The 72089-nt window shown below is 44.5% G+C and overlaps 1 protein-coding gene and 1 long non-coding RNA gene across 5 annotated transcripts; one reads left to right on the top strand and one right to left on the bottom strand.

Annotated features, from left to right (window-relative positions):
* Positions 1 to 12893: 12893 nt before the first annotated feature.
* On the bottom strand, positions 12894 to 35501 carry NKX2-2 (NK2 homeobox 2). 4 transcript variants are annotated; one of them, XM_082234652.1, is made up of 3 exons: positions 24327 to 25916; positions 22731 to 23039; positions 12894 to 13388 (listed from the first exon to the last, which is right to left on the bottom strand). In XM_082234652.1, exons 1-3 carry the CDS (start codon positions 24652 to 24654, stop codon positions 13210 to 13212), a joined length of 816 nt encoding a protein of 271 aa, XP_082090778.1. In that variant the 5' UTR covers positions 24655 to 25916; the 3' UTR covers positions 12894 to 13209. The 4 variants fall into 4 exon arrangements, with proteins under 4 accessions (XP_082090778.1, XP_082090777.1, XP_082090776.1 ...); XM_082234651.1 differs by having other exon boundaries at positions 13308 to 17610; XM_082234650.1 differs by lacking the exon at positions 12894 to 13388 and adding an exon at positions 35405 to 35501 and having other exon boundaries at positions 22372 to 23039; positions 24327 to 25028.
* Positions 35502 to 62309: 26808 nt separating this feature from the next.
* On the top strand, positions 62310 to 68080 carry LOC309538942. The gene is made up of 3 exons (XR_014222531.1): positions 62310 to 62692; positions 64683 to 65142; positions 67339 to 68080. It is a non-coding gene; the product is annotated as an uncharacterized lncRNA (long non-coding RNA).
* Positions 68081 to 72089: the final 4009 nt, after the last annotated feature.

Genomic DNA, 72089 nt, shown 5'->3' with positions numbered 1-72089 from the left:
GTTCACTCTCTCCTTCCTGTTACATAACCAGTTCATGATCCACAGGGTGACATCCCTTTATTCCTTGACCACTAAACTTCCTCAGGAGTCTTTGGTGAGGTACTTTGTTAAAAGCTTTTGGAATGTCCACGTACACTATGCCAACAAACTCACTTCTATCTATATGCTTGTTAACACACTCAACTCTGTTAGATTCATGAGACAGGACTTGTCCTTGCAGAAGCCATGTTGGCTCTGCTTCAGCAAGGCTTATTCTTCAATATCAGGGATAGGCAACCTAAGGCCCGGGGGCCAGATGCGGCCCAATCGCCTTCTCAATCCGGCCCGCGGACGGTCCGGGAATCAGCGTGTTTTTACATGAGTAGAATGTGTGCTTTTCTTTAAAATGCATCTCTGGGTTATTTGTGGGGCATAGGAATCCGTTCATTCCCCTTCCCCCCCAAAAAAATTATAGTTTGGCCCACCACATGGTCTGAGGGACAGTGGACCATAACTGAATCACATCCCAACAAGACTGAGAGGTGATATGATAGCAATTCAATGTTTATAAGAAAGAAATTGTTCAATATGCTTGGTTATTTTATCTTTAACCATACTTTCCACCAGTTTTCCTGGGACAGACATTATTCCCTTTTTAAAAATTGTTGTTTCATTGGCCACTCAGGGGTAGAACCTGATTTTAGCAATGTTACATATTTTTATTAGAAGATCAGGAATTCAACATTTGAGTTCTTTGAGAACTCTTAGGTGGGTGCCATCCAAACCTGGCGATTTATCAGTTTTTATTTTGTCTGTTAGGCTTAGAACTTTGTCTCTAAACACTATTATTTTTCTCAGTTCCTCAGACTCTCCACCTGCAATAATGACACTCCTGTTATACAGAGAACCCTAGTTGAGATACATATTCACCATGCTTCTCATAGTCGAGACCCATGGAATCAGGATCTACCCAGCAGCCTTTATCTGATCTACTCTGACTGCCTGGAAGGGAAAAAAATGAAAACTAACAAATTCTGAATGAAATAAATTAATATATCCAGTTCAATTAACATATCCATTCATGACTGTAGCATTCATTCCTTTGCTAGAAATGAAATATGTGAATGAACCACATTTGTTCCAGTTATTAATTTGTTTTAAAATGAATATGTCCTCCTAAAACCCACTACTTAAGGTGACTGCTTCACCTCATGATAAGGTCTAGGAGCATCTAGACAGGATGAGACACCTGGCTTATCCCAGCAGTTCTCCTTTTTAAGCAGGTGTGACCAGGGAACATGGATTAGATTTACTGTGATTTAATAGTGAAGAAGTTGTTGCCTTGACTTCTGAATAAAGTTCAAGTATACAACTGATTTCTTTATTCCTACCACATTCCTGAAGCATTCACTGTTATATGAGTGTTTATTGTGTCAGCAACATGATGGGGATGATGGGGATATATTAAGGAAAAACCCTCTTACATTTTTTTTCTTTCTTTCAGAAAAATGTCAACTCTATTACTGGTGTGTCAACCCCATTACTGCCACATCATGTATGTAATCATAAACATTTTCAGTGCAACAAACAAAACATTCACTTCAGGTCATTATAAGAAACAAGCAATAGGCAGAGGGGGAGACGCTCTAGGTGTCTGTCCCTATTAGCAAATTTCTTATGTCTTCTGCTATAGTGGCAGTGGCTGATTTGATGATGAAGAAAGAGTATGCAACAGCTGGAGGAAATTTTCTGATTCTTAGTATTTCCTTTAATTTAGATAACATATTTTTCATCTTATGATACATCAGCCCATTGACATTTATATTTCTAATATAATACTCAAATGGTAAAACACAGAGATTAACTTTGGATCAACACATTCAGTTCTTAAACCCTGAAAAAGTAATTATCTTTTCAGCACAATGAAATGAAAATATTATCATACTAACAGTCAGCAAGTGTATCATCAGAAATCAGGTTTAGTCACAGTCTCCAACTTACCTACTTTTAAAAGATATTTACAATATGACTCTTTCCAGAAATACAGAACTTTCCCTGCCTTCAGCTTGTGGGTTTTGACTTAATTATAATTAGCACAGAAACAAATGTTTCCAAATACAGTTCTACCTCAGGTTACAAACACTTCGGGTTACAGACTCCACTAACCTGGAAGTAGTACCTCGGGTTAAGAACTTTGCTTCAGGATGAGAGCAGAAATCATGTGGTGGCAGCGGGGCGGCAGTGGGAGGCCCCATTAGCTGAAGTGGTACCTCAGGTTTTGAACGTTTTCAGGTTAAGAACGGACCTACGGAACGAATTAAGTTCGTAACCAGAGGTACCACTGTATTTTAAAAATCACCATAATGCTGTACTTCATCATTTGAATTCTGAATGCATAATTTTGAATTTGCAAAGTAGAATTCTGAAAGTGATTTCCCCTTCAAATATGGAATTTCAGTGCTTTAGAATTATTAACATCTTTTTCTTGTTTTAATATTGAAATATAAAAAATGAAACCCCACGAGGTGTCACAAATACTATTGATACTAAGTACTATTGCATGCTGAGTAGCACATGCTGTCAAATATTAAATGCTGTTGCATGACAACTATCAAATTCCCTCAAGTATCACCTTTTAAATATTAAGACCAAGATTCTAAGAGAAAGATAAAATAATGAAATGAAATGCTGCTGGATGTAAAATAAAGATATCAAATATTCATCTAGTCTTTCAATATCCAGGGAATATCTGTCAATATTTAGTATTTGAATTCCAACATTTGCAGAGAAGAATTCATGGGAGAAAAATAATTTCAGGTCTAACTGCTTCCTCTGCACTGGGTACAAAGTGCGTGCTTATCCTCACAAACATGTGCTTGGAACCTCATGAAGCTCAGCCGGGAGGATTTGGGGCAGCACAGTCGCCAAGCACTGATTCTGTGGACAGCAAAGGGGCTGCTGAAGCATCCTCTTCCTTCCTCTTCTCCAAATTGCCTCTCAGCTGAAGCAGGGTGTGTGCGTTTTGGGTGGTGGGGAGATATCCTAGGAAGTCCTGGAGGTGCTCCTGAATATGATTAGGAAGGACCGGCAGGTACAAGGAGTACAGGTCGGAGCGAAACAATATAAACTGAAAGCTTTTGCAGATGATTTGGTTTTAACATTACAGGAGCCAGAATCTAGTACAAAAAGAGTCTTGGAATTGATTCAGGAGTTTGGTCGGGTGGCGGGATTTAAGTTGAATAAACAAAAAACTAAGGTATTGGGGAAAAACTTGACATCTTCAGAAACAGATGGGTTTCAGAAGGAAACAGAGTTAAATGTGGTTAAAAAAGTGAAATACCTGGGGTTTAACTTGTCTTCCAAAAATTTGAATCTATTCAAAGATAACTATGAAAAATGTTGGTTAGAAGTTAAAAAAGACCTAGAAATTTGGTCAAGACTGAAACTTTCCTTGTTGGGCCGAATAGCAGCTATAAAAATGAACGTTTTGCCAAAGATGTTGTTTTTGTTTCAAACCTTACAGATCGTGGACAGAGTGGAATGTTTTGGAAAGTGGCAGAAGGATATCTCAAAGTTTGTTTGGCAGGGCAAAAAGCCCCGAATAAAGTTTAAAATACTAACTGATGCAAAAAAAAGAGGGGGGTTTGCCCTGCCAGACTTAAGGTTATATTATGAAGCTGCAGCCTTCTGCTGGATGAAAGATTGGTTGCTGTTAGAGAACACTGATGTCCTAGATCTGGAAGGGTTTAATAATTCGTTAGGATGGCATGCGTATTTGTGGTATGACAAGGTAAAAACACATAAAATGTTCAAAAACCATATTGTCAGAAAAGCAATATTTATGGTCTGGACAAAATATAAAGACTTATTAGAAAGTAAGACCCCGAGGTGGTTATCACCAGTGGAGGCCAAGGCTTGGAAAAAACCCAATATGGAGGCCGGTTGGCTGAAATATGGGGAAATAGTAGAAAAAATTGGAGAAAATTGGAGGTTACAGAGTTATGAAAGACTAAAGAATAAGGTGCAAAATTGGTTTCACTATGCCCAAATTCAGGAGGTGTTTAAGATGGATAAAAAAACAGGATTCCAGGTGGAAAAATCGAAACTAGAGACAGAATTGTTAGAACCAAAGACTAAGGTACTTTCGAGAATGTATAACTTGCTGCTTAAATGGAACACTCAGGATGAGACAGTTAAATCAGCCATGATAAAATGGGCTCAGGACATTGGGTACAACATTATGTTTGAAGACTGGGAAAAGTTATGGACCACCGGTATGAAATTTACGGCATGTAATGCCTTGAAAGAAAATATTATGAAAATGATATACAGGTGGTACATGACCCCAGTCAAGCTTGCTAAGATATATCACTTGTCGGACAATAAATGTTGGAAATGTAAGGAGGCTGAAGGGACATTCTTTCACCTATGGTGGACTTGTCCAAAAGTGAAGGCCTTCTGGGAAATGATTTATAATGAGTTAAAAAAGGTGTTTAAGTACACCTTCCCTAAGAAACCAGAGGCCTTCCTCTTGGGCATTGTAGGCCAAAAGGTGTTAAAGAAGGACAGAACGTTCTTTATGTATGCAACTACAGCAGCAAGAATTCTTATCGCAAAATATTGGAAGACTCAAGATTTGCCCACACTGGAAGAGTGGCAAATGCAATTGATGGACTATATGGAATTGGCCGAGATGACTGCCAGGATCCGAGATTTGGGAGAAGAAGCAATGGAGGAGGACTGGAAAAAATTTAAGGACTATTTGCAAAAAACTTTATAAATTATATGAATTATAAGAATTCGCATGATTTGAAAAGATTAGCTCCAGCAATGAGAGTGGATGATATATGAAACTAAATAATAATTAATGAAAGGTCTAATGTTTAAATGTTTAAAATGATACCATATTTGTTTTTAGAGTAAATCGACAATAAGTAATTTAAACTTAAAATGCAATTATTTGAAAGTACAAAAGAAACGCATGAAACAAGGTTATAATTTGCTGATATTTTTATTGTTAAGAATGCATTGTGGGGGAGATGTGGGGAAGTCCGGTAGAAGACTGAAATAAGTTCTGAAATGATCCATTTTTCTTTCTTTTCTTTTCTTGTTGTTAATGTTTCTTTGTATATCTGACTGTATATCTTTATCTGGAAAAAATGCAATACAAAATATTTTTTTAAAAAACGGAAGTTGTGAAGTCTAGTTAAAATTACCTACATGTGCTTAGGAACTAAGCTGTATGGACTTTGAATCCAACCTTTTGGTCTACCTTGTGTGATTACTTTTCACTATCTCTGTCCCATCTATGAAACAGATCCATAGTTTTGACTGCAAAAATCTCCCACAGAAGAGACTCAAAGCCCATATTTCACTTTGAAAATCTTGATGAATTTCCTCAGGAATTCAAACACTCGTTTATTCGTGCAGGAAATAAAGGTCCTGCAATAAAGTAGTAATTTGCTGAAGTATAATGGCCAGGTCAAAGGCGATATGCCACTTCAAAATATTAAGGCCATCAGTAACTAGAGGCCTTTTAAAAATGGAATATGAAATGATCACATTCTGTGGTTAACATGACACTATTTTGGTGCTGATTTTCTGTAACTGCAGAACTGCGGGGCAGAGAAGTTGTTAAGCATTTTGAGAGATCCTTGTTGTTTGTCTTGTATTCATGTACATGGTCACAGGCATCAATTTCTTCTGTTAAGATTTCTCCAAGCTGCTGAGTCTGACTCTGTGTATTTCCCATTCAGGTTTATACCAGACTATAAAAAGCAAGCTCTGTGTTGATTTTAGGTTGCTGCACAAGTGTTTTAGACCTTACTGGGGCAACAGCGTAGAGTTCAAGTAGAGTTCATTTGCCCTTTCTTAAAGTCACTTTGAATGAGGAGAGCTGGTGCAGCCTTGCAATGTGCTACAAGCCAGGAAGTCTTCCATTTACATCTCACGAACTCACTAGGACCACAGGCACAGAGCCAAAAATATTTTGCTGCCTGAGGTAGAGCAGGAAATGGTGCCTATCTCCAAAGTCCAAGGTTAGTAAAGTTCTTTTGGCACCTGAAGCAGAAAACCCCCCTCCCTAATAGGCAAAAGACAGCAATAACATACGGGGGGGTGGTGGTTGCCAGGGGTGCAAAATGTAAACCCCCAGTGCTGGTTCAATACAGCTGAGTGCTTCCGTCACTGTCCTCCATGCGAACCACGAAGTGACCTCTCCAGACAATGGAACAACTCTTCTTATCTCTGCGCCTGCGATCTTCTGGGTGACACAGGCTCCATTTGGCAGTTGAATGCGCATGTGTACTCCATCCACTTCCCTCCCTCCCCACCCTTCATATGGCCCTGGGCGCTGGCAAACCCAGACTACCAACCTGCTCTCCTTTTAAGCCTAACTCTGTCCAATAATAGGGCCAGCCTTCCACAGGCAAGCTGCCAGTGCTATTTTTCTATAGAAAGAGGTGCCAGAACTCACCATGAACGCCTCCCTCATTTTCTTAGAATGGCAATGGTGCTCACATGAGAGGTGCCGGAACTGAGTTCCAGCTGAAAAAAATCCCTGCAAGCACTATTTTTCAGACTCAGATGCTCCCAGTCTGCAATATGGGGCTAATACTTACTATCTAGACAGCAAACCTAGACAGCATCTTAAAAAGCAGAGACATCACCTTGCCAACAAAGGTCCATATAATTAAAGCCATGGTTTTCCCAGTAATGATGTATGGAAGTGAGAGCTGGACCATAAAGAAGGCTGATTGCTGAAGAATGGATGCTTTGATTGAGGGCACAAGGAGAAGGGGAAGACAGAGGATGAGATGGTGGGACAGTGTTCTCGAAGCTACCAGCATGAGTTTGACCAAACTGTGGGAGGCAGTGGAAGACAGAAGTGCCTGGCGTGCTCTGGTCCAGGGGGTCACGAAGAGTCGGACACGACTAAACGACTAAACAACAACACTTACTATCTTACAAAGATACTGTATTCTTGTACATTTATTAATTATAATAAATGTGTAATAAATTCTTGCACATTTATTAATTATAAAATATAAAATATTTTTATTATTAATCAACAATAATTGATAACCAATGAGTGTCAAATCCTTATCATTGATATTTCACTCTTCTTCCACACAGCACTTTCAATCTGCTTGCAGAATTAGATGTGAATTGCCATTGTCTATTTGAGGCCTTGAAGTCATGTCTTCCTTTTCCTGCAGAGCAGCGTCCAGCTCTCCAGAACTTTGGTTGTGTGGTTTCCCACTTGAGTCATGTGAGCCTGAGGCCCACCAAGGGTACTTCAGGCAGCTCCTGATACAGGGAAATTGAAAAAGCTGATAAATGCATTGAGGACATCTGAAAAGGAATGCTAACTTGCTGAACAACTTTGAAAAGTGCTGTCAGAATTAGAATCATAGAATCATAGAGTTGGAATAGACCACAAGGGCCATCGAGTCCAACCCCCTGCCAAGCAGGAAACACCATCAGAGCACTCCTGACATATGGTTGTCAAGCCTCTGCTTAAAGACCTCCAAACAAGGAGACTCCACCACACTCCTTGGCAGCAAATTCCACTGTCAAACAGCTCTTACTGTCAGGAAGTTCTTCCTAATGTTTAGGTGGAATCTTCTTTCTTGTAGTTTGGATCCATTGCTCCGTGTCCGCTTCTCTGGAGCAGCAGAAAACAACCTTTCTCCCTCCTCTATGTGACATCCTTTTATATATCTGAACATGGCTATCATATCACCCCTTAACCTCCTCTTCTCCAGGCTAAACATGCCCAGCTCCCTTAGCCGTTCCTCATAAGGCATCGTTTCCAGGCCTTTGACCATTTTGGTTGCCCTCCTCTGGACACGTTCCAGTTTGTCAGTGTCCTTCTTGAACTGTGGTGCCCAGAACTGGACACAGTACTCCAGGTGAGGTCTGACCAGAGCAGAATACAGTGGCACTATTACATCCCTTGATCTAGATGCTATACTCCTATTGATGCAGCCCAGAATTGCATTGGCTTTTTTAGCTGCCGCGTCACACTGTTGGCTCATGTCAAGTTGGCTGTCAACCAAGACTCCTAGATCCTTTTCACATGTACTGCTCTCAAGCCAGGTGTCACCCATCTTGTATTTGTGCCTCTCATTTTTTTTGCCCAAGTGCAATACTTTACATTACTCCCTGTTAAAATTCATCTTGTTTGTTTTGGCCCAGTTCTCTAATCTGTCAAGGTCGTTTTGAAGTGTGATCCTGTCCTCTGGGGTGTTAGCCACCCCTCCCAGTTTGGTGTCATCTGCAAATTTGATCAGGATGCCCTTGAGTCCATCATCCAAGTCGTTGATAAAGATGTTGAATAAGACCGGGCCCAAGACAGAACCCTGTGGCACCCCACTAGTCACTCTTCTCCAGGATGAAGAGGAACCATTGATGAGCACCCTTTGGGTTCAGTCAGTCAGCCAGTTACAAATCCACTGAGTGGTAGCATAGTCAAGACCGCATTTTACCAGCTTCTTTACAAGAATATCATGGGGCACCTTGTCAAATGCCTTGCTGAAATCAAGGTAGGCTACATCCACTGCGTTCCCTTCATCTACCAGGCTTGTAATTCTGTCAAAAAACGAGATCAGGTTAGTCTGACATGACTTATTTTTCAGAAATCCATGCTGACTATTGGCGATCACAGCATTCCTTTCTAGGTGCTCACAGACTGTTTGCTTAATGATCTGCTCCAGAATCTTCCCTGGTATTGATGTCAGACTGACTGGGCGGTAATTATTTGGGTCCTCTCTTTTCCCCTTTTTGAAAATAGGGACAACATTTGCCCTCCTCCAGTCTGCCGGGACTTCGCCTGTTCTCCAGGAATTCTCAAAGATGACTGCCAGTGGTTCTGAGATCACATCTGCCAGTTCTTTTAATACTCTTGGATGCAGTTCATCTGGCCCTGGAGACTTGAATACATCTAAACTGGCCAAGTATTCTTGTACTATCTCCTTAGTTATTCTGGGCTGTGTTTCCTCTGCTGAATCATTTGCTCCAAATTCTTCAGGTCGGGCATTGTTTTCTTTATCGGAGAAGACTGAGGCAAAGAAGGCATTGAGGAGTTCAGCCCTTTCTGTGTCCCCTGTTTGCATTTCACCATCTTCTCCTCTGAGTGACCCCACTGTTTCTTTGTTCTTCCTTTTGCTACGAACATACCCATAAAAGCCTTTTTTGTTGCTTTTACCTCTCTAGCAAGCCTGAGTTCATTCTGTGCTTTAGCTTTTCTGACTTTGTGTCTACACGTGCTGGCTATTTGTTTGAATTCCTCTTTGGTGGTTTCCCCCCTTTTCCATTTTTTGTACACATCCTTTTTTAATCTTAACTCAGTTAAAAGTTCTTTAGATAGCCACCCTGGCTTCTTTAGGCACCTTCCATGTTTCCATCTCATTGGTATTGCCTGAAGTTGTGCTTTTAGTATCTCCCTCTTAACAAACTCCCAGCCATCATGAACTCCCTTTCCTTTTAGTATTACTGTCCATGGGATCTCACCCAGCACTTCCCTAATGATCCTTCCACTTCTACCCCACTAACCAGATCATCAACATTGGTTAGGACCAGATCTAAAATGGCTGTTCCTCTTGTTGCTTCTCCCACTTTCTGGACAATGAAGTTGTCTGCAAGGCCAGTGAGGAATCTGTTTGACCTTATGCTCTTGGCTGAGTTTGACATCCAACAAATATCTGGGTAATTGAAGTCCCCCATTACTACTATCTCCCTTCCTTTTGCATGCTTGGCCATCTGTTCCAGGAAGGCATCATCTATGTCCTCCGTTTGGCTTGGGGATCTATAGTAAACTCCTACAATGAGGTCTCTGTTATTCTTCTCTCCCTTAATTTTGACCCAAATGCTCTCACTTTGGCTTGGAGGTTCTAAATCTTGGATCTCTTCACAGGTATACACATCCCTGACATATAACGCCACTCCTCCTCCTTTCTTGTCTGGTCTGTTTCTCTGAAATAGATTGTATCCCTTAAACCACTTCATCAAGGAAGAGCCCGGACACTGAAATCCAGCGCCAAAGGCCTTCTGCAGTTCCCTCTCTGCGAGAAGCCAAGTTACAGGGAACCAGGCAGAGGGCCTTCTCGGTAGCGGCACCTGCCCTGTGGAACGCCCTCCCAGCAGATGTCAAAGAGAAAAACAACTACCAGACTTTTAGAAGACATCTGAAGGCATCCCTCTTTAGGGAAGCTTTTAATGTTTGACCGACTATTGTATTTTAATATTTTGTTGGAAGCCACCCAGAGTGGCTGGGGAAGCCCAGCCAGATGGGCGGGGTATAAATAAAAAGTTGTTGTTGTTGTTGTTGTTGTTGGCTTGAAGTACTAACTTAAGAAGTACAGATTCAGGAATATGCAAATGTCTGTGACAATTAAGACCCATTCTATTCAGGAACTCATTTTACTCATTTTGTTTTGCTATTAAGGTGTTGGATTAACCAGTATATAAACCCCAGCAAAAATAATAATGCAAAGTCCTACTTCTTACTGAGTGCCAATTAACCAGGCAGGAAAATTTGCTATGGGAGGTGGAGTGGGGTAGTGTAACTGGTAGTAGTGTCAAAGCTGCTTCCTTCATAGACCAAGTAGAAGTTTTGGAGGAAGGGATTGAGTCAGGATCATGTCCTGGAGGGAAAGCCCTCTCTCTCTGCACTGTGGTCCCAGTCCTGATCATTGCTTGTTCTCTTCAGCTGGTTTAGTGATACTTTGTTTGGAAATGAAGTATAAGGAAGTAGTTGCTATGTACACTGAACTATAGAAGTTTGTAAATTTGAAGAATTTGAATCCCTAAATTGTCAAAAGCTTTCAGAATGCTGATGGCAGCTGAGCTGAACGGGGTGGGGAGGAGTAGAGGTATAAAGAAACAAAAATGAAGAAGAAAGACTGAACAAAGACCAAACTTCATGTGATGTTAACCCAGAGGTTTGCCCTTGATTTTTCCTGCAGAAATAGCCAGCGCACCCCAGTATGAATTGGGACCCTGTTGCTATTGAGCAGCATCAAACTGGTGGTTGTGAAACCAACTCATAACATTTATTTGACACTCTAGAATACTCAAAGCAGTTCACACACATTACCTTAGTAAACCTTACTAGCAACCATGCAAAGCAGATCACTATTATTCTTCCTAAACTGCAGATAGGAAGAGGAGGCTGAAGGGAACTGAAACACAATAGGTTGCTGGGGTGTCACACAGTGTGTGTTCGCGCACGCACAAACATGTGTTCGTTTGCGTGTGTGCGTGAGAGAGAGAGAGAGAGAGAGAGAGAGAGATACAGAGTGAGAGTGAGAGTGAGTGAGAGTTAGTTAGTTAGTTAGTTAGTTAGTTAGTTAGTTAGTTCATGGTAGGTTGTCCTGGTATCAATCTCAGCCACTGTAGAGCCTCTACTCACAACAGACCCAGGCATTGGCTAGACACCTTCATTTACTATCCCAGTAATTGAAAGAAGGCTCTCCTGTGGGAGAATCTGCAGCCAAAACCACAGATGCATGATTTCTAGAGAGCCATAAACGGGACTATATGATGTCACAACCTCTAAACTTTTGTAGTAGGAAGGAGAACAATAGAAAACTTCATCTTCCTGTCACTGCACATTCTTCTTACCTATGATGGGATAAAGTTGTCTGTGGTCTCCTCAAAGAAGCACACATCATTTTGAATTGAACTATAGACTTCTGTAACTTTTAAGGATTATTGCCAGCCTGTATCTCTTTGAATCCTGACAAGTATTTTATTGTGAGTAAATCTTGTTTCTTGTTTCTTTAAACAGTCTGAGAGGGAAACATAAAAGGGAGATGATCCAAGTCTGCCAAAGCATCATTGGATATCATAATTCTTCTAGGTTAAACAACCTTGTCTCTAAAAGCTTCTAAAGATAAGCTGTGCAGGGATGGGATTTTTAATTCTGCTGAAATAGGTATTTGCATTCTTACACAAGTAAGAAGATGAAGGATAATTAATAAATAAAATATACTCTCCTGTTCATCTAAAACCATCCAACATCTGCAACCTGTAGGGGAGGTGAAGGTGACTTGATGGAAAGGAAGGCAGGACTCCTGTTCTGCAACATGGTGTGTAGCACTTTCTCTGTCTGCGCTCATCTATAAGCTGTGCCTGCCAAAACTCTCTTGCACAGCCATGGTGCTATAGAATAAAGTAAACAGGTCACTGAGGTCTGGAAGATACAGAACCCTTTGTCCTACTGTGCATATGGAGATTCTGCCGTCATGCAGGCCTTTGCCTCCTGAGAGAAAATGTATTGGACTGGTTAGGGGAGGGGTGTATGTGCAGAAATAAGGTTAGCTAGGGAGTGGTACCCTGTTTCCCAAAGATGCTCCTTTTGCTGGATTTCCTTAGAAAGACCAAGGCCGGGATTCTGCGGATAATTCATTCCCTAAATAGATTACATCTGCAGGATCATGGTATGTGAACTTGGGTGGATGACTTCTCTGTTCCTGCCATCTGGGAGGAGTGTCCACACTTCAGATGTGGAGATTTGTGCACAGAACAGTCCAATATTAAATTCTAGCTATTTTCAGTGAAAAGGATCTCAGGCAGTGAGGCTGGGAAATACCTTTTGTAGAGATGTTTGAAAGCTGAGCTAGAAGATCTGAAACAGCATAAGGAAGCCTCATATTTAGAGGAATCAAGAAGGCTTGTAGACGAAATCATAGAATTGCAGAATCATAGAATTGTAGAGTTGGAAAGAACCCACACAGATGCCAACTCCACCTGCTGTTTATATGGGGAAATCCAGCCAGAAAGCTTTCCCTGACCATGAGAGGTGTCCTATGCTTACTCCGCATCTGTTTACCCAGCCGGGTGTTCCTGCCATTCAGATACAGCACAAACACTATTTCACAGTGAGCTACTGGTTGTCAATATTTTTTGTCTTCTCAGTGAGATTCTTTATTCTAAGGACCTGATTTGATGATTGCCATGTAACAATTCATTTACTAGGAATATGTGATACAGTCACATTATGCAACATTTCAAATAAACACCTCTCTGTATGACAGATGAGTTTTCAGGTGAGTATCCTTAACCTTCAGTAGGACACAATTTCTGCAGAGGGAAGGAGCAAATCACAGGAATGCATTACTCACTGCTAAGGCATTGCTCTACAAGAAAAGGGCATTAGATTTTTTTACAATAATTTGTTTTGGCTTTTTTCTTTAAACAAAAGAAACATACAGAATTGTCAAGTATTTATACAATAAAGGACAAAGACCACAAATTTAAAAAATCAAGTGTGTGTTCTGTGATATTGCAGGGTAGATAAATCAGATTGGGAAAGACTTTTATTGGCAGCCAATCTCTGTCACTGCTGGAGGAGGAAGCCAGAGAATGCATTTCTTCCAATACTTGGACCGTGCTCCATCTGAAAACTGGTACAGAGAGACAATGATTTGCTTATACCTGAAGCTGAATGAATAATTACAATTGTTGTTTTCCCATTTAAATTTTGAAAGAAACACATCAGATTTAAATTCAAATTAAAAATATGGATGTGAAATTCTCTATTCAGAATTCAAGATCTTACCTATTGGCAGCCTGGGACTGTTTTGGTATTGGCAGGTGCTGGGTATGAATTTTCAAAAACTGAACAATGCCAACAACTGTAAAATGTTAAATACCATTGAATACTATCAGTCATCTAATGCCAGACACAGAATACCATCACATATAGCAAGCAAGTTTCCTCTTGCCCCCGTCTGGGCATGTGACCCCTCCAAATCCCAGGCACATGCAGGAACTTCTCTGACTTTCACCACAGGGATGCTTTGATCCAATTCCAGGGTCCATCAGAGTAAAGGATGACCAAGCACGTCCGAAGGAGCCTCACAAACATTTATGGGCTAACTTTAACGCAAGAGCCTTGTGCTTTTTGATGACAATAGACTGTTGAGCCTTTGAAGTTCAGTTAGATCACGGGCCCATCTGTTGAAATGGGGCTCAAGGTCTGAGACTGTCCAAACCTGGCACTTGAAATCCTTTTAACCAGAGGTACCAGAAACTGAGCCCTAGGGCCTTCTGGATTCAAAATATTACCTGTCCTGTTCCCCATGTTGAGGAAATTGGTTCTCTTCGTAGGAATGTTGACGGATGAACCGTTGGATCACTTTTGCATGCATATCTCAGTTTTTCTCCAAAGAAATTGTATCATCTCACATTTGGCTCCTCTCTGGGGAGGTTGAGCATAAGCAAAAGGCATTGGCAAATCTTGCTCTCAGGTGCATAGATGATAAATCCAACATTTAAGCAGCCAGTGCCTTTTCCCACTTTGGTGAAGGGCTCTGAGGCAACTCAAGCAAACTTTGCCCCCAGGAGGTCATTCAAAACCCCTGGTATACCCCTGGGTAATACAACTTCATTTCACATAGGATACCAAATGGCACAAAAATCTGTCTCGGATCAGATGCTGCACTATTTTTGATGCCCTCTTCTTATCCAATAGCGCCTCTCTGTGGTTGGTTACAGTTTTGCTCCCTTTCCCCCTTTCAGATCATTTTAACAGATAAAAACAAAGCCACAGGCTCATGCATCATACTTCTTGATTCAGAACAAGACGGGAATGACATTTTTAAAAAGAGAGAAGTTAGTGTATTCTGTTATACAAGTGGGGTGTAAGGAGACAACCTATTCCTTTATTCTTAGACCCATGCTAAGCATTGGTAGCACATAGAACATTCTAGGCCTCACATGTGTATCTCAGTAACCCTTACTACAGTTTTGCAAGGTGGAGAGGCAGGCTAACATCATTATTTGAGTGTGGACCCTTATGCAATCAAAATGGGCAAAATCCCCAAGGAGATCCACAGCATCAGCATACTCAGGGAAAATTCACTGTGCATGCTCAGTGGGCATGAAATGCTGGCAGTTAGAATGGTGGAGGAGGAGGATGGAATGGAGTATTCGAGAAAAGGGTTTATCTTGTTGGCTGGAATCTTGAACAGGATTGCTGCTACAGGGGCAACACAAAGAAAAAAGAAAAAAGAGACCAGCTTTCTATGATAATCTCTCTCTACTCAAATTAATAATTTTTGTTCTGGGGACTTCTTTGCTTTATAAATGAGAAAGGACGTTAATTTAAAGTTAGGTGGTCTTAATGAGAGATGGAAAGGCAGTTACTCCTACTCTCCCCTGACCACTTGGGAATATATTAATCACTGTTCCATCTATTAACCCTGAGTAATAACATCATGGAATAACTAAATCTGTTCTTGTTCATGGGGCAGTACTCAAGCATCACCCAGAAACTGACACACAGCCTCTTTGTAGTCTTCTGATTAAAAAGAGCTCACAGTTGTTCTCACAAAGAATGAGATTGATCGAGGTGGTAGAATTCTGGATTGCATTATTTCAGACTACAGTTGGGGTGTGTGCGTGCCATTTTTTTATTTTAAAAAACCCCAATCCTCACATTAAAAAACTCTTTGCATGCAGGAAGTTGGCGCCTTCAGGAAACGGCTGTACTAAGAGAGGTTTTGTTTCAACACAGATGAGCATTGTTAAACATGATCCCCCCTCCTGAGGCCTGAAGTGGTACATTCCAGAATCTCCCACCTCCTCAGTCTACTGCATCATTCCGTTTAGTGGGTAGAATGGCTCTTACACATAAAATGCATGGATGATGACGACTATCTGTGCTACAGAGGTACATCTGGATGTTGCCTGACAGTGCTCAGATGACCCCCACTGGGTGCATCTGATTCAAACAATTATCTACATCTTCATCCAGGGCCACTGTCACCACCAAGATTCTGCTGTCCTCTCAACCTTGAGATTCATTTTATATGTACAACTCTGCAAAGTCCCCTTAGAAACCTGCGACAGTTTCTGCACACTGAAGCTCACAGGCATAAATCTTCCAGGCATTGACTTTATGTGCAGCCTGGATGTGAGTTCACCACCACAAGCAAAAAATGCCTGGTTTGTGTGCTATGAAGTCTGCTGGAGATAATTCACACAACCAACTGCTCCACACTTTCATAGATTCATGCTTTTGGTAAATGGATCATCCAGACAATGCTGGAGCCTTCTTTTCTCCCCAAAGTTAGCCTGCATTTTGAATGCGGTTCTACACAAGTAAGAACAGCATCGGAAAAACCCCGCTCATGCTGTCGCTTATCACATTTTGAAGTGAAGTAAGACACATTATCATCTAAAGAGCACCCACCTCCATAAGACAATTACGTTTAGAGACTGAAGCTGCCTGACTGCACTGCACACAACCAAAATTAAAACTGACCCTTGGCATTCAATGTGAATTCCAGCTGCCTCCTCCCCAAAGCAGGCAAGTGGTCTGGTCATTCTATGTGAATAGATAGAATTTCATCACCGAGTGCCGATGTTTCGTTTCCAGCCAAGCCACGTTCTGGCCCTGCTTCGCCAAAGGGTCAGATAATGGACAGTGAGCTCCCCTCAAGCCATGGGCGGACTATTATGCTTGCTTGTGAATTAAAGTGAAGAACGTATTTCGTTTGCTTTGTGGTGAAGGAAGTTGACAACCCCATTGCAGCGTTTTTATTTTATTTTATTTTATTTTATTCCGGAATTGCACGGAGTGAAACAAAAAAGCAGCCGCCCTCTTATTTGACAGGAGAGGATACATGGGCGTAGCCAGGAGGAGGCAGGCCTAGATTAAGCAAATAAATAAAACAATACTTAACTAACCAGTTGCATTGCAGATAACTTGGTTCTGCCTCCCCCTAAAGCTTCCACCCCAAAAATAAATCCTGGCTACGCCCCGGAGCAGATAACAGATCAGAAAATGAAGATTATACTTTTGAGTGGCTGCACCATTGTTAACCCAAATAAAATAGTTGGATTCAGACATAGCACGTCCCGGGCGCTTAGAAACTTCGGACACCAACTTCGGCAGTGCTGAAATAAATAAAATAACAAACTCTTTCTATCCATCCCCTGTGACCAACATTTTAAATCCTAAAAGGTACATCTATGCCGGCTCTGGATTTCCAGCGGGGGTGGAGAGTCCACGGTGCAGAAATGAAGGGCTCTAGTGACCCCTTGTGGCGAAAGCGTGTCAGTAAACGAGAGAGACTCGTCCGGGGCCTGACGCTTGTTCCTCCCCCGCTGCTCCCCCGCCTCCTCCTCGCCCGATTGTAAGCGATTAAAGCTCGCCTAGCTAGCTTTATTAATAACAGCGTTTATAATCGAAGAAGGCCTCCAAGAGGAAGAGAGGGAGGGAGGGAAGGAGAGAAATAAAGCAATAAAACTAAATTGTTTTCTTTTGATGGGGGAGATGAGAGAGAGTTTATTTGCAGATGCTGGGATAAAGCGAGTTGATTTATCGACAGAGCAAGAGTGTCGCTCTCAGGACGCCACAAGTACATATTTCCTGAAATATTGCTCAATACAATATCTAATACACACCAACACTTCACGAGTATCTGCTGCTACATCGCTCCGCGCGCGCGCTTCTTGAGCTGGGCCCCGCGCAGGAAGTTCGGGGTGGCGGGTGGAGGCTGGAGCGGGGGTGTCGGGTGAGGCCTCCAACCTGCTGCCACCAACCGAGAGTTTGCTTTCCTCCCCTCCTTTCTGCCTTCTCCTCTCCACCTCCTCCAAGTAATCGCACGGTGATCGGTCCTTCATAAATACAATTGAGAATTGTCTTTATACTTTGTAAATATTGGATTAGCTTCTCATTGACCAGGCCTCTTGAAAAGACCCTTTAAAAAAATCCCACGCCAGGTCTAAACTAAGCCTTACAGTCAATAGGTAATGAAAGTAGGTTATTTCCTGAGCTTAAAGGGGTTTTTCAGCTCATTATCAGGTTAGCTGATTCTCCCTAAATAGCTACTCCAGTGACGGGATGCGGGAGAGAAAGCGATGAGGCGGGGGGGGGGGAGAGTAGAAGAAAACGGCTCAGAGAGGAGGCGGCTTAGGTAGGAGAGGCGCTCCAGTGCTCAGGAACAGGCGCGCAGAGACCTGCAGCTCCAGGAACAATCCATCAGTTTTCAAATGCACAGAACATTTTTTCATTGTCTTCTTTCTCTCCCTTCCCCCGCGGTAGTTCTTTCAAATTGCCTCCTGCCATTGTCTTCAGAAACCTATTGAGCAACAGCGACCGCTTAACCAATGAACACAAAGATTTCGCTCCGGCGTTTCTATTGAAATACCGAAAAATGCGCTTTCCTTCGAGGAGGCTGGGCTGGTGGGGCCGATCGAGCCGCGAAAACACACAGCCCCTTTTGAGGAACCGAGGAGGCGGGAAAGAGGCTTGTTTTGGTTTCGCAAACTGGCGTCCTTTGGAATGCGAGTCAATCGTTATTGTCAATATGGCATTACTTCTTGTTCGGTACCGTGGCTTTCAGTGGGAAAGTTAAGCAAGCGCTTAATCACCCCAGTTTAAGCAGTATTCGCACTCCGAGCCTACTCAGATTTACCAGGAAACAAGGCCTGTTGGTCTCCATGGGATTTACTTCCCAATAGATATGGTTGGATTGCCACCGTCAAACGGCGTAACTATGCATGCTGCGTCCTGGCCGTTGGTGACTCGGAAGAAACTGACTGGCTAAGGAAGAACTGCAGGTTTGGAATAAAAGCGTATCATCAGTGATTTTTGAGAACCACACCCCGGTATACTAAGGAGGAGGGTACTAAACCAGAAACGCCCTGGCTTCCCTAGATAGACAGAAAGACAGATGTTAGAATAACATAGTAAGAGGTACAACCCCAGGTGTACCGATTTTTCGCAATGGCCTGCTATATTACCCTAAGAGCTGTGATTAAAAAGGCACGACTCAAGCACAAAATTAAGCACCTTTAAATCTTATCGATTTCCAAAGGGCAGATATAAGCAAATGCTTAACTTTCCCCGTGAAATCAGTGGGACTTACAAGCGCTTAAATTTGCCTGGATGATGTCCATCAGTCGTCCTCCAGAGAACTTCCTGTGGTCATTCTAGACAGCATGGGGCTGGTTTTCGATCTCTCTGGAGGAGGGCAGAGAACCACACACATATATTATCAGCCAGCAGCAGCCAGCAGCAACCGTATCCAGTTGTGATCTGAGGAGTCTCTGCATAACATCACATCTCCTCGTGAATGAGATTCCTTGTTTTCTCGGCCCAGCTCAGCGAGCTAAACAGCCAGCTAAACAGTTAGACAGGCAGCCAGAGGAACTACAATTAGGATGGACAGGGTGTGTGTGGGGGGGGGGATAGGGAGGCATAAAACCAACCTTTTTTAAAAAAGTAATTTTATGGCTGAGTTTTTGTTTTAACCTCTGTGTTAAAACACAGAGAACCTAATTGTCTGTGAAACTAGAGGCATATTTTCAGTAGACTCTAGAGAAAAAAAGAGGCCATGTTTGCTTTCAAGAAGAGGGAGGGAAAGGACTCTTCTTCTTCTTCTTCTTCGAATAGATATAGCACGGATTTTTAATTCGTCTTCCTTTCACAGACAACAATACCGGTTTTGAAAGGCGGATACAATTTGGGTTTTGTGAAGGTCCCTTTCTGCCCCCTCCCGGCCCAGCTGTCCATATGGAATACGGCATGTGCAACGTGGCTCACAATGGCACCAACTGACAGGCGGAACAAAACCCGAGGTAGTTCCCCCTGACTCGGGGGTGCTCTGCTCATTCCAGATACGCCAATTGATGAATTGCATTTAAACACACGCACACCCCCGCACCCCGAGAAGAACAAGGGAAAGAAGAAGAGAGGGGGGAGGGAAAGCGTTCTCTCCCCCCTCTCTGTCCCTTCCGTGGCTTTCTTTTCTTTCCCCCACCCCAACTTAATATGCACGCCTCTAACATCCTCAACTCCCAGCCTCCCTTATTGTGCCGTTTTGTGATGGGTACTGTATATTGTGCAAAGATAGACTACCCCAAACTCCCGCGCCACCACCGGCGTGTGAAATGGAAGGCCACTGGGGGCTAGGGCCACACAAGACTTCGCCAGCTTGATAGACTTAGTAGAGACCGGAGAGACAGCGGCTCCCCGCACTCCACACGCCCGCGCCCGCGCACAAACACACCGCCCCTGCTCTGGGTGGAAGGTTTGCTTTTGAAAAGAGGGGGAAAGAGAGCATTTCACTGGGACGGTGCGCTTGAATGTGAACCACGATAGGTCAGTTCTAAATATTGGGTTTCTATCTAGGAGTCCAGTCTGAAATCGGGGCTTGAAGCAGGCCTGCAACTGGGTGAAAGCAAGTCGGACAGAAGGAGCAGGTGAGCTCCCATAAAGACCCTCCCTAGCAGGGGAAAAGGCTCCTTCCTCCCCCCCCACCCCGAAAAGCAAACTCAGCTTCGAGGGACAAGCTGCCAGCCCACCGGAGGCAGTTTCGACGGCCCCAATCCCAAATGGGCTGCCCCACAGAGAAGGCTGCAGCTGGTCCACGGCCGGACTGCTCTTTTGCGAGAGACTAGCAGAGAAGCCACCCCAGAAAAGGAGGCAGATTATCTGCTTTGGCCTCAGAGTTGGCGGCGGGCCCTCGAGTGCAGCAGTCGAAGGCTGGCTCGCTCAATCCCCAGCCTCTCCGAGAGGCGAGCGAAGGCTGCAGCAGAAAGAGATCTCGGCGCCAGATAATTGTGTTTGCTTTGGATGCGGAGTTGAAACGTGGCCAGCTCTGGCGGAGGCTCCACGGGGACCGCTCTCCGTGCCCAGGGTGCCCCTTCTCTGGATCCACTTGTTTGCTGAGCTTCGGAAAAGAGCTACAGTCTCCGACATGGCGCAGCATTGACATGTGAAAGTGCTTTCGACGGGCCTGATTTCAAATCGCATTCTTCGGGCAAAGCAGACAAGCGGCCCGGATAACCTGTCAGCTAACGCTTTCAGCTTGTATCAAGCACCACCCGATCCGAATTAAGTCCCCATCTCTCTTTCTTCCTTCCGGATACGAAATGGACGTGCTCACGGTCTCCTCTTAAGAGGAAGGTCTTTGGGGTCTTAAAACGTTTCCATCAGGCACGCTTCACCTCATTAAGCGGCTCCAAACAATTCCCACTGTCTAAATGTCTAAAATGTCTTTCCCTGCCCAGGAGGGGAGCAGAAAAACCACACCTTACTGAGGTTCAGATGCCCCCCAAAACAAGACCCTGAAGCAGCCCGCGGTTTCGTCTGCGTGGACGTGTGAACATTGGCCTTCCTCGCCAAAGTCGCAAAGACATGGCGAGAAGTCGCGGAAGGGAACCTCGCGGCGGGACTTCCAGTTTCGAAGTAACCAACCTCAACGCAGCTGAGAAAGTAAACGCCATTGAATTGCTATTAGAATCAAAAGCTTCTCATCTTGAAGGAGCACTCTTACATTTAAATGAGGCTGCGGGAGGATGGGGGGGAGGGGCAGAGGGGAGGCTGATTTTTCATTTCCACCCGTCACTTTATCTCCTTATTAGTATCTCAAGTAGATAAACTTGAGCAGGCGGAAGGCAAAGAGGACGAGATTATATTCAGCTTCAGATTGAAGAAAGTTTGGGCCGGGGGTGGGGAGGGAGGGAGGGCGGGAGGCCCCGTTCCTGCCTCTGTCCTCGTCCTCAAGAGTTCTGAGACTCCGAGTCCTCCTCCGGCTACGGCGCACAAGCCCTGGGCAAACTTCGCTGGCAAGGCGCTTAGGCCTCTTCCCACAGCCCCTGCCAGGATCCAAACCCGAGACCCACCCGCTTCCCTCTCTGCTGTGTCTTCCAGCAGGAGCCCCTTCCTCAGAGTTTGTCCCAGCGTTACTAACAAAAGAAAAAGAAAAACGAGAGAGGCTAACTTAATGTTTAACCACAACAAAAGCGTTCCGTTTAATGTGAATTTAAAACAAAACAAAACACAGCATTCTGATTAAAATTCTTATAAAAGTCTCAAAATCTCCTAGTTTTCTGTTCGGATTTGTACATGTATATTTATATGGATACTTTATCATTCCGTATGTGTGTATACATACATATATACACGCGCGCGCGCGCTCCCCCCCCCCGCCACGGGGAGGGAATTTCCTATCCAATCAGAAACAAACCAAAAATAAAGGCCGGCCTGAATTTATGTCAACAATCACTAAATAGGTTTACCGTTAAATAAAATAAAAGTAGAAGTGCTAATAGTGGCCAGAATTTTATACATGACCATAAATATCTCTGCATAAATGAGAAATAACGTTCTATTTTTAAATTACTCGCTCCTTGGTTAATATACAGCTGACAACAGCTTCTACGGCACACAAACATACTTTACAAAAACCACAAAAGCGTTCAGTTTTTAATCGTTTTTTATTATTTTTTTAAAATCTGTAGTTGTAGGTAGACAGGACCACTAGCAACGGCGTATCCCCCCCCTTGTAAACATGGCGCACAAAACGACCAAAATAATGAAAACTGACCCCCGCCCCCAAATAAGGAAACCCCCTCCCCACCCCAGCCTCGGAATCTCAGTCTTGACCCGTCCACACGCGCGCGCGCGCGCACCCTCCTTCCGCAGCCGGACTGATTTGGAATCCTTCTCCTTGGAGTCTCTGTGGCTCTAGAGAGAGTTCACCAAGTCCATTGCTGGGCTTGTACCAAGTGGTGCGCTGAGGGGTACTGGGGGTTGCTGGCCGAGCTGTACTGGGCATTGTATTGCATGTGCTGGAGAGACTGGGCGCTGTAGGCTGAGAAGGGGATCCCCGCCTGGAAGGTGGCGGCAGCCAAGTCCTGTGCCTTGAGCGTGTGGCACGGCTTGCCGTCCCTGACTAAGACGGGCACGGCTACCCGGCGCGGGGAGGGGAGAGGAGTCACTTCCATACCTTTCTCGGCCCGGGCCCGCTTCATCTTGTAGCGGTGGTTCTGGAACCAGATCTTCACCTGCGTCGGGGTGAGGCGGATCAGGCTGGCCAGGTGCTCCCGCTCGGGCGCCGACAGGTACCGCTGCTGCCGGAAGCGCCTCTCCAGCTCGTAAGTCTGCGCCTTGGAGAAAAGCACCCGCCGTTTCCGTTTCTTGCCGGAGTCGCCGTTGCTCGAAGTTTCCTTGTCGTTGTCCGGAGACTCGTCCGCCGAAGGCTCCGGAGATTTGGACGCCGAGTCCTGTTGGGAGTTGCTGGACGCCAAGCCGTGCACTGAGGGGAAGCCACAAAAGAAGCAGATCAGAAGAAAGGCGGCCGGCCGGCCGGCTAGGCAGACAGGCGAGCAGGATCGCAGGATCCCCCCCCACCCTCACCCTCTTGGTGACCCGCCGGGCGCTGCTCCTTCTCAACTTCCCAACCCGGAGAAAGGAAAGTGACGGGGGTCCTTTGCAACCCGCTCGTTTTGGGACGCCCACCCTCATCCTCAATAAGAAATGAGCCTCTGGGTCTCCAAAGGGAGATTCACCAAGACTAAAGGTACAACAAATTGCAACAGAGAAACCCCACTTTAGTTCTGCATATATGGGACAGCTAAGTGCCTAACAGCCCTTTGGATTAAGTGTGTGTTGTTGGAAACATCTCTATCTGATGCGTGTTTGTCACAGCCACACATTCTCCTTCCCCATGTGAGGTATAGGCGACTGTGCGTTTTAATCTTCTTTCCCTCTCGGAAAATTACAAACACAAATAGAAAGCATAGAGGCAAAACAAGGTGACTATATATGCCATGTTAATAAATCTGTTAGGAAACACAGTACAGAAATAGTAAGAGATAAGGATTTGTAGATATAGACAGACCATGGTCACCATAAAAATCTTGGCGCAATCCACAGCGGTCTTGCGTAGCTCCCAATCATTTTAATGCAGTGTTGCGCAGGAGAATATCCCGCTGGAGCCCCCCGCCCCCGCTTTTTACAACGTTTGGACTTTGGTCTCTTCCTTTAACAAACAAACAAAACGGACTTCTTCTTTCTGGGCTACGTGGATTGATTTTTAAAGGATAATTCAACAAGCCATTCTTTGATCCAGCACAGCCAATGGGACGGTTTACAAACGTCTAAAGCAAAGCCATCCAAAATTTCCCCACAAAGCATACTCTGTTGGTTAGAGAAGTAGAAAGAAGGATTCAGGGGAAGCGGGAGTGTGTGTGTGTGTGTGTGTGTGTGTGTGTGTGTGTGTGTGAAGAAACACGGCTGGGTGGCTGGGAGAATTTTGGAAGGCACATTTTAAAATCTTTTCAGACTGGAGTTTTATTCTTTCTCAAACAAGGATTGAAAGCCATTATTTTGACTCGGTTCAGGTAATTAAAGAACCCAGATCTCCCATTTGTTCCCGTCACTTCCAAGAAGAAGTTAAAACACGCACGACACACAACAGCAAAAGGAGGACTTTGGCGAGGGGAGAGGAGCGGAGGAGAAGCCGCGCGGCCTCATCCGGGCTCCTGGCGAGGGCGAGAGACTCACAAAGAGCGGGGTCCCCAGTGTAAGTTGGGCTACTTACAGGAATACTGGATGCTCTCGGTGGTGGCGAGCCAACGCGTGTAGGGATTGTCGGTATTGTCGTAAAATGGGTTCTTCAGAGGTAGCGTCTGAACAGAGTCCAAGGCGGTTGTCCCCAAAACCCCGGGCTTTTTGGGGGGCTCCGGCCCCTCCGCCTCCTCGTCGCCCCCTTCCGCGATGGATCCGTCTTCGTCATTGGTGTCAGGCAAGTCCAAGATGTCCTTTACAGAAAAGCCGGTCTTTGTGTTGGTCAGAGACATATTCCGGGCAAATCTGAGGCAGGAAACTTTGAAGGACCAGATTGTCAGTCCTCTTGCTTCGCCAAACATACACCGGTTGGGGGGGGAGGGGGGGAGAGAAGAAGGAAGTGGGGGGTGTTGGGTTGGAATAAAAGAGGGGACGCGGTGGCAGCGGCGGAGGAGGCGGAGGGGGGGGTGGAGGTGGTGGGAGGAGGAGGGCAAAAATCAGCGGCGGTCTTTCAGCATCTAATATCTGCGCTTTTCGGGCTTGGCTGCTAAGAGCCGCGGAGCACAAGGGGGCAACTGGCGGGGCTTCCGCAAGACTTTGTAACTCCAGGAAAAATGCCAACGTGCGTTTACTTGAGGGTCTGCTTTAAGCACAGCGCGCTGACGGTGCCTCCTCGAAAAAAACAAGCCATAGCTGAGACGGGCAGCCCATATAAGGTTGGTCCCAGCACATGAACCTGCCGAGAGGAGGGAGAGAGAGAGAGAGAGAGAGAGAGAGAGAAAGGGGGGGGGGAGAGAGAAATGCATTAAAAACGCAAAAGGTTGGCCACGTGTGGGCGGGTCTTAGGAGTCAAGTGGATGAAGACAGTGTTTGCAGATGTGAAATTGCGGGGTTTTTTGGGAGGGGGGATGCGAGCCTCCACCATTGGTGCTGTAGCACATGATGAGTGGTATAACGTGTCAATTAATTACAAAGATGGGGAGGGCCTTTTCTCCACAGTATTTACATACAAAGGAGCTGCAAGTAGCCAGATATTCCACATACTTGAAAGTACATTTTAACAAATTGCCTCTGGTTTTGTTTTTTTTAACCCACCCCCGCAACAACCATCACTACCATCTCTAACCCGATTTTGTATTCATTTCCCATTCTCGTTGCTGACATAAAGCTGCCTCTCTCTCTCTCTCTCTCTCTCTCTCTCTCTCTCTCTCTCTCTTTCTCTGTCTTCCTTCTTTCTTTTCAAGCAAGCTAGAAAATTGACTGTTTTACAGTGGCTTGAGCTAAATCCGCCACTTTTAGAAGAAGAAAGTGCAAAGAAAAGACAGAAATGGGGAATCTATTCAAATTAGTGGTTACCTTAAACAAGATGTTGTTGGGATGGCAAGAGCCCAACTTATGTAAACCTCCTAGGTCAATATTTTGGTTGAGGCTTAAGGATGAGTGCTAGAAATTAAACAGCAAGTAATTGATTCCAGTTTGCTCCGAAATCAGCTAAACTGGCAATAAATAGGGTAATTCAGCTCCTAGATAGAGTCGAACGATTTTTTGGTGTTTTCTTTTTTTATTTGCACATGACTAATTTATTTCACTCTTCCGTTTTCTGGAGAGATTACTTCTGCGTTTAACAAGGCATACCGCTGTAAAAGCCAGAGCTAGCCTTTTTTAAAAAAGCAAAGAAACAAAAACAAAACCAATTCTGTTTTAAACTGGAATTTTTGAGACCCCCCCCCCCCGCTGGAGCACGCATTTCAAAGGCATTCTTTAAAAAAGGGAAACCAATGAATTTTACGTCTTTTAAAATAGCACCTAAATTCTCTCATGTATGTGCCCAGAATACGATGCTACTGCTTATTCAGACAGTATTAAATAGCCTATCTTAGGGACACTGAAAGGACAATAAACCTTGTGGATGGGAAAATTCCCAGCATTTTCTGTCTTCACTTGAACCAAACTCCCCCCCCCCGCTGCTGACTCTCCCCTCCCCCTCCGTTCTCCCCTCCCCCCCCACTTAGTTTGGTCCCCAGAGGTTCACGGCTCGTAGCCTTTTCTTGGGACTCTCCCCCCCTCTCCCCTCCTTTTAAAGAGTGAACTCTCTGTCCCTCGCTCTACGGCTGGAGGCGGAATACAGCAGCATTGTTTATCTCCGAGGGAATCTGGGTGGGGTTGCGGGGGCGGCGGCGATGCGGACGGCAACATTTCGGGCACAGCAGAACTCGGTGGATGGGATCCTCCTGGGGTCTTCAAAGCCGGCTTGGGGGAAGGATGGTTTTCAAAAGGGGAATCAAACAGGACTGCCCCCCACCCAGTAAAAACCGCTTCTCCCCAAAGCCCCCTGACACTTGCGGAGACGATCAAGATGCTATAGTTGTCAGAGTTTCTCAACCGCTTGGAACTGGGACTTGGAAACTGGGCGGAGGTGGGCTGGGTGTGTTTGTGCTGGAGCGCGAGGTGGGCGATCCCCGAAGACCTTCCGAAGCAATTAATGGTGGTTTATCAGTTTATATCTCCCTGTCCCATCCCCCCCCCATGCCTCCCATCTAGTATGTGATGTGGATGACAATGGTTCGGTTTCGGGTGTTTTTTTTATTATAAAAAAGCTAGTCCCTGAGCGCATCCTGGGTGGTCGGACCGGGGCAAACACAAATACAAACCGATTGCTAAGCTGCGGACAATGGGCGAAATGTAGACAAATGTCCGGCTTCTGTTGGAAGCCTTTGTCCTAGACCAGGTTTTGCATTTATTTCACTGGCGAAATAATACATGATTGACGCCCTCTTTCAATGTGTTCTAACTGTTTGGAATAAATCTGAGGTTGTTCCGAGTTGTCATGGCATTCAACGTCTTTCAATGGACTATCTCTTCATTCATTTCGGAATCTTGCCACAATATTAAGGAAAGCCCCTTCATGTGGATGCGACCGAGCTCCTCTCCTTTTTTCACTCGACTAAAAAATAAAAAATACACATTTTGTATATGTGCGTGCGTGTATCTCTCTGTGTGCGGAGGTCGATTCAAGGAAGCACTAAATTTTAAATTGATACGCATAGTTTTTTATTGCATATACTGAGAAGGGGGGAAAGCGATGAAAAGCCGGCATTTGACTTGCATGCAGGAATTATTCAAGTTAATAGTAAACGTGTCTATAAAGTGACCCCCTCGCATTTTAAAAAACATGAGCTAACTTGAGATAATGCACTCAAGTAATTTAAGGCAGCAAGGCAATCCAGTGATTATGAAGGGAAGGATTAAGCAGCAAATGTAGTAAATACATGAATTTTACTTGGGTGAGATGAGGGGAACCTTCATTGTTCTTCCGGGTTGTTATGTAATTTTTTGAGGTTTGGGCGGGCGTAAGGGGGTGGGGAGTAACCCGTCTCTTTGGATCCAGGCCAAGGCGGCAAGACCCGCAGTTAAAGAACAAGATTTTTCAAAAATGTTAGCAGCACAGTTAACAGCAACAAACCCCACCGAGGACAAGCAAAATACAACCCCCCCCCCCAGTTCCTGTTCCCTTCTCTTTAAGACAAAGCTTGTGATGGGGTGGAGAGAGGTGAGGAGGTGGAGACAGAGGAACAACTACTGCTGCTGCTGCTCTCCTCCTCCTCCTCCTCCTCCTCCTCCTCCTCCTGTGGGCCCTTCCTGCGCTTGGGAAATGGTTTTCCCGCCCTGTGTCGCCCTTGTTTGTGCTTGCTTTCAGGTGAGGCTGGAAGTGTCCACCTGGACCCTTGCCGTGCTTGGACAGCGAACAAAAAAGCAGCGCGTTTTCTTTAAAACCCGGATAAAAGTCTCACTTGTTGAATTGTATCAATAAAGACCTCCCGGCAGAGTTACACTCTGGAGCACACGCTCCCCATGTGATGGGCTCGGGGCAGATTCGCTCCCTCCGGCCACCTGATAAGCAAATATTTTCCTAAGGGAAAATCAGGGCTCCCGCAGAACATTAATCAGCCGCCCTTCGAACGGCGATGACAATAGGCCATTGAGAAGCACACAAGCACACACACACACACACACACACACACACACACACACACACACACACTCTGAGCGACACAGCTGGACTGTGACCAGCTATTCTCCTTTGTGCACAAAAGACCTGCAATAAGTCATAATTCCTATTCCCATCCGCACCACTTTCGCCCTCCGCCTTCCGAAATCAATCTATAGAACTTACTTACAAGTTTGCCCACAAGAACAAAGGAATCGCTTAGTAGGAAGGAAAACCTCCCCCCCTTTTGTTAAATATTTCCACCCCAAAACTTCTCTCTTTCTCTCCTCGGCCCCACGGAAACCTTCGAGTGGAGAGGGAACGTGAGGTGGGGGCGGGGGCCACAGGCCTGGGGGACTTCGCTGGGGGAGGGGGGTTCCGCTCCTATCTTTCCACTTCTGTCTACTGTCTGGTAGGGATAGAGAGGACACGCTACATTCCGGCCTAAAGGGGTGAAATGCAGCCAGCGTCGCAGAGGAAGATCTCTGCCCAGTCTGTCGCCGGTGGGAGAAGCCACTCGGAGAGACGGAGGCAGGCTAGGGGCGAAGCCGAGGAAAGGCGTCCACGACCAGGGCGTCCCAGGTCTGGTTGGATTTGTCCTGAGGGTGCGACAGATTTTTAGCCACTACGGTGAAAGGCCGCTAGACCTTCTGAAATAGGACTTCATATTCCTAGAGATTATTCTTCCCTTTCAAAAGGGGGCCTCGACTTTTTCTCTGACCTCCTTTTAGTGGGCCAAGGTCCGTATAGTAAAAGCCATGGTTTTCCCAGTAGTGATGTATGGAAGTGAGAGCTGGACCATAAAGAAGGCTGATCGCCGAAGAATTGATGCTTTTGAATTATGGTGCTGGAGGAGACTCTTGAGAGTCCCATGGACTGCAAGAAGATCAAACCTCTCCATTCTGAAGGAAATCAGCCCTGAGTGCTCACTGGAAGGACAGATCGTGAAGCTGAGGCTCCAATACTTTGGCCACCTCATGAGAAGAGAGGACTCCCTGGAAAAGACCCTGATGTTGGGAAAGATGGAGGGCACAAGGAGAAGGGGACGACAGAGAATGAGATGGTTGGATGGTGTTCTTGAAGCTACTAGCATGAGTTTGATCAAACTGCGGGAGGCAGTGGAGGACAGAAGTGCCTGGCGTGCTCTGGTCCATGGGGTCACGAAGAGTCGGACACGACTAAACGACTAAACAACAACAACAACAAATGGTCCTCATCAGACCCCCTGCTTGGTCGTTTCCACCAGCCAGTTGCCCAGGCCTTCCTTCTTCTCATGGGCTGGTTTGTCCCACAGATTGGCGTCCCAACCAAGCTATTGGCTTGCGTTATGCAGAAGGGCATTTAGCCTGTCTGTCTGTCTGTGCTGAGAAGCGGTGCTCTTAAACACCTGCCAGAGAAACCGACCTGGAACGTCAGAATATAGAGATTCTTCTCCAGGCTACATTCGCATGTTTTGTTCTGTTTCCCTTCACGGTTCCGCGTATGCGAGGTCTAATGGACTGGCCAGGGTGGTTCAGGGTGAGGATGACATTAATCGACATTCCTAGGAAGAACGGCATGCAATGAACCGGGGCTCTTGGGACCTTCTTGAAAGGCCTCTGCAGATATTACGGAGGGCTGAAATCTGGTTGTAGCATTGTCTCCTTGTTCGCCAGTCGAGAAAACTCCTACGGAATAGCGTGCCTCAGATGAGCGCTCACTTACTGAACCTCCCTCAACGACAGCAATACAAATAAATCTGGCAATGGCGGTGGGGCAGACCCGCGGTTGTGGCTTCTGAAGACCCAGGGCGAATCGAGTGGCGATTCTGCCCGCCCATCAGTTTGAGAATCCTGGAAGGCCCCTCCATCCAGAGACTACGGAACCCTAAGCCCTGGAATTAAAGGATGGAGGGGGTTATTTGAACAATTGAACAAGAGGCTGAAAAGGAGAGGTGCGTGTACACAGCGTAAGTGCTTGTACTTCAGCACAAGTGCCCTCTAGGAGCGAGGAAGTGTTTACCTGTTTACTTTTACAGGTAGCTCAAACACCAGGCAGCCGCCTGCTCACTGATTTCTGCCGAGGTCTTCACCACCCTTCGAGCTTAGAGGAAGTATTCAGCGTCCGAAAAGGGGATTTAAACAACAGCAACAACACACGGGAGCCAACAGTTTGCAGGGCATAAGAGCAGGGAAAGAGGCCCTCTTAGCCACCACACTCATGTAAATTGCTTGTGCACTTCTAACATCGAGAGCTTACAGCTCAAGGAGGGCTTGCTGAAGGAAGCCGCCCCACCGCCAGGAGAACTCAAGGTTCTTCAGCAGCGGGAGAACTACGGTGAATTCGGAGGTTTGCAGTGCAGGTATTTGCTCTTAAAACCAGGAATCTGAAGACACGAAACTTATAACATACCATTCGATTTGTTAAAGTGGTTGGTCCTGAAGTTTAGTCCTCAATGAACACTGCACTTTAGGATCAATTCCTAGTCAAGATTTATAGCAACAGCGACGTGATGCTGTTTGGTATATATGTCTCTGCAACGATTACAGTTAAATTCCAGCCAGGGGTCACTATGCAGTCTAATAAGCCTCACACCCTGCAGGATGTGGGGAAAAGATGCTGCAGGCAGCCAGATGCGCCCCCAGGGCTGCCAACGTGAATAAAATAGGGGGGGGGGGAGGTAAGCCCCACCCCACATAATCGAGTCCATGACGCGGCAAACGTACACCATTTCAATGGCAATGTGCACCAACTTTGTGGGCCATGGTCCCCTCAAATATTTTAGGGGGGCAGAAGGGACCGCAGCCACTAGGAGTTGGCTCCTCTGGCTCCTCTTGGCCTTGATGCTAAAGAGCGAAAGGCATTATCTTGGTCTCCCCTTCTTCTGCTAGTGGACAGAAGCATTCTCAGCCATTTAAAAGTTCAAGGTCTTTCTACTCATCTTGAGGCATAGGATTGTTGGCCTTGATTTGTGTGCGTTTTTCTTTGACTGGAGGAGGAAAAGGAGTTACCTCTTTGTGGGTGCGCGCGCGCGCCCGAAAGACAGAGAGAAAGAGAGCGCACTGTACTGTATATATGATTGATCTTTCACCCATCACAAAATCCCATCTCAGATAACAGCCTTCAAGTGGATTAGTTTATTGTTTGATTAGAGCAAAGGTGCAAGCAAAATGTTTTTATTCGCTCTGTGCAGACAAAAACACACCACACCTTTAACGCTTCTTGTGAAGATTAGTTGGAGGCAGACACAAAGCCTTGGTTGTGGGAATGGCGTGTTTTATCTCAGGATAGGGTATAGTGTCAGGATAGGGTATACTTAAAATCAATAGGAAAATATACATAACAGGTAATATGTAAGTCAACCTACTTATGATTATTGTTTTCAAGTGATTCACTTCCGCAACACACCCTGAAAACAATGAAGTCGCGTAAGCCTTTGTTTTAAAAGTGTATTGTAGGGACAGGGCTGGGGGAGAGATTGGTAATTAATGAGTGCCATCTTTTGAAGCTGATAATAAAGCGTCATTTGACAAACGCAAGGCGCAAGAACCACCCCTAAGTAGACAACTTACAATTGCATTTGACTGCAGACCACCCTGTCCTTTTGCTGACGTGCGCGTGTCCGAACATTTTAAAACCAGCATTTTTTCTGGTTTTATTTGCCGAAAAGCAATGTGCAAAAGCTACTGACGTCAGAAAAGCTAACAATAGCAAAGTAGTATACTCTAAAAGAAATATTCTGAAAGTAGAAAGCTTGGATGGAATTGTTTTGGTAGTACAGAGGAGACTCCTGGAGTGAGGAATTTCTGGTTTTGGAATAAGCCACCAATTAAGCTCGCTTAACTCCGGTTGAGAAAGTTCTGAGCTGTCCATGGGGTGGAATTGCCTTCACCTTACTAGAAGAACAACACAAATATTTCCACAGTTCTAGGAAGGGAGGAAAAGAGCCAGTAATCGCTACACTGTCGGGGTGGGTTATCCCCCGAACGCTCTGAAAAAGCAATCTGTTCCTTGTCATCCGCATAGTAGAGGGAAAGAAAAAAGAAAAAAGAAATTGTGTTCAGGATCTCTACATCTAAATGAGCTTTTTATTATGATGGTTATTATGAATTTTTCGCCCCCTGCAGCCCTCGCTTTGATAACAAGCTTTCCCCAATTCTTTCGGAAAATCTCCCAAGGTCATAAATTGTAATAGACGTCATGGATTTTTCTTTCCTGCAGGCTAATCGGTTATTTACGGGCTGAGAGAAAGCCAGAGGGCACGTGTTAGGACTTTGATAAAGCGACTTTAATGAGGTTTTCACAGAAATACCCAAATAATCTAATCTAATATAATAAATTAAGTTGTTCCACCAACTACATAAGCAACCAAAGGAGAGTCTTGGCGTTACCATATAATTCCACGGAGGCAGTAGAAATCGGACTCGTCTTTCCGCTGTAAATATTATTTTCTGCAAAAGCTAAGTCTAGCCTCCGGGCATCCTTTCGGTTCCAGACTATTATGAGGGTTTTATTTGTAAACTAAAAGCTTCCTTCCCTCCAGCCAATCCTTCAGCTTTATTCGTTCGCGTCTCTCTAATGATTAAGCGTGCCTCAATGAGATTAAACATTGTCAGCTTGCCTTCAGAGCTGTCTCTGCACAGATCCACCCCTTTGCTTTTGATAAGAACAATTTGAATAGAAGAGATTTCTCGTTCTTTAGGCAACACAGAACTGAAAGCACTTGGCTATCAGAATTAACTTTGTATGTCCTCTACATGTAGTTCGAATGCGGGTGAGTAGGGGGACAGGGGAAGCCAGTCACTCAAAATTCACTCATATTTGAAGCGATTTTACGAGCGATATTCAATTTATACACTCTTAAGGTGTTCTCTTAAGGTGAGCTCAAATAGGTAGGCATATGTGAAAATAATGATCACACCAAGTACACGAGCGAAAGTTGAAAGATGGGGAACTCTTGGATTACCACATTGCAGCACCGAAATGCATCCCCTCAACGGGAGAAATGAATGAAATGAAAGGCGAGGTTTCCTTTCAAATAATAAGAAACGGGAGAAAGTCAACTAACTGCCGGAGAGGGATTTCCAGCTCCGATCCCATCCGGCTGATTCTCAACTATTTCTGATACTATGGCGAACTCTGCTGACTCCCTCGAGAAGTGTCTCTCCCCCCGCTCCTTTTTCCTAACAGTTCCTTTTTCGTTCCTAGTAAAATAATCTGCGTTTGAGAAAGGGACCGGAGCAGACGGTCTGTCCCAGCCAGGAAGGATCCCTACGCTCAGCTCCCTAAGAGAAGCCAGGCGAAGCCGACCAATAGAGCTCCACGTTGCTGCATAGAGTACTAAGAGGCGCCCAGGTCTCAGAGAAAACCGGCAGGGAGCCGAGCGGCGGCCAGACTTGTCAGGAAGCAGCGCGGAGGGCGCGCGCATCCGTCCGCAGGGGCGCGTGCACCCCGGGCAGGTAAACGCGGGTCTTGCTTCCCCGCGAGACTCTGCCGGAGGGGCGGAGAAAGGAGGGAGCTCTCCCCTTCGCGGCCAGCCGGCTGGTAGAGAAAGCTCACTCTTCTCTCAGACCGAGCATCTCCCTTCGGGCTGCAAGCCGCCTCTTGCCCCTCCCTCCCTCCCTCCCTCCCCCCGCAGCACCTGATCTTCCCTTGGCCAGGTGAGGAAGCCCGAGGGAGCCCAGAGCTTCTTTCGAGCCAGGCTCTCCGCTGGCTCAGCTCCTTCAGAGGCGGCGGCGGCAGCACCACCTGCCCGCAAGCGAGGGCATGGCCCCTGGCTCCCCCCCCCCCACCGCCGCGTTGCCTCTCCTTCCTCCAAACCACAGCCGCCTTTGCGCGACCCCCCGCGGCCACGTCGCTTCAAAGGGTCGCTTGACTTTTCTCCCCAGGCGAAGCGCCTCCGTGGCCCCGAGGCGCGCCCAGGTCTCTTCACTTTCCGGCGCCAAAGTTGTTCGGCCAGGTAACCGACTTGCCCGCGCCCCGCTCCACACAAAACACCCCCCGGACCTCAGTCCTCCCCGCCCCGACTTGACTGGCTGAGTTGGGGCAGCTGCCGCGGCGCCCAGGCCTCCCCTCCCCTCTCCCTTCCTTTCCAGAAAGCCGAGCGCCTCACCTGGTGGCGGGGGGTGCGCGGCTCGCCTGCCTGGCTGGCCAACCGGGCGCGAGAGAGAGGCGAGGCGGAGGTCAGGAAAGGCTCCGCCAGCCGAGGCGAGGAACTGCTGGGAGCGCGGGCTGGCTGGCTCGCGCGCGCGAGGAAGATGCAGATGCGAGTGATTGTGTGTGTGTGTGCGCGTGTGTGTGCGTGTTTGTCCAAGCGGAGCCTGCTGCTGGTGGGCTTTATATAGACACCCCAGAAGCCTGGACTCCTTCCTTCCTCCCTCTGCGCTCCCTCACATTGTCTCAAATCAGCCAGCAGCTCTTGACGAGCCGGGTTAGCTGGGGGCCCCCTGCGCTCTCTCTCTCTCTCTCTCTCTCTCTCTCCTCAGCGACGCGATCTTGTTTGCTTTGCTTCCCGCTCTATGACGTGGGACAAAATATTGGCCATATGTTCATCGGTAATAAATTGGTGCGAAGCGCAAACACAACTGTTCCTGGATGGCTCTCTCAGCTGCCTCCGCCACGGCTCTGCTCCTGAGCAGATGGACCTGCGCGCCGCGCCGCCAGCCCTGTCCAGCCCCGCTCGCGCACTCCCTCTCCGCCGCAGCCCCTCGCTCAGATCCCGCCGGATCTGAAGGTCTAGGAAGCACAACTACCGCGGGACCCTTTCAGGCTTTCTCTGCCTCCTCCCCGCTTCTCTGGCGCAACCACCCCCTAAACTTGGAGGTTTTTCAGGCTTGTCCGCTGCTCACTGCCCAAATTCCACCCCCGCCGCCTCCATTTTTAACGAGCTCACCTCCCCATAAATCGCTGGGTAGCTAAGGCGCTATAAAACCTCCAGGGGCCAGATGTGGCACGTTATTTATGTGTGAAAGCTCGTTTACATTAGATATGCTGATTCAAGCTTTGATAGCGCGCTTTGCAAGCGATTAAGACTGGTTTTCCATCGGTGGCTCCAGCTGCAGCTCCCTCCCCCCCGCCGTGGTAGTGGTGGAAAAGGAGCTGCGCGGAGAGAAGGCGGGGGTGGCCTCGGTTCCACAGTGTCTAACCCCAGACAGCAGGAGTCCACACGTTCTCCCACTCGCTTGATGCTGATAGCGGAAGCCTTGAAGAGGTAATCCTGGCTACAGCGCACGGTTGCGCCTTTCCTCTTTTCCTTCAGGCATTAGGTCTCACAGGACGCGTTTCATTCCGTATTTACTACCTCGAAGAGAGCAAAAGAACACTAGCACTCCACCTACAGGAACACACCTCTGTGTGCTCCGTATTAATTAACCCGGAATTACTAGTCACGTCCCTGGTTCCTTAGCGATGTAGACGCCCCTACTCCACCTCAAGCACGCATCGGAAGGGTGAAAGATGTCCGGGGGTTTTTAGTCCAAAGATCAAAGACGGGTAAACAAGACTATAAAAACCACCCTCATTCCATTTGATAATTGTTGCAGGCCTGGTAATAGTACATACAAAATTGCGTCCAGGCGCGCGCGCACACTGTTAAGATCAGAATTGGGACCGATAACTCACCTAGGAAAGAGCTCCCGAGGTTAACGCTAAGATTGCTGGAGATGGCAACCCAATAAAAAGTCAATTCAATTCGAAGAGTTATTAGCAAACGAGAAAACAGCAGCTGCGGCGAGGTTACACTTCGAAAATTGTGTGCAGTTTTGATAACTCAAAACCCAGCAGCTCATGGAGCTCGAAGAAGTGTAGGAAAGGACAGACAACGCGATCAGGGACTTGGCTGGAGGATCTTCCATAGGAGAAAAGGCATTCGAGGGGTTTTTGCTTAAACTTTAAAGCAAAAATGGCTGGGGGGGGGGGGAGTAGGCCAACCGAACGGTGGCGGAGAGGTACGACATTTCCATCCTCTCTTCGAACGCTAGAACTCGGGTGTGCAACGAAGGTGACGGGAGAGAGGTTCAGAACTTCTTGCCAGAGTATGTGACGATGTAAAATGTAAGCAGATGAAGACATCTGCAGGATTGCAATAGCACTCCTCACGTAGCAAGTACTATGGAGATAATGGATTCATATAAAATATAGACTATTGAAAAAGATGCAGTAGAGAAAGTTTGATAAAAGGACCCACGGAGGGGAAGGTTGGAAGTCTAAAGATTTGGAGGAATCTGTAAATGTATACAGTATTGGTATGGCTGTATTGTTATAATTTTATATTTTTAAAATCAAATAAAAATGTGAAGGCTTGTAGTGAGAAGGTCGCATTCTTAAGGACTAGTGACAAATTGCACAATCTTAATCCAAGTCTGGAATTTTTAGTTCAGCGGCCAGGCACAAATGCAAGGTGCAATCCTGAACACACTAGCTGAATACATGGGGACCAAACTGGATAAAATTATATTATAATTAAAATTATAACTCTACCTGCAGCTTCCCTGTTCTCTTCTGTGGGATGTGTTATTACTAGAACAGTCAAGTACAACACTTTCCTGTTGCCTAGAGTGGACACACAGGGGAATGTGGCTGGAGGGGAAGGACTTCCTGTCATAACTGCTCTGGAGCTTCTTCCCCCTGTGCATGACCAGGTAGATGGGTGTGACCCAAGATGACCAGATAAAAGGACTGGCCACACAACCATCTCTCTCTCTTGGACTCTTACTCTCATTTTGACTCAAGAAAATCACCATTTTATAGTTCAAATTGGGAAAAATACAGTAAATGGACAAAAGTACAGATTCACAAAATGTTTAGGGGTATGTGTGCCCCTGTGTCCCTCCATAAAAAAGCACTGCTCTCACTCTTGGACTCTTGCTCTCCATGGCTCAACACAGCTTCCACAGGATGGAGCCCACAAGCAGAAAGTCTGAGGTGTAGCTCAGACTTCTTTTCACTGTAACCACAAGATAAAGCCTGCCTTCAGATTACTGCTGTGAACTGAATGCGAGTAAAACTTTGTTCTTACTTTTAAAGAAAACTGTGTTGTGCTGTTATTATTTTAAGAGGGAAATAAAGGGGAAATGTACCAGGAACAAGCCAGACTGGATAGCTTAATTAAAGGATTCTAACGAATCATCAACTTGCTTCCAATAAGTTGCAAAGGGAGTGTGCTCTGCTGTTTACTCACTAGTGTGAGTGAGGAGGGATAATATCAAAACAATATATCCTCTCCTCCCTTCCTTAACATTCCCATAAAGGTTTATGGGGCCCAGAGTTGAGTATTTTTGGTAGATGGCACTGGATTGAGATCCTGAGCTGAAAAGTATTTTTCTTTGTCTACTTCCTGGTAAGCACATGGTCTATTGTTCCATTGTGTGAGGGGATTAATCCCCCCACCATTCCCTCAGAGTTCACAGTAGCTGAGGCATTGAAGAGTTATTTTTATTTTTGAGATTTAGATTTTGACAATTTTTTCAAATTTTATTTTTTTTCAACATTTTTTCAAATTTCAATTTTGAGATGGTGAGGGGAATCTTCTTTGATGATGCAAGATTTAGAATGCCTAAATTAGAAGAAGGAAATTTTGTTTCATGGAAAAATAATTTTATAGCAATTTTTCAGGCAAATAAACTTTTAAATGCAATTACTAATCAAAAGCCTACTGGCAAAGATGAAGATTCTATTGCAGCAATTAATCTATGAGAAGATCAGAATGACCAAGGCAAAGCTACCATTTTAAGTGCAATTACAGATGTGCAAATGGCACAGGTTAACACATTAGATGCTGCCGGCAAGATCCTTAAAGATTTGGAAATTGTGTATGGAAGTACCAGCAAAAGGTCTCACAGAAAGTTGATGTGAAGCATCCTCAAATTAAAATTAGATTCAAAGACAGACTCTCTCAAACATGTGAATGAGTTTATAGCAGTCATTCAGAAACTTGAATCGACACAGTATAATTTGGTTGAAAAGCAAATAATTTGCTATTTCCCAGGGTCCCTAGGATCCAAGTTTGATACTCTTGCAACCCTGATGGATGCTAAAGAAACGTTAACATTTAAAGAATTAATTTCACATTTAAAAGACGAATGTGAAGGAAGAGATGAGTCTCCAGTTAGGAGTGCAAGGGTAAATGACTTAAACTATGTGGCTAGAGATCATGTGAAGGAAGTTACATTCATAGTCATTCACTGTGACAAGGAAGGCCACATTGCAAAAAACTGCAGAGCTCCAAAGTCACAGAAACCCTTCCTTTTAAGCAACAAAAGCAAAGAAGGGGAATGGTCAACGTACCTTACTATTGCAAGAAAAGAGCTTAACTGCTAATAATCATGAAAACAAATCAAACAAGTGGTTGATTGATAGTGGGGCAACGTCCCATTTTTCATATAATAATAATTTCTTTGAATATATTAATAATATTGATAAATCCCAAGGTGGTGATTTTGAAGTTGATTTTGAAGTCCCAAGGTGGTGATTTTGAAGTTGTAAAGGCTCATGGAGCCGGGTCGGGGTTGTTAAAATGTACAGTACAAAGAGAAATAAAATATGGTGGAGAGAGTTATTTATGTTCCAAAGCTTAACTGCAACATGCTCAGTGTGTCTACTTCGGACATAAAAGGTTTTTAAATAACATTTGAAAATTTAAAATGCAAGGTAACTAAGGATGATGAGGTGTTTGTTCAAGCCAATCTAAAAATGGTATTTATGATATTAACCTTTCAGAACTTCAGTCTGCTAAAGAGGCATGCTCAAATCAGAAGGATGAGGTGGACCTTGAACTCTAGCACAGAAACTTCGGCTCCCTAAAAAAGCTCTACATATTTGTCTGCACCTCTAAAAACAAAACAGGGCTCTCCTCCTCCCTAAAAAAAGCTCAACAACTTTGACCTGCACCCCAAAAAAGGGACTAGATCACAGTCTCTTAGAACGAAGTTGGCCACCCCGACATATTGGATCTACAAAGGAAAGAGCTTGCAAGAGAACTTCAGGTAACAGAACAACTCAGCACCACCAAAATGTGTAAGTCGTGTCACTGAGAAAGCTGTTAAACCTTCATTTTCTCCTTGTACTGAACAGAGAAGCACCAAAGTGCTTGACATAGTATATACTAATTTTTCTCGATGATTTTTCCAAATACTGCGTAGCATATTTTCTCTTTTTATTAATTTTTAAATTAATTTTCCAAATTTATAACAAACAAATAGGAAAAAAACAAAAACAAACAAATAAACATTTATCTTAACTGTAGTAATTCCATTTTTGTTAACATTGTTAGGTGACTTCCTCGAATCCCCCCGCTGAGTTTCTATATAAATCATTGTAGCAGTTTTCCAAAACTACTTTCACATAAAATTTACTCATTCAATTAACATCTTTCTTTCTTTTCATTTAAACTTTAGACATATTATTCTACAACATCACATATTTGAATCCTAGGCCTATCTGATATTCACAAGTAGTTCTATTTAAATTATCTCAACATATTTAGCTAAATAATCTTTAAATTTCTTCCATTCATCTTGATACTCCTCATCCTTCTGGTCATGGACTAGCTCCCAAAAGTCCATCACCTTCATCTGCCATTCCTCCACTGTTGGTACTTCTTGTGACTTCCAATTTTTGGCCAACAAAATTCTAGCTGCAGTTGTGGCATACAAAAACAATCTAACATCTTTCTTGGGTAATTCCAAACCTATTATTCCAAGTAGAAAGGCTTCTGGTTTCTTAGTAAATGTATATTTCAACATTTATCTTTTCCCAGAAGTCTTTCCCCTTGGGACAGGTCCACCACATATGATAAAAGGTACCTTCCTTTTCTTTACATTTCCAACATAAATTATCACTCTTATGGTAGATCTTTGCTAGTTTTACCGGGGTTTAGTACCATCTGTACTGTACATCAATTTCATAACATTTTCCTTTAACACCGTACATGCAGTGAACTTGACCCCTTTCCTCTACAACCTTTCCCAATCTTCAAACATTATATTATATCCAACATCTCTTGCCCAGTCTATCATCACAGATTTAACTTGTTCATCCTTTGTATGCCACTCCAACAATAGGTTATACATTTTAGACAGATTTTGAACTTTAGAATCTAACAACTCCATTTCCAATTTGGTTTTTTCCGATGCAAAATCACTGCATAGCATATTTTCTCAGAGAAAAGAGTGAAATGCTGGAAATGTTCAAGAAGTACCTTGCCATGGTGAGAAACAAATTCCAGAGAGCACGAGCTGTGTTAATAACTGATAATGGGGGTGAGTATTGCTCACGTGACATGCAATATCTCCTAGAAAAGGAAGGAATTGAGCATATAACCACTGTTCCTTATACCTCACAACAGAACTCAATAGCTGAAAGAAAGTTCAGATCCATTATGGAGGTGACAAGGTGCATGTTCAAGGAGGCATCTCTACCCCAACGCATGTGGGGAGACACAGCAGCAACTGCGGTAGATCTCCAGAATAGACTGCCAACAAAGGGAGCTAACCTTACACCTTCTGAATTTTGACATGGGAGAACTCCCAACCTGTCACACATTCATGAATTTGGAAGCCTATGTTTCTATCCCGTTCCCAGAGAACATAGACATAAGCTTGACTCTACAGCACAAGCAGGTATCCTTCTGGGATACGCCATTGGAGGAAAAGGTTACAAAGTAATGGACCTGGAAACAGGAGAAGTGAGTGCATGACATGCAGTTTATTTTGATGAACGCAACCAAACTGACACAAGAAATAGTTCTGTGGACTTTTCTGAGGAATCAGAAGAAACCAAAGATCTTGTATACTTCCTCTCACTAACTTTTCAATGTCCAGATCTGCCTTCTAATGCCATAGCCCCCTCTACAGGCAACGCACAAGAAGAAGACCCAGAGGACCAGACTCCTAGCAGCAGCGCCAGAGATGAAGAGGAGCAGCTTTATATGCCTGCATTGGAGGAGGAGGAGGAAGCTGATGTGGTTCCAGGACCACAGGTCAGACATGCATCCAGAACCAACAGAGGCGTTCCACCATTATGGCTGCCCTACTTTGCAGGGTCGGTGTTACCTCGGGAACCTTCCACGTGGGAAGAGAGAGAGGAGATGCCAGCTGCAGAAGCCCGTCTCTGGAGCAAGGCTGCAGAGGAGGAGAGGGATGCCCTGCATCAAAACAAGGCAAGGACCCTTATTGACCTACCTCTTGGGAAGAAGGCCGTAGGAAGTAAGGTTTTTAAAAAAATAAAATAAAACAAAATAAACAAGGGGCAGAAGGGGAAGTGCAGTGCTACGAAGGCAGATTTGTGACTCAAGGTTTTAATCAAGGTTTTGGGGAGGACTATGATCTAGTTTTCACACCAACCATCAGATACAGTAGCGTAAGAATGCTTCTAAACATAGCAGCCAAATAGACATAAAGACTGCTTTCTTGCATGGATAAATTTCTGAGGAAAAATACATGAAGCAGCCTAAAGGTTTTGTTAAACCACATGTGGCACATTTAGTGTGCAAACTGCAAAAAGGACTTTATGGACTTAAAACAGGCTGCTAGAGCCTGGAATCAGAAGCTACATAAAATGCTAACACAACTTGGGCACAAGCAAAAGCACGCAGACAAATGCCTGTACACCAAGCCTAACAATGGACAATTTTCTTATATTCTTGCCGTCGCTGGTGATTTGACCATTGCCATAGTAAATGAGAGAGACTACACACAGGTTGTGGAGCATTTAAGCAAAGATGTAGAAGTCAAGGAACTGGGAAAGATCCAGTACTAACTTGGAATTCAAGTGGAAAGAGAAGGCGGTTAATTTCTTCTTAGCCAAAAGCAAAAGATTTCAGAACTGATCCAAAGCATGCAGATGCAAGAAGCGTACCCAGTTGCCACACCCATGACTATCGACTTTTTAAGGAATCAAGATGATTTTATAGTTCAAACTGGGAAAAATACAGTAAGTGGACAAAAGTACAAAGATTCACAAATGTTTAGGGGTATGTGTACCCCTGCATTCCTCCAGAAAAAAAGCACTGCTCTCACTCTTGGACTCTCGCTCTCCTGGCTCTTAGCCAGCACATGGCTCAACATAGCTTCACACAGGATGGAGCCCACAAGCAGAAAGTCTGAGGTGTAGCTCAGACTTCTTTTCACTGTAACCACAAGATAAAGCCTGCCTTCAGATTACTGCTGTGAACTGAATGTGAGTAAAACTTTGTTCTTACTTTTAAAGAAAACTGTGTTGTGCTGTTATTATTTTAAGAGGGAAATAAAGGGGAAACGTACCAGGAACAAGCCACACTGGATAGCTTAATTAAAGGATTCTAATGAATCATCAACTTGCTTCCAATAAGTTGCAAAGGGAGTGTGCTCTGCTGTTCACTCACTAGCGTGAGTGAGGAGGGATAATATCAAAACAATATACCCTCTCCTCCCTTCCTTAACATTCCCACATCTTCTCCTCCCCACCCCAACCCTTGAGCAGCAGCTACGGCACTAGAGATGCCTAACCGCCTCCAGGCTTGCTCGCCAGACATGGAAACGGTTTCTCGTTGTCAGTCATTGGAAAAGGTGAAAAAATAACAATTCTTCCTTCACTGAATAGCTGTGGTTAGGTAACATATAGGAGGGGGGTCGCGGGAGAAAATGAGTCTGAATGTGGGAAAGCAGACAATCCAGCAAGTGCAAATAGAGCTATAAAAAGGCACCTTTTAACCTGAAGTGCTGAACATCAACAATAGCTCTCTAACCGTGAGTTACCTCTTGGCTCTTCACAGGGCACTGAGAAATCTTTAATTACTGCTGTAAAATCTCAGGCCACGCTGATGCCAGCAGTAGCTGTTGATCTTGACATGGTTACTATTGTACTTCACACTTCCTCACGGAAATTAAGTCTTTATGGTTAAAAACAGGTTACACAGTTTTATCGAAGGGTTTATTTCACAGGTAGGTAGTGTGCTTGTGTACACTCTTCATGGAAATGTTATTTCAGAATCCTAGAATTGGAATCCTAGAATCCTACAAATGATATCTAGTCCAATCCCTGGCAATGCAGGAATCTTTTTGCCCAAGGTGGGGCTTTGCCCAAGGGGGGGACCCTGAGTCTCATGCTCTACCAACTGAGCCATCCCAGGGATGGGAGAGGAAGGCCTGGATTTGAATTCCTCTTCCCATCTGGACGAAAAGACCTTAATTACATCTCTCTCTCCATGAAACCTTGTTCTTTGCATCTCACCACCAGCACCACAGCCAAGAGGCATGTTGGAATGAATTCAGGTACTGGGGGGGGGGGGAGAGAGTAGGGGTAGAGGGAATGAGGTCCTTGGCTACTCCAGGAACAGTCAACCACCTCGCTAGTGCTCAGGTTCGGGTGAGAGTTTAAGCTTTGATATATTGAAAATGAATAGTCATGTTTCAGTATGTGTGTATGGCAGAGAATGTTCTGGTGCAAAATATGAATTTATCTCCCAAGGGTGCCATCTAGCCAAAGAGAAGCACTTTTAAGTAGCATTCATTTGACTGGGAGAGTTAAATCTTTTTTGCTCTAACTGAGGCTTAAAAGTGATTCACTCTGGATGCTGCACATTAGAATAATAGAATTGTAGAGTTGGAAGGGACCCCAACTGTAATCTAGTTCAACCCCCTGCAAATGCAGGAATCTCAACTAAAGCATCCCTGACAGATGGCCATCCAACATCTGCTTAAAAACCTCCAAGGAAGGAGAGTCCACCACCTCCTGAGGGAGACCATTCTATTGTTGAACAGTTCTTACTGTCGGAATTTTTTTCTCTGATGTTTATTTGGAATCTCCTTTCTTGTAACTTGAAGCCATGGGTTCGAGTCCTGCCCCCCAGAGTAGGAGAAAACAAGTTTGTTTTCTCTTCCATGTGACAGCCCTTGAGATATTTGAAGATGGCTATCCTATCTCCTCTCAGTCTACTCTTTTGCAGGCTAAACATACCCAGCTCCTTCAACCGTTCCTCATCAGGCTTGGTTTCTAGACCCTTGACCATCTTGGCTGCCCTCCTCTGTACATGTTCCATCCTTCTTAAATTGTGTTTAAGAAGTTTTTGAAAGTTCTCCACATTAAACAGCAAATATTTCCCAGACATCATGGTTGTGTAATACATGTTGAATTTACCTTCTTGTTCATTTTTGATAAAACATTTTTGCTAGGTGTTCCAGTCCAAACAGGAACAAATAATGGAGAGGGGATTCTTGCTCAAGGCCTAAATTTCTGACTTATTTTTTTAAAAAAAACACTCTAAAGTATTATTGCATACCTTGAATGTGCAGTACTATTAAACTCACATCTCAAACTTTAAGTCCTGAACTTTCAGAAATTGCCAGATTTTAATGCATACTTGGCAGGGGAGACACCTTGATCAGGAAAGAGATTTTTCCAGGGTGAGCCTCATTCATTGCACCATGGGTGTACTGACCTCTGAGATGCCCCCACAGAAAAAAGAAAAAAGAAAGAAAGAAATGGACATATTTTAAAGGATTGTAAAGAATCATTCCAGTGAGTGCTTTTTCAATGTTCATGTTTATTACATGGCCCCAGGGTATGATTTGAAGGAATATTAGCCCACCACTTTGCTGAAGCTAAGTAGGACTAAATCTGGTCTGCACCACAATGGGTGGCCACCTGGGAACCACATGTATGCCGTGCAGCTTTGGGTTCCATGATGGAAGAAAGAGGAGATATAGATGTAGATAAAACCAACAAACCATTTACCTAAAATTATAAAATGAACCATGAACAAGAAAAAAAAAAAAAGGGAGGGCATGTTCCCAAGGTACGGACTGCACTCTCATGCCATCTTGGAACACCAATACATGCCACAGTGAAAGAGAGAAGTGTTGAGGTTGCTTCAGCAAACAGTTAATAATAATGCAGTATGCTTATAATGTATTACAATATATTTTCTACAGCGCAGTATATTTTTCTACAACAGCATATGCACAAAACATAGCTAGATAGATGAGATACTAATTTATTTTCCCCTTACATTGATAACGTTTTATTTTTTAAGATAAAATGTTGCATTTTAAACTCTTCATCAACATGTACTGAATTTGCCTGGCTAAATCTATCCCTCTAAGTAGCTTTTCTGAGTATTTAAAGAATGTGAATAATCCTTACATCTGTAAGGTAGTCCTGTATTCTTGCCTCTTTATCATAGATGCTTGTATACAAAGGCTGAGGTTGATAGATGATAGCTTTCCTAAGGCACTTGGTGAATTTGAGGTTAGAAGATGTCCTGCACAAGACACCATGAAGGTCTCACATAGAGAGGTTGTCACCAAATTCGGCTGGCATCACTGGTACAGTGGAACAGAAGTATTTGAACTCATAATGCCATGTGCACACTATTGCTGAAAATATCACTCCTAACCTAGTGAGGCTGCATATGAAGGCTTCAGATAATTCAGAAATAGACAGCATGAGATGAAGAAGGAAGGTGGTTGCAATGGTAATCTAGAACATTTTTAAAAAGAACAGGAGCAGCAACAGGAAGAATGCTGGTCTTCCAACATCTTTTTATTTCCTTAAGGTTTGTCTACATGCTGCCTAGTCATCAAGGGATAATTTCTCTTTGTGAGTGAGCTACTTGCAAATTAATCATCAGAGAAAGTTCACATCGCACAGTATCAACTTGAACATAATACTATTTAATGGAGATGGTTCACCCATCTGGTTGTGAGTCCTCAACTGTTGAATAACCAAAGTGAAAAGAGACCAGTGCATGTGTCATGCAAGTGTAAACCAGCTATATGAAATAGTGACTACACGTATCAGCTGTGTGCAGGAACATTGGTGCAATAAGGAAAGTAAGAGGTTAGCATATAGACCTTGATAATTTGTGTGTCACCAAGCCAAACACAGCCTACTAAGCATGTTATGGCAGCCATCCAAGAAGTCAATAGAGCACCTTTTTTTTTTTTTGCCTGTAGGTGCAAAAAGGGTGTGTGAAACACCTGAAATACTGTAATATGTGACTAGTGTACTGCATTTGGCTTGGTAGGTCACAGGATGTGCATGACTGACTCAGTCGGGTTCAGTTCTGACTCCCATGATGACAGATGTGAAAATACCAGCTCATATTGATAAAGCCAGAATGTTACACAATATTTATAAGTGTCATAAACCAGTTCTGATTAGAGCTCATTTTTGCTCCCACTTATTTCAATGACAAAGATCCTTCTGAAACACCTTTGTGCAATACTTCAAAACAGGTAATCCCTTCACCTCTGCATGCATGTTGGCATCGGCTATCTCTATATTTGGGCAGCCAAGCATAACCATATCTCATCTAGTAGATACACACCTGTGATTAACAGATGGTCATTGCCTACGATGCCTTTTAAAAGCACACAAAACAATCTGGCAACAGAAAGCTGTAATTAGTTTCATATTTACCACTTTGTAGTTTATTATGACTCTGATGTAATGATAGCTACAAACATGGCTCTTGCTGCAGTTTATTTAAGACCCTTTTCACTTTTGATAGAATTCTGGTAAGATTTCCGAGAACAGAGAAATTCCAGTTGCTTTACAGTTTAATGCTGATAAACAATACTTGTGCAAAATAGTTCATTGTCATGATAGTAATAGCCACTGCCATGGTGTTGGTGTCTATCTAGCCACTGAGAATAGTTCTTTCGAAGCAATTGCTGTGGAAAACATGAACTAAATTAAGTGAGACTTGAGAACTTTTTTGACCTGGAGGGTTCAGGTAGCAGGGAAGTCCAGATTTTAGGAGGATTAAGGAAAGTTACTGCCTCACACATAAATAAAGGTGCCCTGAGAGAAATGCAGGAACAGTGAAATCTGAGCCCCTCCCCCAATGCTTCTAGGGTTTCTTTGGCTTCCTCTTTACAATTTGCTTCTGCTCTTATTGGCTCTTCTCCACACTTCCTTTGACATTCTTCAGATTTTTTTTTTAACAGCAAAAATGGTTTTTCATTAAAGCAACAACCTGGCCTGGAATGCTCAGATGCTTGAATGGCAATTGTGATATTATAACTACTACTACTACTACTACTACTACTACTACTACTACTACTACTACTGCTACTACTACTACAATTTTTGAATAATGATTATTCCTTGAAAAACAATGGGAGTCACATGTGAACACATGCCCATGAATGTTCACACATCCTTTTCCATGATATTCACCATGGTTGTGGGGCATCGTTTTGCTTAAGTTGTAGACACTCATGTGCAAACAGCATATGGTCCCCAAAGGGGGAGCGTGTGCTTAAGTCAAATAAAACACACAAAGAACTAACACAAAAGACAAATAAGAGCTCTCTATGATACACATGCTTTTGCTTTTTATGTTAGCTCAGTCCCATGTGAGACTGGATCATGTTAGTAATGTTTACTTTGTGGCCTAATTACACAGAAGTGGCTGGCAGAATGATTTTGTCATGAAGTTTTTATGCAAATCACAGCTGATCAGCTGAAAATACACATGCCCTAGAAGGGTGCAGGTTTTATTCAGATTATTCCTGATAGCCTGATAATTGGAGAAAGGGAAGAAAAGGGGTTAGGGGAGATATAGTGAAATAAATGATCCAAGCCAGTTCACTGAGCACTGGAATTATCTGATATTTTAACAACACACCCTAGAACACTTATCTTTCACATGCATGGCATCATGGGGATATGGCTATGCATTTTTTTGTCGAACCCCATGTTGGGCTATATTCTTATAATCTCAAGATGATTTAGCAGCTTACAGTGCAAGCCCAACCATGTCAAGTTAGAAGTAAGTCCTATTAAATTTAATGGGATCTACTCCAAAGTAAGTGGGGTTATTATTGCTGCCTAAAACAGGCAACACAATACAAATATAATAAATAACATATACACCCGCACAATTATCAATTAAATCACTACAAGTGATCAACACAGTGATCAAAACCACCTCCCCCCAGAAACTTAAGCATGGTCACCATTAGAATTAATCAGTAAAAAAATATCCTCACAACAGTAGTGATGTGGTGTTAACAGCTGAATGCCAGAGAAAGGAGAAAAGACTTTGCACTTTTCAGTCAGATTCTGTGACAAATGTTTTTAACATTCCACCCTCCCAAAGAGGCACATGCGCTGTATACTTCTTACTTGCCTAAAACACAGCTAGGTCGTTATTTTTCCCCAGTTTGGATCAGCATTTCCTAAGAAGCAGCATGTTAGATACAGGATGGATATGGATGATGGCTAATGTTGTGTCTGCTCTGCTTCTGAATCCAGAGGTGGGAGTGCACTGGATCTGGATAGCAGTGTGTACATAGCCTTGGTCTTTTGAAAGGGATCAACACATGCTAAGCTTCTTGGATAAGTACAAACATCACTCAGCGCATCAGGCTCTGTCAGGCTTGGCCTCCTGACTGAACCTGCTCCATGTTCAGACTTCCTCTTGACTGCTAAGACCTACCTGTTGACCCTTGCTCTTCCAGGCCAGAGCTCCACATGGTACAAGCAACCACTGATAATCACCTTGCCTGGCTCTGGTAAGGACCATCAGAGTGGAAACATGTGTTCTAGGCTTCTTCAAGATTTCATTCAAACCCAGAAAGGAGTTTTGTCAGGGTTTTGATGTGGCGTTCAGTAAATCGGATCCAGGCCTTCATTCATGACTTGTAACTTGTCAAACAGAACACAACCCACCCCTTTAATCTTGCCTCCCCCCCCTCCTTAGCTCGGACTGCATAAACAGTGCCCAGGACCTGGCAGACTTGCTGGATGGTCTGTGTCCACCTTGGCACATAGGTGGCAGCCACTTTAGAACTATGGCCAAAAACAGTAACAATGATAAAATATAAGATAAACAGCGAAAAGATTTTAAAACAGCAGATAAAAGTGGCACAAAACCAATAAAATCAATGTGAGAAATTCTTTAACAGGCCTGGTGAAACAGACAGATATTGAGATGGTGACATAAACACAGCATTGTGTCACCAGACAAGCCTCTCTGGAAGCGTATTCTATAGATGGGGCACCACCACCAAGACAGCCCTCTTTCAGGTGGCCGTTCACTGTCCCTCAGTCCACGTGGCGCCCAGTGATGAGCTCTGTGCATGGGTTGGAGCTGCAGAGGTAGCTGGTTTTTCAGGTACTCCAGTCCCAAGTCATGAAGGGCTTTAATAGTCATCAAAAGTACTTTGAATTGTGCCTGGAAATGGGCTTAGAGAGCGAGTGCACTTGTATGAGGCTGGTAAAATATGTCTCAACGTGCAGCGTGTTGGTATGTGAATAGAGGCTAGGAGAGGATGTATTTATTAGATATTATCCTTCCTTCCTCAGGTTTATGAGTTCAGCCGAGTGCCATCCCTTTGCAGCTTAAAAGGAAGCTTAGATAGGCTACTTTTAGCCTTTTAGTTTAAGTAATCCAGGGTGCTTTAAGGCACTGGATATTCCTTGCATCATCCACTTTTATCACCCTTAAAACAATAAAGACACAAACAGTTTTGTAAAAAATAAAAATAACATTTAATCATTCAGAATCAGGGCTATAGCTAGGGGGTGGCGCAGGCGATTTGAGGGGTGGCGCAAAATCAGCTTTAAAACATGTCCATAAATATAAATATCGATTATTGCCTCATAAGAAATGGTTTTAAATAGAGGGTGAATTGAATGGGTGGAGGGGGTGGAGGAGAGGTGGAAGGAAGAGCTAACTTGTCCGTGGCTGGGGACGCAATCTGGACGGTTCTGCCAGGGGCACAAGATCACCGAGCTACGGCTCTGTTCAGAATAATTGTTGAAGAGTAACAGATGCAGCAGCTTTGTTCAGGTAGGCTTAAAATGGTAATTAAGTAACAAAGGCATACTTAAGACAAGCTTAAAATGGAGTCTGAGCATGTAGCTCAGGAAGAGACAAAAAGGAGGATGTGCCCATGCAGGTAAGGTAAAGGTAAAGGGACCCCTGACCATTAGGTCCAGTCTTGACTGACTCTGGGGTTGCAGGGTTCATCTCGCTTTATTGGCCGAGGGAGCCAGCGTACAGCTTCCAGGTCATGTGGCCAGCATGACTAAGCCGCTTCTGGTGAACCAGAGCAGTGCACGGAAATGCCGTTTACCTTCCTACCGGAGCGGTACCTATTGATCTACTTGCACTTTGACGTGCTTTTGAACTGCTAGGTGGGCAGGAGCAGGGAGAGAGCAATGGGAGCTCACCCCGTGGCGGGGATTTGAACCGCCAACCTTCTGATCGGCAAGCCCTAGGCTCTGTGGTTTAACCCACGGTGCCATCCGCGTCCCCGCCCATGCAGGTAAGAGACTATATATAGCTACTTCCTCCCTGTCAGGGCACAGTGGGAGTGTCTCACAGAGTTCTCTCTAGCAAACTTACAGGAAACCTCTGTGAGCTTCAGCTCCTATCATGTGCCTACCTAGCACAGGGGTATAGTGTGGGGAGGGCCATAGCCCTGGGCGCATGATTTTGAGGGGGCATGAACCAGGATCTCAAGGATCCCCATCCTACCTGCTGCCAGGGGTCTCTGGGCCCCAGAGCCCAGCCTGGCCTTGCTGCTGACCCCACAGCCCCGTCGCCACCCAGCCCGAGTTGGGGGGATGTGCCTAGATATGCTCCCCTGAGGGGGTGAGCAAGCGGTGCAGTGCAGCACAGTGCAGCATGGCTGTGCAAACCTTCTGTGGCCCATGCCCACCTGCCTGGCACTGGTGGCAAGGCTTGGGCTGGCACAGCAGGGTTTTTTTTATCCTCCGTGTATGTACACATGCACACCCTGGGACCAAAGAAGGACATAACACCCATGATCTAGCAAAACATGAACTGTTGGTTTTGACTGCACTCTGCCACACAGAAAACTATAGCTAGCAAATTAGTAGCTGGTTGTTGTTGTTGTTTAAATCAAGTGTTATTTCCAGGTAGTTTATAAGGGCAGCCTCATGCACAACACATTACAATAGTCGTATCGGAAGCTTACCATGGCACAAATAACAGTGGTGAGGTGATATCAATCTAGAAGAGCTGCTGCACCATTGGCAGTGACAGGGTGGGCGGTATTTCCACAGGCCCTGTTTGATGGCAGCTGAGTTGTTGCTGCATTCTGGGACAGTGAAGGGGCAGTGCAGTGATGCTGGGGTGCCCCAGCTGCTGGAAGAGCTGGTCTGTGGCATCACCTCTCCTTACTAGCAGCTCCTGTGCAGTTTAATCTGGTGGAAGTCACTCCTTGCCATGGAGACCATTTAGAATCTTAGTGACAAAGAAGGATCAAGAAGCATCTCCAGGTAGCAAACGTGATCCCTCAGGGGGAGCTTAAACCCATCAGCAAGGTAAAAGGACAGCTTCCTTCTCTTACATCCGGATCTAAATGAAGTGGCTTGTTGCCAATGAAGAATGGAAAAGACCTGGTTATTATCCATTAAAAGAGGCCTGAAGTTTTGCAGTAAAGTAGAAGATGGAAAAAGGATTGGCAGAAATACTATAAAGTAAGTAATTCCTTTTAAAACTAAAATTCCTTTCAAGAACACTTCAAAATTAAAGTATTTCCTGAAGGACAATGGAATATCCAACAGGTACAACACATGGGTCTTAGCATACTTAGCTTATCCCAGTCACCCCCAAACTTGGCCTTCCAGATGTTTTGGGACTACAGCTCCCATCATTCCTAGCTAACAGGACCATTGGTCAGGGGTGATGGGAATTGTAGTCCCAAAACATCTGGAGGGCCTAGTTTGGGGGTGTCTGGCTTATCCTCCCCCCCTCTCTCTCACCCCCTCCCACCAGTGCTCCAACAATCAGGCAATCCATCTGAAGAATTAGCAAAGTAAGGGGAAACAAAAGCTGTAAGATGAACATTTTTTCTCTGGGTGGTGGTTTTGTACAACCCTAACTGTGGTGGTCCTTGGAATTTTGCAAAAGCAATATAGCAGGTGTGGGAATCCTTTGGCCCGCTAGATGTGGCTGAACTACAACCCCCATAATCTCTGACCATTGACCATGCTTGCTGGGGCTGATGGGAGTTGTAGTTCAGCAACATCTGAAGGCCAAACGGTCCCCACACCTGTGATATAGGAAGCAAATTTGGGACTATCTCCTCACTGGGGCTCAGAGGGCTGAGGGCAATTTTCGTCTCCTTGACTATGAAGTCAACCAATACATCTTTGGAATAATTAAGTAGGTCTCTGTAAAAAAATGTGTGCAACTAATTAGCCATGTCTTAGAAATAAAATGGAAAATTAGTATGATGTGTGGCATAAATAAACTACAGAAATGTTTCAATATGCTCTAAATTGTGAAATTTAGCAACAAGTATGCAAACGTTAAGAAGTGCTGCAGAGAGTCAGTGTGTGAGTGTTAATGGATGCCTGCAGCAAAGATAACAAAAGGTACAGAGCAAGTGTGAGGACAACAACTATAGCGAGATCTAAGCCATTAATGCAAGTGAATTTCATTACTGGAAGGTTAACAAATGTCAGGGAGAGCGGGAGGAAATAGCAGAGAGTAACGATGCTCCATACAAAGCAAAAGAAATTGTGTTTCAGAGAGGCAGATAGTCAAGAGAGCCACATCTCTAGGTAACAGTCATCTGGAAGTATAAAATGTAATCATTGTTTTGGCTGTAGTGTGTGTGTGTGTGTGTGTGTGTGTGTGTGTGTGTATGCTTCCACCTTGTAACGAAGCACACAATTCTTGGCCAACTGCAGAGATGCTAAAAAGAGCCTCCAAAGCATAATTGTTTTGCTGTACATTAGTTCTATAGGCTAACAATGCAAAGAGTGTTCAGTTCATCTAGCCCAGACCCTGCTACTCTACATAAATGATAACATGTAGAAAGAGCTGCAAAACTGATGTGGTGAAGTAGACACCACGGCAAAGAAATAGAAATATACCTATATTGCACTACCAGTATTGTAGCCATCTTCACTGTGGAAATATACATCTTGGCATGCCCAACCTATACTGCCTCAAATGGTTATAATTTCCAGGCTTTGAAACATTCCAACACATTTCATGCACTGTAATATTCCACATAAATTTCTATGGGATAAATCAGCCTCATATAACCAACATGGTTAAGTCTAATTACGGTAATGCATGAAGGGGTTAATACCATAGAGCAAGCTATCCTGGCAGGCTAGATAGGTCACTTCCCCTTGCTTTGGGAGAGTTATCAAACACTGTTATCTCTCATTTCTACCATGTGAACCCTACCAGTAAGGAGATCTAAACTGGATGCTCCAAGCTTAGACCACAAGGCCTAAGCCAGCCATCTTTGTGTTTCTATACAAATAATTTAGACACTCTTACCATTTTGGAACCTAAGTTATACTGCCTGTCTTTTCTTGCTGCTTTTTGGAAAAGCACATGAACCTGACCTTTGAAGAGTTTGTAAGTAAACCATTCTTAACTTACCAAACGTGGTCTCTTTCTTGTGGGATGTATCAACAACGTAGCAGTCAAATAAAACAGAGTGGACAAATAGGGGAATGTTGCTCCAGACAGGGAGGACTTCCTGTGATACCTGCTCTGGAGCATCCTCCCCCTGTGTGTGACTAGGTAGGTGGGCATGACCCTACCAGACCCTATAAAAGGGCCAGTCACTCAGCCATCTTCCTCTTTTGCTCTTTGCCTCTCTTTTGGACTCTGGTCCTTTGGATCTTTTGCCAACTTCCTCTCTGCTGGCTCTTAGCCAGCAGCACATGGCTTATCGTTACAGAGGATGGAAGCCACAAGGTAGAAAGTCTGACGCCTAGCTCAGACTTCTTTTCTCGACAAATGTAACTGTAACTACATGATCAAGCCTGCCTTCAGGGCAATACTGTGAACTGAATGTAAGTAAATTTTACCATTACTTTTAAAGAAGACTGTCGTGTTATTATTATTTTTAAGAGGAAAATAAAGGGGAAATTTACCAGGAACAATCCAATCTGGACAAGCCAGACTGGATTGCTTAACTTAAATGATTCTAAAAAATCCATCAACTTGCTTCTAGCAAAGTGCAAGGAAATGTGCTCTGCTACTTGCTCATTAGTGTGAGTGAGGAGGGATAATATTTAATCAATATAGCCTCTCCTACTTTCCACAACGTTCCCACATTTCTATGCTAAGGGAAGTGGGGAACTTCGGAAGCAACTTAGAAGGGGATATTTTAAAGGTATCAGGCTATATTTCCCCACTTTGCTGCAAGTTTTGTGATTTTGTGATTTCAAATCTCTTCTGGAGTTTTCCCACCAAAAGTACTTGCCCCAAACAAGGGAAAATTCTTTTTTATTTAACCAATATTTTATCATTTTACCAAAACCATCAATTTCTACATTTGATCTTTGGTTACCACTAGCCCCCTCATATCAAACTTACAAATTTAAATGCATTTATATAAATTTGTAATTTTGATCTTTTGTTCCCTCTTGCCTTCTGGGCTTTCTTCCTGAGAGGGTAACAGCACGCGTTGAGCTTTGTTTCACCCTGCCTAAGAACCTCAAGTCTGGTTTGCCTTTGTGTCAGTTTCACAGTTAGGTTTGAATGAGTAGAGAGTCTGGTCTTTGGAATAAGTCTCCAGCTTCCAATCGCCAGCTTCCTGTTTTTAGTTAGAATCCATTTCCCAACTTTCAGTGGCATGAACATTGTTATATACAGGGCTTTTTTTCATCCAGAACTCACTGGAATTCAGTTCCAGCCCCCTCAGGTGGGCACCATTGCCGTTCTAAGAGAATGAGGGAGGCGTTCATGGTAAGTTATGGCACCTCTTTCTCTAGAAAAAATAGCACTGGTTGTATATATGCATTTCTGTGGCTACTGCAACTCCAGTTTTCAGGATCTAGCAACCTTCTCTACTCTCCATCAAAGAGATCAATCTCAGACTCTAGTTCCAATGGATTCTGATCTCCTGGACAGATGATCCCGACTTGAGATAACGATTGAAGGAGCAGCCATCACAGGGCCCTGAAGGTAGAGTCACACCACACACACCACCACAAATGACTTGTGAAGCTAATGGGAATTTCCAAAGTAGTTTGTGGTATGTCAGGATGACCTGCTGTTCAGTTTCTTTTAAAAATTACCTTGCAGGCAAAATCCACCAGGTTTGCTAAAGTAGTTTTTTGGATCCATGCCAAAGCATGGTTTCACATGGTCTTGCCTGTTAATACTGAAGGAAGGGTAGGTAGAATGTGGATTTCCAATTGGACCATTGGGCTTATTTCTAGCCTGACTGGGGTAAAAGAATAAACACTAAGTGGAGTTAGCAATGCCTCATTTAGGGAAGTACTAGGGATCACATCCTAACATTCTTAAAACATAGGCCTTATGGTACTAAAAGGGACCTCAAATTCTTAAAGCACAGATCACTTAAAACTTTCCCTCCCCCATGAGTAACTGAATGAAAAATATTTTCCGTCAAATAAATTAAATCTTTGGTTGTCTTGTTCTTGAATCCTTTTGTTTAAAAGCAGGAGAAAATTCTTTCCTAAGAAACTTTCAGTAGTGGGTCAGATTATTCTATGCAAATCTCCAAGGAGCATTAATACCAATCAAGATGCCGAATACGGCCTGTAAGCCAAAGTTTTACATCAAAGTGAGAGACCTGTACAAACAGTAGAGCCCAGTAATGAGTAGCAGGAGGGGATCCACATTTTAAAGACTCAAAAAACTTGATCCGGTTAAGATAAAAGCTTACTGTAGGGGGATGTGAAGACAACCCCCCCCCTGCTATAGATTTAAGGGCCCTTATCTCCAAAAGTGGGGTCTATGGATAATGCTGTTCTGCTTCCCTGTCTCCCCTTGCCTCACACATGCACTTTCTCTTCAGACAGTATGCATACAAGATTTCATTCCTTACAGGTGCCAGGTGGATTCTGCTCAGCAGAATGCAAACAGTTCCCAGTTTCCCTGCATACTAGATAATAAAAGTGCAATGAGTTTATGAAATCCCCTGTAAATCTGAAGCTGCCATTGATCATCATAATGCTTTGCATTTATATAGCATTGTTCACAAACTTCACATACATTATCTCAGAACCCTACCAAACTTGTAATTAGTGTCATCCATTGCCCCTCAAAGCATTAATAGCAGGCATGCTCCCCACAATTTTTACTGGGATCACAGGACTTCGGAAAGGGGAGGTCTAACTCTTTCCTTCCCCCAGCATAGTTCCAATGAAAATAGCCCTCCACACTAGCTAGCTGACTTGGAAAGGAAGATTCCATTGGCAAGGATGAATTTTTTGTCAAGACAGAGGCATGGGAGTAGCTTGGGGGGGGACAGGGGGGCAATTGTCCCTCCTAGATCCACAAACAGTATTGGAAAGCATTGAAAGCTGGCTGCCCCCCCCAAATCCTAGCTGCGCCCATGGACAGAGGTGGGGAGAAAAATGTTAAATTCCACCTTCCTTTGTGCTCTGGTCTCTACAATATTTGCTCCCTACTGCTACAAATGTTTTTCTAAAATAAAAAGGACATTGTTGCTTATGATGTAGATATTGTCAGTTCTACCTTGACCCTCAGTATCCCTTACAATAGCCAAACAAGCTGGAATAGTATTATGATCCTCCTATGGCAGAGTGGTCAGGTAGACTGGGGGCTGAAGGGTTAATTCAGGAAGCTCCACCTTTTTAAAAATTTTCATATAACTTTTATTTTGACATATATATTACAGAAACTACCATTTAACATTGACTTAGTGCCAGTAGTGTGCCAGGCACTTCACAATTCAGAGGTACCTAGAAGGCATAGCTTTCCAGTAAAACAATCCAGTGCATTCCCCATGAATACCCCATGCAAGGAATGCTGGAGTGCTCATTCGGAGAGTGTGATAAGAGGCACCTTCGCTGTATCTCCAAAGGCAGTAGCACCACCATGCCCCATGGAGGGCTCAGATCTTGATGGAGCTAGAAAGGCACAATTGTTTTTTGCGTGGTGCATGATGTGATACACGCAAGAAACCTTATATACCCAGATCCAATAGCAGGGCCCCCCTTTCATGGCCTTTTGAGACCAGGACAACAATCCCTGCTAGATGTCTACAGAGGGACATCTTTCCAAATCCCAAAGCAGTCTGTGTAGACAGCAGGAGAAGTGTCTTTGAAGTCCTGGCAGGGGGAGCCTTGAAGCAGGACCAGTTCCTGGTTCTTCCATACCTCAATTTCTTGACCCCTGTTGTTAGTTCTCTTCCTTTTGCTGAAGGTGTTCCCTGGGGGAGTTGGTTTTTGGATCTCATTCCAGATCCAGCTAACAGCTCGAAATAACATGTGTGGTTTCTGCATGGATGCCTGTGTAGCTAAATGTACACTTTACACTCCAATTGATCTCTCTCTCTCTCCTCTGCAGCCATTACACCATTTGTTCATTGTCAGACGCATCAGATGGTCTGACTGAGACCTTTGCGCTCTTGTAGTCTGCTGTGTCATCACTGTCGCTGACATCAGCAGCAGCGCTGCCTACTGAGCTGGAATCTGAACTCTGATGATGATGATCATCATCATCATCCTCAGCTTCCTCAGCTTCCTCAGCATCATCTGCTTTTTTCACATCACCTTCATCTTCCTCTGGGTAACTCTGGAAAATTCCCACATTTCCCCCCCACTTAGGATTGTACTCAACATTCCTTGTGAACTTTACGCTGTATGCACCTTTTTCGTACCCCATGAACAAACCATGTGCCCCACGCTTCCCAAGCTTGTTGCTCTGTGGGGTGTGTACCCACATGTCAGAACCAAAGATTCTCATGTGCTTGACGTGAGGTTTCTTACCAAACATCTTCTCATAGGGAGTGCAACCAATAGGTGATGACAATCTGCGATTAAAAGTGTAAACAAAATTCGACAGAGCCTCCCCCCAAAACTTATCATGGAGATTGGCATCATGCAACAAGGTTTTCATTCCTTGCAGCAACGTTTGATTTGCTCACTCCGCAAGCCCATTCATCCATGGTGATCTAGGCGTTGACAAGTCATGCTGGATTCCCTTCTCAGTCAGGAAAGCTTCAAACTGCTGAGAAGTGAACTCCCCGCCTCGATCAGTAAACAACCAACCAATGCGTTTACCGTGAACATTCTCCAACCAAGCACAGAATGCCTTGAACTTAGGAAACGCTTGCGATTTCTGCTCGAGCATAAACACATGAATGTACCTGGAAAAAGAATCAATTAGAACCATGAAGTACCTTGCTCCACCCAAAGAGGGAGCAAGTGGACCAACCAGGTCTGCATGGACTAGCTGGTAGGGTCTGGAAGCCTGCCTGCTAGACTCCTTGCCTTTTGGAGCAACCTTCATCTTGTTCTCTGCACAAGATACACATTTCATGTGAAACTTACAGGGTTTGATGTTCAAACCCTCAACCATCTTTGGCATCTTGGCCAGCGCCTGCCAAGAGAGGTGACAAAATCTTCTGTGTGCATCATGAATGCATCCTGCATGAAGAACTTTGTTAGTTTGTGCAGCACAACAAGAATCAACATTAGACACAGCAACAGCTTTGTCATCATAAGTTATACAGAACAAACCATCTATAAACTTTGCATGCAAAATGTCCTCTTTGCCTTTTCTGATGACACAGACGCTCCTCTTGAAGGAAATCTCAAAGCCACACCCAGTCAGCTGTTGGACACTGAGCAAATTGTCTGCAGCACCTGGAACATAAAGTACATCTTTGATGGTAGTGTGCAGACTTGCCAGTTTCACAGTCCCTTCTCCTGCAATTCGTAACGTCTTTCCATCAGCCAGGTGGATCTCACCGTCTTGAGGTTTGAAGGAGATAAAGAGATGCCGGTCTTTTGCCAAATGGCGGGTGCATCCAGAGTCAACAATAAACCTGGCCTTGGCCTTTGGAGCAGCTTTTCTGGCAAGCAAAACCTTGTCTTCCACCGGCGTGGGCTTTTGCAGCTTGCCCCCCTGCTCCTGGCCATCAGACTTGCCTTTAGCCTTTGGTGAAGCTGTGCCAGCAAACAAGGCCTTGTTTTCCACTGGCGTGGGCTTTTCACCCTCCCTCTGCTTCTGGCCATCTGCAGGCATCTGTCTCTGTTTACTTCTGGCCTTGCGGTATCTGTGAGGATGACCTTGGCTCCCATGAGAAACAGAGCTCTCAGCTGCCGACTCCTTGGCTCCCCCTGGAGGCTGGAATGCTGCCTGGGATGACATCACAGTCAGCCCCCCCTGCAGCTTGCAACCGGTGCCCTCGGCATCCCTGCATACACTCTCTTTCTGGGAAACAGCCAGGACCTCCGATACAGTCAAACTCTGGGCTGGGATGACTGGCAGATGGGCTATCTTCAAAGCATTCCACATCTGACATGCAGTCGTGTTGCCATCTAGCGTGGCAATTTCCTCCAGAGAGACGGACAAGACTAATACGTCTATGGCTTTTGAATGTTGGGCCTTCCATCTATCTGTCAGAGGAACTGGAGGGGCCTCACACACAGTATGCCACACTCCAAACTGACGCAGTAAACTCTCCTGTAAGTGCTGTGAATCTGGGCCCGTAACCTGTTGTTGGGATACTGCCAGGGAGACAAAGTCCATCATGGCCCCACGTCGCCTCCGGACGTCCATCGATCTCCTGTAGACACGCAGTATCAGCAATTAGCGACACGAGTTCCAGAAATAGCTTGCCACATTCCAGGGCTGGTGCACGCTCTTATCAGCAGATAATGCACAGCGAAAGATGCACGCAGGAGAGCATTATTTATCAGTTTATTCTGCGTTAGTCAGAACAGAGAAAAAAACATGACCGCCTGCTTCAGCGTTCAGGCACCGAGAGTGAGAAACGAAAGCAACAGAAAACATAAACATCCTGTGAACAGGAAATACGCAGACTCTGTGACTCAGAAAGCCTGCTCCCTTTTAAGGTGGAACGGAAATATCCTAACACCATATACAACTTAAATCAGAAGAGTGGAAGTGCTAGACTGGTCACTGCATAATAGTCCACTGTATGCTTAACAAAGCACCTGCCATTCTGTTGGATGGGGGATATTGAGAGATCTCTTTACTGTAAACCCCCTGCCATTAGACTCACTGTCTGAGGAGGCCAGGACACCCAGTGTCAAGAGCAAAAAGCAAATTTTCAGTGAAATGCTTGGAGTGAGGTGGTTTCTTCTACATAGTTACAGGTAGAGAAGGAAGGATAAGTAACAAGTAAAGATTCATACTGAAAAATGCTTAATAGTATCTCTGTTAAGTGCTTGTGTCCCCTCCTTCCTTCCACTTATAGATAGCTCTCAAAATCATGCAGTAGGATGAAGTCAAATGAGCCCCTAGGAACTATATTTGTGTTTCTCTCTGTAATCTCTATGTTTATTTAAATGTTTCTGTTGTAGTTATTTTCTGAAACTCATTTTTTATTTGCAACATCTCCTAGCAAATAACTCTCCTTACACTATAATTTCAGGATCAACAATAATGTTGACAATGGAGGGGGAAAAATCACATCTGTGAGAAAGGAAGAGAGAGAAATATATCCATGCAACCGCTTCTAATATTCAGAAAAAGAATAACTTACATAAATATAGTTATTGAAAATCAAATTGGTAATACTTTTTTATTTTTTGGCCCAATTTTGCAGCAAAGGCTTGAAGTACAAAAGGTATGCAAAACATCATACAGATTAATATTAAATGTGTAAGTTAACACAGAAGCAACTAGAGCTCCTCAAGGATAAGAGGGTAGGTATGCACTCTAATTCACTAAAAACGTAAAAACAAAGAAAAATGAAAGTCTCTTTTCTTTAAGGCAGGGAAGGAGAATGATGCGGGAGGAAAGTGAATGGAGCAAGGAAGAAGTGTGAGCGCAAAGCCTTCTGCAGTTCAGATCATGGGCAAGAGTGATTTGTCCCTCCCCTGGACGCCCTCGGAAGGAGAAAAGAGGGTGTTCAAGGGGGGCAGGGAGAGAGAGAGATGATGGCCCCACCAATGTTTGGCTCTGGCCCTGCCCACCATTGCCAGGTAAGGTGCCCAACAGAGTACTCCAAGGGAGCGCAGCCCTTGATGGGGATTAACTCTAACCAGCTAAGCTATCCAAGATGACCTGGATATCAGCTGAGAGAAAGGCCTTGCTTGCTATTTTCATTGGCTGGTACTTTCAGTAAAAAGGAGAGTGAGAAGGTCCTTACAGGCTCAGGAAGCCATAACAACGGTGCAGCCATGACCCAAATGGTGTCCTGTGTTGAGAGCAATGGCAAGAAGATGGCACAGATGGACGCAAGTTCAAAGAAGATGTACTAGGGAAGAATGTGCTGACTAGATAGTTTGTGAAACTTCAGACAAGCATCAAAGGACCCCCAAATGGACTATGCAGGGAACTCCAGTTGGGTTAAAGGATACTGCAAATGTGACAGTAATTAGGACAGGTGGACATTTCACATTCAATTGGCGGATAATTTAATCACTCCACCGTTGTGACTCCATCTCTGAATGGAACAAAATTATCTAAGTCCATGTAGCCGAGAGGCTGAGAAGCAGTTCTTTGCCTCCCCACCAGCGCCTTCACTTGGCTCCTGATTCCTCACTGAAACCAAAGGATCTTGGTAACTATGGACTCAGACTTAGGGCTTAGCTTAATTTCTGAGCATAATAATTACTTGCTGAACTTATTTTAGTGCCTAATTCTACCGAACACCTTAAATACTTTGTAATACTTTTTGGATTCTGGTAATTCTGCTGGATGGCTGCATTTTGGTTCTCATATTGTTTCAGAAACCGTAGATTTGACAGATACAGATTCAAATGTGAATGGAATCAAATTTATCCCCTAGTAATAAATTACAACCACACAGGCCACTTGCTCTGTATTCACAGGGGGAAGGGGAGATTGGGAAAGGCCTTTGAAGATTTTGCTCATGTCTTGGCACCATGGATGTTTCCCTTGAACTTCATTCCGCCATTCATAAGCGCTACATTATTTTCTGAAGGACACCAGAGATAATTTTTTATTCAGAATTGTTAATGTTTGCAAAACTGTAAAAGAAGAGTGAAGATGCAGGGCAGTTACACAACAGCCTGCCACAACTGTAGCATCTCTTTTGACATGTAATATCTGGGTATGTCTCTGTGTCGCTGTTGCTTTTTTTTAAAAAAAAAAACTTAAGTTGAGAAGCTTTAAATGTGTTCATAACTACAGAAAGAAAAACCAGCATGTAAGTGAGGTGGTAAGTGTCAAGTGACTAAACATTTTAACATTTTTATTATGCTAAATGCCAGCACACAATGAATAAGTCAAGGTTTTCAATATAATGTACAAGTTTCTTCTACATTGTATAATGAGCTCTCTCAAGCTAATAGAAAAATGATCAAGTGGTAGAATATTTTACTTCAGTGCCTATTCTGGACTCCTGCTGAAGCAGGCTGCAATCAGGTTTGCTTATAGCAAAACTTGGGGCCCATTCTTATTCTGTCCCTTTTTTCTCTCACTAGAGCTGAAACGAATCTTTCCTCCTGCCCAGTGACATTCAGACCTGAACACAGGACTTCTACAAGTTACAGAGAATTCTGGGGTGGGTGTTCTACAATGTGTACTGTTATGTACTGAGCTGAATAGGATCCAAAATGCAGCAGTCTGATTGGTCCTAGAACAATAGGATCCAAAATGCAGCAGTCTGATTGGTCCTAGAACAATGCAGCAGTATGATTGGTCCAAAGGAGCCACCCAATCCAGCTCCAGGTGGAAGTTAATCCACAACCTGATTGGCCTACAGGAGAATCCCAGAATTAGCCAATCATGTGGGGCCCATTGTGTAAATAATGTATATAAAGCAGATATTGTGGAGGAACTTCCATTCCTCCTCCCCACTATGAGCTGAATAAAGAGCATGAAATCCACTCTCGACTCCGAGTATATTTCATGCACTCAGGTCACTTGAGCCACTATTAGACACCCATTCACCTATTGTGAAATGGGGTGTGGCCTTGAGGTCAAATCCAACATTTGCCTGTGGTTGAGGGCCGAAAGTGAAGGGACATGGGAAATCCATGGCTGGATCTCCCTTTGGCTGCTTTCACTACAGAATAGCCCTGTGGGCTCGGAGTTTGCCTGAAGAAGTTGGACGAGGACAGAGGGTATCTAACCTTACTCCAAACCAGCGCCTTTGACTGCTGTTCATCATGCTGCTAATCAGCTTTAGCTGGTGTTCGATGAGCACCTTACGTAGGCATTGGACCACAGGCTGCCTGAAATCACACTTTGATGACATACTTACTTGGCAAGCTCAGGTCCCTTTTCACTTTCCCAAACCCATTTCTGAAGCTACCTCTCTCTTTCATTCTGCAATACCGCTTTGCCTGCACCCCTGTTTTCACCCTCATCTTCCCTCTCCTTTTTTACAGCCCCCCTCCCACACAGACCAAGCCCATGATAGCTTCCTGCATCTTTCCCCTTCTGCACATTAAAACTACTTAGCACACTTTTCACATTCCATCCAATTTTGAAGCCACCCCCCTCTTATAGGCCCAGGACCGGTATGAGGGGCAGAGCATGAAGGTGGCTTCACAGAGCGGGATATTGCAAGTGAAACCACTGCTCCTGAATTCCTCTGCTACCAGTGCCGCTTTCAACATTGGGCTGCTGGTGGCAGATGGACTTAGGAGCAGCAGCGGTTTCACCCACGATATATTGCTGGGTGAAGTCACCATGCTCTCCCCTCATACTGCAGAGGGAGGAGCAAGCTGTATCGCTGGGCACATTCAGCTTGTCCCTTAGCTTCTTTAAACTGCTTCACTAAGGCATGGGCAGCTGCGCACTCCTCAGCAGAGCAGTTTAAAGCAGCCCCCCACCTCTGGCTAGCACAAGCCAGAGGTGGGGGGCGGGCTCCGTTAAACTGCTCTCACCCCCCAGGCGAGCTAGCCCCGACACCTTGTGTTGAGTCTGGAGAGGCATTGGGGCTCACTCAGCTGGGGGACAGGAGCAATTTAATGCTCAGCTGGGGGGGGGGAAGCCTTTGTGCCTCCCAGCTGAACAGCTTGTTTCAACATTGCGGTGTATTGCCGGATCACAATGTTTGGCTGGTGATACATCATGATGTTGACAACCTGACATCGCCCAGGCCTACACTCTTATTCAAACGACCCCCATTTCCACACTTCTTCCTCCCTCCTGTTCTGCAGGATCTTTTGCACACAGACCCCGTGATTATCTATGTTGCTCTATCTTTAAGATGAGCTTTGAATCCCCATGACAGGGTGAGCTCCCGTTGCTCGCTCCTTGCTCCTGTCAACCTAGCAGTTTGAAAGCACAAAGTGCAAGTAGATCAATAGGTACTGCTCCAGTGGGAAGGTAAATGGCATTTCCGTGCGCTGCTTTGGTTCACCAGAAGCGGCTTAGTCATGCTGGCCACCTGACCCGGAAGCTGTATGCCGGCTCCCTCAGCCAGTAAAGCAAGATTAGCACCACAACCCCAGACTCGTCTGCGACTGGACGTCAGGGGTCCCTTTACCTTTTAAGTTCAGTTGATGGATATTGTAACCTTGCCTTCTCTTTCCCTACCCCAGCCTGACTTCATGCAAATCCAGAAGTGTGACGAGGCACTGCAAATCCTGCAGTGGGGGCTGTACTCTGACTTCACATGATGACACTCTTACATTTTTATTACAGTGGTACCTTGGTTCTCAAACGCCTTGGTTCCCAAACAGCAAAAAAATGGAAGTAAGTGTTCCAGTTTTCGAACATTTTTTGGAAGCCGAACGTCTGATATGGCTGTTGGCTATTGTTTCTGGGCTGCCTGCACCAATCAGAAGCTGCGCCTTGGTTTTTGAACATTTTGGAAGTCAAACGGACTTCCGGAACGAATTCAGTTTGGTGCTTTTGTTTTTGCTATTTATTTTGCGTTTTTGTTTTTGAGGCTTTTTCAGTTAATTTGTTTTTGTGATTGTGTGGAACCCAGTTCAGCTCCTGATTGATTGATTGACTGCGTAAATGGATAAAAGTCCCCCATCCAAACAATCAGTGCAGGTAAGAAAATAATAATAATTTTAATTTTTATCATCTACAATAATGTCTTATTTATTTTATAGTGCAGTACATTGATTATTGCTTTCATTTTATTGATCAATGGTCTCTTTAGATAGTAAAATTCATGTTAAATTGCTGTTTTAGGGGTTGCTTTTAAAAGCCTGGAATGAATTAATCCATTTTGCATTACAGTCATACCTCAGGTTACAGACGCTTCAGGTTGCGTGTTTTCGGGTTGTGCAATGTGCCGAACCTGGAAGTACCAGAACGGGTTACTTCCAGGTTTGGGCGTTCGTGTATGTGCAGAAGCGCTGAATTGTGACCTGCGCCTGTGCAGACGTGGTGCTGCGGGTTGCGAACGTGCCTCCTGCATGGATCATGCAGCGTCCACTGTACTTTCTATGGGAAAGTGTGCCTTGGTTTTGGAACGCTTTGGTTTTGGAATGGACCTCCAAAACGGAATAAGATTGAGAACCAAGGTAGCACTGTATATGTAAGTTATCAACCTTTGTCAACCTAGGGCCCTCCAGTTGTTTTGAACTACAAAGAGTGCTTTTTTCTGGGGCACTCAAAGGTACGCAGAACCAACACCTTTCTTTCCTGGAAAAGGCACTGCATAAAAGGTGTAACAACTTCATGGTGAGTACCTTTTTTTCTAGAAGAAAAGCACTGACTACAACTCCCATTAGCCCTAGTCAGTCTCACAGCAAATGATAAAGTTTTTGAATATAGCTATATTTTATTACACTTCTTATGATTGCCAGATAGATATAGATATAGATATAGATTTTCTAGCATTTTAATTCTGTATTTTACAGCTGTATTAATGTTAGTGTTAGATTATATATTTTCAAGCATGGAGAGAACATCCATTATTGTTTCTTTGCCAGCTGGCAGCATCCTGCAACCTGTCTTGCACCCAGGGAGGCTAAGCCAATTACTATTCTTCATTTCATTTCATGTATGAATCACTTCCCAAGAGGCATCCTGAAGCAATTTAAATTTGCACAATTCCCCTGTGCTCTATTTTAAGATCGCTACAAACTCCAAACTTTGGGAGCAGCAGTGTCACACTCAGCTTTTTCTTCTCCCCCACCCACTTGATTTTGTTTTGTTTTGTTTAATATCTAGCTTGATGAAGAGTTCTGGGAAAGCAAAAGTGAGACGTTTTAGCCAGCCCCTAATAAAGGTATTACCATTCTGGGGCTTTTGGATCCAAGTCTCTATGTTCCGACATGACTCTAGAGCAAGATTACATTCCGAGCAAGGTGTTAACGTAAGACCTCCATTTTTATTCTTGAGCCTCCGTGTTTATTTAGCTGAATCAGTCTGCTGCTGCTTAGAGCGCTGGCACTCAACCTCTAGCAGCCCAAGAGGCACTTCATCACTAAGCAGATGCAGAGAGGTGGAGAGCTGTGTGCAAACTCCCAGAAGTATTCGGCACGCTGAACACCCAGGCAGGCGCATGGAGGAACTTTACAGCACATGAATAATTCATAGCCTTGTCAAACCAGCTCAAGGAAGGTTGCGACCAGAGAGGAGTTCTGTAGAGCTCAGGGACAAACCAGCAGCAGAGGAGACCTTTGTTGTTGGACCAGGGTGGTGTTATCAGGGTGGTGTTATCAGAGAGCAGGTCTCTGGATGCAAAGACCCCTTTCAACAGAATGAGCAAGAGGGCTACCAAATGCACCAGGGAAGGTTTATTCCATCTTGGAAATAATTAAAGTATTATGCACTGATATCTCAACATTCCCCAACCCATGGGGCTCTTAAGTGGGAAGTTTGAAATTCCCTTGCTGCTGGAGCTGGCCCACCCATGAGGCAAGGTGAGGCAAGCGCCTCAGGCGGCAGGACCCGCGGGGGCAGCAGGTCTAGCTTCCAAGGAATGCACTGCTTTCTGCTGCTGCTGCTACTGCAGGGGCAGCAGTGGTTGCAGCATGCTCCTTGGTTGCTGGATCTGCCTCCTCCTTGGCAGCCCATGAGGTGGGGGCGGTGGGGGGCGGGGTGAGGGCTGCCCTCTGGGGTCTCCTGGGGTCTGCACCTGCTCAGTGTGATTCAGAGCGGGTCTTAGGTGCTAGCTAGATACCAAACTGTGGCATAAATGTTTATAATTAGGCGATGGCTCTGCTTCTCAAAGATGCAAGTTTGAAAGAGGAACGAAAAGGCACAAATGGTCACTTGATTTTTGTTTTTAAGGAAGAGCTCAGGTTGCATAAGCTGTGAAAAGTATCCATTATGATGTGACCCAATGGAGCACCAGCCACATATGTCTCTGACTCTGTCTCAGCTATGGCATCAATGTTGGCATGGACACCAGCTAATTTACATGCAAAATATACAGCTGCTGCTTCCCATTAGCCTTTGGGACCTGTTTTGGGATCCTTCACCACAAAAATGAGCACTGTTGGACATCAGTGAGCAGACTCAAAGGTAGCAGGGAAGTGTGCTTTTTTCACTGCTATCATCACCACAGAGTAATATTGTAAGTGGGTCATATATACACTATAAGACTTCTGCCATTTCCACTCTAGTCATCAACCCTGGTGTGTTTCCTTGCATTCAGCTCCTGGGAACACCGATGACACGGCCATGGCTGGGCTGCGGGTGGCTGGGTACAGTTGTATCAATAGCCTACATCCTATCTCTGTTCCAGTCAGAGAAGAGGGCATCAACAGGACTTCCAGCTAGACCTGCAGGAATACCTCAGAAAACACTCTGGATCAGTCAAATGCACTAGGAAACCTGGAGGGCAGAGAGACGCCCTCTACCCAGCCAGTGCTCATGTCACTGTGGGACTTTAGAGGCTTGAAGTCCTATATCTTTTCCTAGTATGTATTACAAGTTAGCCAATGAAATGAACAGGTGGGACATTAAAAACAAAGCAGATGAAACTTTGTTTTTGCCTCCCATAATGGATGATGGCCTCACAGTGGGGCTTAGTGGGGCATCACTAAGGATAGCCAAGGATAGCCAAGGCCCTGCCTACCTTCATAAGAGGTTTCTTCAGGCAGGTGCAGCTTCTCATGTGGAGGGGACAAAATATGCACCAACTGAAAAACAAACAATGGCCGAATTCCATATTATATGCAAATGCATGTGGCTCTAACAAATGAAAAAGCTGTTCTAGAGGAGCAACAGACAGCAGGCAAATGGCAGACAAGTGAAAGAGTTAAGCGTCTCTGCGCCAAACTGATTCTCTGCTCTCAATCACCCACCCACCTCATTTCTGGTGAAACATTTTAATCTGGGGGCAGGGGCCTGCAGATGGGTTACATGCCTTTGAATGTGACATAGAATTCTCTGCTAAAGGACTGCCCGACATAAAAAAGATAAAGATAAAAATGTATTGTAAAGGCAAGAGGTTTATGCCAATGTAGCAATAAAGATTCAAATTATATGTCTGTTGCCCCCCTTCCCCACCTACTCATTTGTGTTTGGTGCCCTGGACTCTTCCGGCAGGAAGGGTGGGGAAATAAATAAATAAATAGCAAATAATAATTAATATGCCCCATAATTTACCAGGAATGTCTGTTTTCACTTGAAAAGGACTGGAACTAAGGCTTCATGGAAAATGTGGGTTCTGAGGAGAGAAAGAGTTGGCATCGCGCAGGTGGCAGAAATGGGTGGGCACAGTGTGTAGGAGAGGAAATTTTGATAGCACAGCTTGTTGTGAAGTGCCTAGAAAAGCAGTCCTGCTAAAATTTTCTCTTCTATATAATTATTTTGGACAGAAGCCACCTGCCCCTTCCTAAACTGTTCATTAAGGATATGGCTTGCTGTATTATAAATAATCACAAAGGTGATTTCCTAATTTCCCACCATGCTCAATTTTTTATTTAAACCACTCGTTCCCCATCTACATACTGTTTTCTGTTAGCAAGCTAAGAATAACCTTTCATGGGGGTGGAAGGGTTCTGTCTGTGGAAAAGTATAACAATCTCTAGTGACACCTTGTGGAAGATGATGAGGAAGTTACTAAAATAAGGACCTTTGTATACAATCCACCAGCACATTCTCCTGCACTAGCCAAACTCATTTATAAAGGGCTTTGTCTGTCTGTCGTCCGTCTGTGAACAGGTCAGTGATGAAGATAGCATCTCTTTCTAATATACTTTTCAGCATAGATGAGCATTAGGCCCTGGAGGTGAATGGCTCAAGAGATAAGACGCAGGAACCCAGACAGAAGGAGGACTCTCCCCACCCTCTTTAACTGTTCCAGCAATGACTCCCAAGGCTCTGCAGGGCTCTTCTTCTCTCTTTCTTTTTTTTTTTTTATAAAATTTTTATTGGGTTTTCACATTTTATATAGACAAAAACAAAAACACAAAAAACAGATAAACACATAAACAAAGAAAAAAAAGAAAACAACAACAAACATATATACTTTCCCGCAAATATTATTTCCTAACCCTGGTCATTGACTTCCCCCTACCCCCTCCCTTGCATCCCCATTTCCAAATTTATGTCAGCAAATTGGCATTTCCCTATCCTAATATTAGTCCTTTTATAAAAGCAAACAAAATTAATTTTTTCTAAGTTGGACCTCAATTCCCTTCCATCGATTTCCCATTTTGTCTTGAATAATGATCTTTTTAACCAAATCCCATAATCATGAGTGTTGTTAGAACTTAATTTTTCCCTCCCTCCCATCCCCGGTTTGCGTCCCTTCCCAAAGCATGTCCAAAATAACAGTTCTTAGCCCGGGTTCCTCACGTCCGAGGCCCTCCAGTCTCTTTCAGTCCCTCTCCGCCGGTCTTGTTGGTAACCCTTTATGCCAGTCGTCACATCTCGAAAGAGTTCTTTCACCATCAATCCAAAGTCTCTTCCCATATTTGCAAACAGCTGCTGAAGAGTTTCCACAAGGCATGAATCTTGAAGGTAATCAAAGTCAGAGTCTATGTGGAGGCCCCAATTATATTTCTTTATTTTAAATTCCTTAATTTCATAGACTCCCAGGGCCTCCACTTTCGTCTTCTGGATCTTTCGTGGATTTATAGTAGATTTACTCCAATAGTCTCCTTGTTTGTATTCCACAGGCGTCAGCTTCTGCTCAGTATTTTCCCACATCACTTCTTCTCTTTCTTGTTTTGTCTTCTCCTCTGCTTTTATTATCATTTCTGGTTCAGCTGTGGATTCTTTCTCATTGAGGTCCTCTTTACATTCAGCAGGACTACTTGTTTCAGAAGTCAAGGTCATCAATTGTTCACTCATGGCCGTAGTCTGCTCTTGTAAGATTCCAACCAAATAAAACATCCTTTCGATTTCTCCCAGTATCTTTCCATCCACAGCCATTGTAATTCCACAGAATTCCCTCTAGAGGGAATCTGGTTACTTAATATTCTTTTCCCCAACAGTCCTCTGTCTTGTTATTGTTTCTTTATTTCCAACAATTTTAGATCAATTGTAACTCTTTTTAATCCAGAGGTAACTTAGGTAGCAATTTTCCACTATTAACAGTCCGTTTGACAGCTTTGACAGCTGTCAAACTCTGCACTTCTTAAACCAGCTCCAAAGCAGGACGCTCCCGGGCCCGGGAGGGGGGGTTGTTTACATCAGAACATAAAACATCCAACACTTCTCTCTCCTGCTCAAAATTTCCAAATCTTGGAAGTTACTGTCTTTTTTAAAACTCACCCTTTACAGGGTAGGCACTCCAGCTTAGTTCTTTTTTCGTTGCTCTAGATCGTCTGCAAGGTAGGGGGTGCGGACTTCCTTTTAGCACATCCCCCGATCGTCTCAAATTCAGTGGATAAATTTCTTAAAAGCCAAGTCCAAATTACTCACGGGTTGTTTTTTCAGCCGAATTTCAAGGAAGGAAGTCAGCGCTCTCCGGTCATGGCTCGCGGCTTCGCTCAGCAGAGGTAGCGATGGACTCTCAGTGCCGCGCCACCCCCCGTATCCCCTCCGCAGCCTTTAAAAAGGCTCTTCGCGAATCAGGGGGGCGCTTAAGGCACCCGCCGAGTCTTCAGTCCGCAGGCATTCCGCGCCTGCGGTTTTAAGGGTCCCCGTGTCGCCGGCACGGCAAAGACCCGTCCCCTGCTGAGCCGATTCCCTCCGGAGCTCGGAGGGAATCCGCCATTCCCAGATCGCGTCAACCCCGGAAGTCTTCTTCTTCTCTCTTTCAAATCACAGTCATATTGGAGAACAGGGTATAATTAATCAAATAAAGAATAAGGACATTAATAAACTTTGCTCATCATCAGGCACGACAGGAAAGAAAATGAATAGAGGTGACCCATGACATACAGTCCTCCAGAAGTTTCCTTTTGCTGAGTGCTCATTAACATGAAAGGGAGTTTTGCACAAGAACATTACAGCTAGAGGGTTCTTTTAAGTGCAGGTAAGTCCTGTGACAGGGGTGGGAAAGCTGTGCTTGCTCCAGATGTCGTTTGACTACAACGGTCATTGTCCCATGCTGACCATGCTAGCTGGACTTACAGGTGGGGGCACAGCTGTCCCTTCACTGTCCTACAGGGACTAATGCTTTGAAGATCTATAGGAATGCTATGAGCCACAACAAGCGAGTATGATGCACAGAACTATGAATTTTCCATCTGGGGCCACGAATGGCTTGAACTGTCAGATCACAGTTGACAGCTGCACACAACAGGGTGTTCATTCTGCTTGTCTACTGCCAACAGCTCTGGTGGCAGAAGGAAGGAAACGGCAAGTTGGTGCCACCTGTGGTGGTAAAACATATATATGAATTTCCAGATTTGGGGCAGCAAACTATGCTTGGGTGGAACAAGAAAATTTTTAGAAAAATTCTGTAGGTCATGGACACTACAGATCTGGCATGTTTAGCCTTTAGAAACATAAAAAAATTCCTTCCAGTAGCACCTTAAAGACCAACTAAGTTAGTTCTTGGTATGAGCTTTCGTGTGCATGCACACTTCTTGAAGAAGTGTGCATGCACACGAAAGCTCATACCAAGAACTAACTTAGAA

Source organism: Podarcis vaucheri (assembly GCF_965113315.1).
Source record: "Podarcis vaucheri genome assembly, chromosome: 8".
In the NCBI taxonomy this organism is placed as follows: Eukaryota; Metazoa; Chordata; class Lepidosauria; order Squamata; family Lacertidae; genus Podarcis; species Podarcis vaucheri.
This window is presented reverse-complemented; position numbering and strand designations above follow the sequence as displayed.

Excerpts from the sequence above, each read along its gene's own strand:
- NKX2-2 (XM_082234650.1), bottom strand. The coding sequence starts at position 24,654 with ATGTTTGGCGAAGCAAGAGGACTGACAATCTGGTCCTTCAAAGTTTCC. Across the intron at positions 23,040-24,326 it reads CGAGAGCATCCAGTATTCCT|TGCACGGCTTGGCGTCCAGC; the intron begins GTAAGTAGCCCA and ends GCTTCCCCTCAG.